Raw genomic sequence first — 72,089 nt, 5'->3', positions numbered from 1 at the left:
CCTCCCTAGCAGGCTGGGCATCACATCTAGCCCTGTCCCAGGGTTAAGAGGGGTCCTCATCCTTCTACCAGTAACAATTTTGTGCGGCGTAAGTAGATGGTCAGAGCCCGGTTGGTTCCGAAGAGCATACAATGCCAGTGGTAGACAGTTCAACCATCCCCTCTTTAATGTGAGCTTCAACTTGGCTATTCTCTCTTTTAACAGCCAGTTGAGCCGCTCACATATCCCATTTCCCTCTGGGTGATAAGCTGATGAGAACTTGTGCTTTATACCAAGCAACAAGCTAATCTGCTCAAACACTGTGTTTACAAAATCTGATCTCATTACCTCGCACACCCCCCACCTAGGGAACACTTCCCTCACCAAAAATGTTGCGGCACAAGATGCATCGGGGTGTGTACAGGGACCTGCTTCTATCCATCTTGAGAAAGGACACACCACCACAATTAAATACCTGTACCCATTACACACCTGAATCATATTGACATAATGGATATGTAGGTGCTGAAACGGACCATTAGGTCTGGGAATGATTCCTATCACTACTTTTAATGTGTGCCCAGAGGTGAATTACTGACAAATTATGCAGTTGACCATAAAAAATGCAACATGCGCCGCTAAATATGGCGTGAACCAGTCCCCTGCGAGCGTTGCAGCAAGATTTTCTTTTGACATGTGTAAGGGGTAGTGGAGCTGTTCTAACGCTACTTTTAGAAGGGTGACAGGCATTACTGGTTTACCAGTGCTGTCGTGCCTCCACAATCCATGTGAGGGTTTTAAAGAACATCCTAGATGCTTCCATACATTTTTCTCTTCCTGTGGTGCCTCCCCTTAGATCTCTATTAGCTGAGTCTGCCCCATATTGCTATAGGCTTCTGGTGTGGCTCATGCTACCATCATTCGTTCATGGGTACGTGCCACCTCCACGTCCATGATTGCTTCGTTCTTGGATGCCATGCGCTTGGCTTCTGTGTCTGCTTCATGGTTTCCACGTGACACGAAATCTGTCCCCTTGGTGTGAGCGGCACATTTCATGACCGCTATGCACACTGGGAGCTGTAGTGCTTTTATCAGCCTATCCAGTAAGGCTGCATGTTGCACTGCCGTGCCGTCTGCTTGGAGGTAACCGCTCCTTTTCCATTGTGCTAAGCCTGCGTGCACGGTGGAAGTCACATAGGCTGAATCACTTTACACCGTCACTTCCTGATCTGCATGATTTTCGATGGCGAGTATCAGTGCCACCAGTTCTGCACCTTGGGCTGAATAGTGAGAGGGTATTTGCGCACTGATGAGTACCTGAAAGTCTCCATTTGCCAGGTGTTTCACCACGGCTACGCCTGTATACCTTTGTCCGTCTTCTTGGTCGATTCTAGAAGACCCGTCAATGAAGACGACCTCCCCACCTAGCAGGGCATTTTCCTTTACCCTTGGGATTTCATCGTAGAATTCTTCATAGTTTGCACAGTCATGGACCGGTTCACCCTTGTTACTGGTTCTATTATGAACGTTGCAGGGTTCACTGTTTTACATCAAACTATGTTGATGGATGGATTAGAAATGATCACCTCATAGGCGGATGCTCTCTGTGATGTCAATGTGCCTTTTGGCTTCTCCAATATGGTGAACAGTGAGTGCTCAACATACAATGTCATGGAGCACCCCATCACAATGGACGACGCCTTCTCGACGGCAAACGCGGCGGCGGCCAGATTTTGTTCGCATGGGAAGTGGCCCCTCATTACCGGGTCCAGGCTCCCGCTGTAATACACTAGAGGTTTACACCCCAGCGATGTTCGTTGAGCAAGTACTGTCGTCATAAAATTGCCATCGGTATGTGAGAACAGATAGAATTCTTCTGCATAATTAGGGATCCCGAGAACTGGGGCCTTACAAATTGCCCCCTTGAGTTCTGAAAAACCCTTTTCCATCGCCTCAGTCCACTCGATTTCTTCCTTTGTCGCTTGGGCCTTCTTCTTCTGAAGTAAGGGCTTGGTGTACAAGCTGTAGTCAAAGACCCAAGCTAGGACATAATTGCACAGGCCTAAAAAAGCTTTGCATTTGCTTGATCGTGCGTGGCTTGGCTGTGTTCATGATGGCTTCAGCCCTTTCTGTGGTTATCTTTTTCCCTTCATGAGAGATCAGTTGCCCTATGTACAGCACTTCCTGCTGACAGTATTGCAACTTTTCCTTATCAACTTTGTACCCCTTCGCGGCTAGTATCGTTAGTAGCTGGTCAGAGTCACTCCTGCATTGCTCCTCAGTGGCACTGCAGATGAGAATGTCATCTACATACTGCAAAACAACACTGTCTACCGCAATACTGCTTAGGTACATTTGCAGGACTCTGTTAAAAATGGATGGGGACTCACAATACCCCTGTGGCAGCCTCGTGCTTTTCAGGCGCAATTGCCTGAATGTAAACAATGTCAAGTCTTGTGAGTCACGGTGCAACAGAATTGAGAAAAATGCATTTTTCAAATCAATCACGTGAAATATTTTGCCTCAGTGGGTATGTTACACAAAATTGTAGATGGGTTAGGGACTAGAGGGAACTCGGCTTCGACAATGTAATTTAAGGCCCTTAATTTCTTGATGGGATAGATCACTGTATTACAGGGTGATTCTGACGTCACTAGGATGCCCTGTTCCATCATGGCGGAAATTGTCTTCGCGATCCCCTCATCCGCTTCTCTGGACATGGGATATTGTCACGCTCTTGGTAGGATCGCTCCTGGCTTTAGTTTAATTTTTACCTCTCGCACCCCCTTCAGGAGTCCTATGTCATAAGGCCCTGTTGTCCATACTGCGACAGACACCTGGGCCATGTCCTCCTCAAAGTATTCTGGACGTACCATTGGCAACGTCATTCTCTGTGGCACTTCTCGTTTGATCATTTTGACCCAGAATATGAGACTTACTTCCACTCTCGCCTCTTCTAGGTCAGGGTGTTCTTCGAACAGATCGTCGTCAGTGACGTCAGTCACTCAATACCCTTCTTCAATGGCGATAATAGCACACCATTGCCTTCCTTCGTCATCATATCCTTCTACCAGGACCACCTTCCCCTTTACTGCGGCAGATTGTATTTTCAAGGGAAATATTTGTCCCTCTTCCTCATGCATGGGTATCCTTGGTCTAAGTAGAAATTCGTCAGGGGCTCTCATAGGTTTGTCTGCGAGGCCTGGCAATCCCGCCATAAGCACTCGTACGTCATATGCAAAAACTTCTGGCTCCAGCGGTATAGCTCTCATGGCTGCACGTCCAGAGTATGCTCTGATTATTTTGCTTACATTAGAATAGTGCATTCCTGGCGTGGACACACTATACCATCCTCAGTAAACGAGATTGTCATATTCAACTTTGTCATCAAATCTCGTCCCATGATGTTTACTGGGGACTGACGTGAGTACAATAAGGGCACATTCATTTCACTGAGACTGGGAGTGTGTTTGTAATGGGAACTCTGCTATGAGCTCCAGTGAAACTCTGAGTATCTATAGCCTCGCCGGACAAGGAAAACTTGCCTTCTCGTATGCACGAACGTGTCGCGCCCGTGTCAACTAAGACGGAATATTTCTTACCCCCTATGGTGACATTTACCCTGGGTTCCCTATTAGGGTCTGGTGTCACTGATAGGATAGAGCACATCAGAGTTTCCCGTGACCTGTCCTATTTTATGTATAGTTTCGGCCCACTGTAAGTTTGTGGAATACCCACATTCCCGGGGTTGGTTCCCCCTCCATTGTTCATTCCTGTGGGACCGGCGGTAGTGCCTGTTGGGGCTGCCCCTGTTGCAAGTTCCCCATGTTTGAGGGTTGAAACCCTTGTTGTGCACCTTGCTGCAAGCTTGCTGCCTGCTGCTGTACTATGTGGCCCTGCGCACTGCCTTGTTGCGGGGCGGCAGGCTGATTCACCATACCCCCTCCCATTCCTTGGCCATTTTGCCACATGCCTTGGTTTCTGCACATGCGCGCCACATGTCCTGTCATTCTGCACAGCCAGCATACTGGCGGTGGTCGGATCATCTGCCCATCTGGCATGGCTTGACCGCTCATCTGTTCATTCTGGAATCTGCCTTGGTTAATTTGAAAACCCTCTGATTACCATGGAAACCTCCCTGGCCACCTTGCCATCCTCTTCCTCTAAATCCTCTACCCCTTGGGTAATATCCCGTATTAGCTTGGTTATTTACGTGCTGCGTGCTGGGTTCGGCTGGGCTGGTCAACATGGCTCCCTCGAGAATATACTTCGAGACCTTCTTTTGTACCAGCTTCGCCTTCTCGCCCTTACGGGTTGCTACCTTTTTTCAGTTCTTTTCTTGCAACAATCTACAGTAGTGTGCAATTGTCAATTGAATTTCGGCCCATGGTTTGGCTTCTATGCCTACCAACTTCTTGAGCTGTTTTTGCACCGGTTCAGGCAACCCTTGACACAATATGTGGTAAAAGACAGGGATGGACTTTGACCAAGACTCATGCGTTTCGAGCACCCACGCGTCTTGAAAATTTTGGATATAAATCGACGGATCCTCTGACTCTTTCATCTTCTGAGTCATTATAGCTCCCATGTCTGATGTGTCTGGGTATAGCATTCGCAGCGCTTTCCACACTGCTGCTCTACAATTATTAAATGGTGCCCCGTCATGGGTAGTGTTAGTTATCGTTACCATTGGATACCCAGCCCATTTCCACACATCGTCAGCCCATTCACCGAGTATGCCGATCAAGAGGCCCTTAATGTCCCTTATGGCTAATGTGACTCCCCCGGTCATCTTTTCTAACTCATGTTTCCATTTGCCAGCCCCCGATGTCAGCATTGGAAGCTTGTTTTTTAAGTTTTCTCGGTCCATGTGTGTCCATGGAATATATTGTGGCCTTGCTCCCCCTTTTTCTAGCAGCGGGAATTGAAAGGCACAATCTTCTTTTTCTTTTCCCACAGCGCTTCTGTCTGCTGGTGGGGCAGTATTACCACCTTGTCGTCTACCCGGCAATGCCCTTAATCTGCCTGTATAGGTGGATGCTGGCTCCCGCTCTGATCACGGGGTGTTCCCTCACATTTGACTTGTGCCTTGGTAGGCTTCAATGTCCTAGGTTCAGATTCTCTGGCGTTGAACCATCGTACCCCTAGGCCTTGAGGGAGCGGCTTTTCACATCTCCTCCCTTCCTCACGTGCCTCATCCTCCGTATCCCCACCGGAGTCGGAGCCTGAGTGATCCCAGTTTATGCAACTCCTTGCATCCTCTTCGTTCTGCTTGATCTCCAGTCTTTGAAGGGGCAGTCCCCTGCTCCCACTACCTTGGGTGGTATCCTCAGTGTCATATATCTGAGTGCTCTCTAAGCGCTCATCTGACCTTCCCCATTGGTAGGCTACTTCTAGTCCCATCTCATCATATATTTTGTCAATCATTTCCCCGATGCTTCTGGTATCGAAGTCATGGTCAATATTTATCCTGCTTGAACCTGGTACCGCATTGCTTGCAGGAAAGAATTCTTCTGTGTCTTCCCATTCTACTGGAGGATTAGGTTTAATGATTACCCGCTCCAAATACTCAAGATCTTGTGCCCTTTGTGTGCGTTTTCGCTCCAATTCCACATCTATCTCTTTTTGCTTCTTTGCTTCTTCTCTAGCCTTCTCTACCTCTCTCATTTGTTCATTTCTATGTTCTTTTGCCCTTCTACTCTCCTCGTCTTCCCGCTTTTTCACCTTTCTTTCGTGCACCCTACGTTCTTCCTCTAACTTTGGCATATTCTGCCCGTACTTTTCGTAGGCTGCGTATTGTTTGCGACTGAGTGGTATTCCTTGCTCTTCGCGATACAGTTGTTCTTGTCTTAATCTATCCTTCTTTCTCGCCCTTTCATCCCTTGCTTCGTTCTCCTTTCTTTGCTCTTCATCATGCCTTCCTGTCGTCCGCACATCATCACTTCCCTTTTCATCTAGTTTTAATAGTATCTGTCCTCCCATCCATTCGTCTTTCGCGAATGCTATCTCATCACTTCCCTTCCGTTTCTTTCCCTCTCTCTCTTTGTCGAGAGGTGCACTAGTCTGTGCCTGATCCTTTCTTCCATTGCCGCGCCTCTCCTTGTCCCTCGGGACGGCAGAGGCCAGATCAATTTCCTGCTCCTTCTCTCCAGTCTCGTCACTACTGCATGCAGGTGACTCATATGCTGATTTGCTATACCCTGTGGCTGCTTTGAGCTCTTGCAACGGGTAAAGACCCTCTGATTTGCTTCCCTCAACGAATGGTTCTAGCGGGGCTGGTGGCGAGGTAGGCGTCTCACCCCCCTCCGTACATACATTTAATATCCAGTCTGCAGGTGGTTCTTCTTCCTTCGTTTGCTCAAACATCTTCCAAAGTTCGAGAACAGCAAGGCGTTTCTCAAGCTTCTTGCCAGTATATGTGGCATGTAGGAAGGTTGTCATGTGCTGTAAAACAGCCTTAGACAATGACCCATTCTGAGGCCAAGGCATAAACATCTTATTGGCAGTACCCTTAACCCACTCCTGGCTATATTCCTTCAACTTTATTGCATGTTTGGGCAGTTGCTTACACAAGTGCGCAAGTGGGGTGACCTCCTCCATTCTTAATTTTGTCACCAACAATGTTCTCACAGTTTTTTAATCTTCCGCTAGTATGAGCGAGCACCACAACCGCAAGCTCCAATCCAATTTTTTCCCGCCAAAATGTATACTATCAATTTACTCAAAAGAAACCATCAATTCACTGGCGATTACCTCTTAATTACAGAATCGCGTAAAGCCAAAGTGCATTTCAATCAATCATCAATACAGTTATTGTACATTTAACATATAGCAAGACACAACTGACAGACACTTGACAGACTAGACAGACACCAGCTGGTCATACATATGCCTTCTAATTAATACCCCACCCTGGGATGTGAACGAACCGCGTTAATTCCGTATTTAAATGTAATCATAGCCTAAATTGTCCCCCCTCTGTGGGCTCTGGGTTCACGTTCCTTCTGACCACTCTTTAAAGCGCAGGAACAAGGTGAATTCTCGTTTTTTCTCTTGGGTGTCTCCCCCAGGTATTCTTTTACGTTTTAGCTCAGGTGCCCCCCTGGTATTCTTTTACGTTTTGGATCAGGTGCCCACCTGGTATTCCTCTTTATATATGTTTTTCCTTTTTATACTTGAGTCATTAACCCTTTAAATATATACCGTCTTCTCTACCTCTAGCTACTTTATTTTTTCTCCACCACCCTCCGTTACCTTTCCCCTACTTGCTCTAATGCCTGTGAGACATTTTCCAAGGTAACGAGTTTCGTTGTTTCACTCACCGATCGACTCTTTTCCTCTCTGGAACTTCAGGATCACTGCCCCTTCCTCTTCCTGCTTTTAACATTTTCGTCTGATCTGCTGCCCGTGGGAATGAGAAGAGTTATGCTTGGAAAGACGGGTTCCTTCAGACCCACTGCAGATTTGTTGGAATTTTACACTATCATTGTCCACGGGGAGCTACTGAGCCTACTCAGCCGGAATGGTGAAAGGACTCGTGATGTCACCGAAGGCCCAGAGTTACTTCGTGCCGTCGGTCTAAGGGTGTCTTATGACTATATCAATCGATTATCAATAATCGATGGCACGAAACCATCCTCTGCTACCAAGTGCTCACGAGGAGAGGAAATTACTGACGAGCCCATTGGTCAGTACTCAACCCCTGAGAACTTGTAATACTAGATAGCTGCACCATGTGAGGACAGGGTGCAGGATTCACATACTCCAGCACATCTCAAAAATCAGGACTCAATAAGTTGGCAAAGGGAAGTCTGTTTAATGATACATACATCAGCATATGGAAACCAGCAGCATGGCGAACACCGGTCTCGCTCCGACTTCCTCAAACTTTAGTCCAACATCGTTTTTATAGGCTAAACTCGTCATCATTGACGTCTAATTCTACAAAAATCATCACGCAATATAATTGGTTGGGAAAGGTAACTTAAGTATAGGTGTTATATCTATATATGACAATAGAGCATGCAGATTGGATAACTCTTATCTGGTGGGCGTCTACGCCCATCCCTCTACATCACACGTGATGGACGTCACTATAAGTACGACATCCTATTGGTTATAGTGTCTATAGGACCCTAGATTACATGCTCCATTGTGAATTGGCAAGTCACACCCCTAAACATAAATCTCCACTTTAATTAGCAGAATGCAGAATGGACACCCAGATGCCTAGTGTCCCAAGATTCACCCTTCCTCCCTTCCATCAATCAATATTTTAGGGCTATGTGTCAATTAGTTGGCTAAGGAAGGCCTCGAGACTGTAGTCTCTTATCAGGAAAAGTTATGGCAACCCTTGGATCTAGGTGACATCAGACGGTGGTACATCTTCGTGCATGGCTAGTCACGTGTTGGTTCACCGTGAATCTGCTTCAGTTTCCAGCTTTTCGTGTATTTAATTCTCCATGTAGCTCCACCACCTGCCTGGGCCTCCTTATCTTGACCTTCGCGGGGAAGGCTGGTATGCTCTGAAATTTCGATTCTCCTTAGCTGAAGCTCGCCTCACTCTCTTGGGTTGACCTCGATTTCCCAGGCCTGAGCCATCCTTTGTTAAGTTTCGATACCGCTCTTTTCCTTGCCTTTGGCTGGGTTTCGAAACTTGCCCTGTCAGGCCGCCTGGGTACATTTCTGCTTTTACAAAATGGAGTTGCACGTGTACATTGTACCTTATTGAGGTAGAAATATGGTTGGTGCTTGCCGCTCTATCTTCTACTAAGCATTGCAAGCAGTATCGATTTCTTAGCATCTTGCGTTTCAAGCCTATTTACACACGTTTAACAGGTCGGTTGCTTCCATCTTGTCACGTAGCACCGTTTCCTCACGTTTTAACATTGTCCCTTCTCTGTGTCCATTACATTTATTTTCGTAGTTACTCGCACTGGCGTGCTTGTCTTTTCTTATGCGTTAGTCTGTCCAGGCCCTCTTCTCATCATCGTTTGCCTTCCATCAGGGCTCTTTGTGCCTCCTCATGGACAGTCTGTAGATACTCATCGTTTCATATAAGCAGCTGGCACGGTTGTCTGATTGGGTACCGTGCTGCCCTGGGCTGTCTGCTTATTGGTATTTCAACACGTACTGATCTTCTAATGTACACAGGGCAGAGGCCCAATGCGGCTCTCTGTTGGTTCCGTTGCTCCTCATACGTCACATACCTTAGCGAGTATTTTACTGGCAACTCGCAATGGGGGGCAGGAGTGCAGGCTATATCTGGGACCTCCCCTACAAGTGTTTGACAGCTGAGCGAGAGTTGAGAGTGGCAATATGGTGGAGGTTGCCGTCCTTGAAAAACCTCTGGTTAGGGGTACAAATCAGAGGCATGCCTGCGGAGGTGTGGAAGAGGAAGGAGGAGAGGGCAAGGTAGCAAAGGAGGAGACAGCAGGGGAAGGCGAGGAAGCTGTGGAGGAAAGAGAAGGGACAGCAGGAGAAGGAAGGAAATTGATGAGGCGCGATAAGCGTCTATCAAAGAGGAGAAGATTGGTCTGAGGGCCTTGGATCAAAACGGTACCATTCAAGTAAACATTAATGATGATATTAGAGGAGTGGAATGAGGCCAGGATGGCCTCCCACCGGCTGCCACTGTTAATGGGAGAAGGATAGTTAATAGAGAAGCAGTTAGAAAAGATAGGCGAGACAGAGAACACCATGGAGTAGGTGGGGCTAGGAGAGAAGAAAGGGGAGGGGTTTGGGGGAATACTAGGGCATGATACAGGGAGGCCCACAGGCAGACGAGACAGGCAGAGATGAGACAATAGCAGGCAGTTGGACAAGATGACAGGCACTCAGACAATGGTTGGTAGTTGCTAGATGAATGCTTAGCTAAGAAGTCGAACCACAGAATAGTACTACTATCACAGTGTTATTTCGATACTGGGGAAACACACACCTAAGTCCGAGAGTCCTGTAAAGGGGAAAAAGGCCTAGGTTTCACAATGCAATTTTAAATATGTATATGTATACAGTGCGATTTTGTTTGAGCACGCCTAGAAAAACACATCTAAGTCTGAGAGTCCTGTAAAGGGGAAAAAAGGCCTAGGTTTCACAATGCAATTTTAAATATTTATACAGTGCAAATTTGTTTGAACACACCTAGAAAACACATCTAAGTCTGAGAGGCCTGTAAAGGGGAAAAAAGGCCTAGATTTCACAATGCAATTTTAAATATTTATACAGTGCAATTTTGTTTGAACACACCTAGAAAAACACATCTATGTCTGAGAAGCCTGTAAAGGGGAAACATGCCTAGGTTTCACAATGCAATTTTAAATATGTATATGTATACAGTGCAATTTTCTTTGAACACACCTAGAAAAACACATCTAAGTCTGAGAGTCCTGTAAAGGGGAAAAATGGCCTAGATTTCACAATTCAATTTTTAAATATTTATACAGTGCAGTTTTGTTTGAACACACCTAGAAAAACACATCTATGTCTGAGAGTCCTGTAAAGGGGAACAAAGGCCTAGATTTCACAATGCAATTTTAAATATTTATCCAATGCAAGTATGAGATTCTGCTATGAGGCAGGGTTGTCAGGGTAGAGTGCAGGCGCTAATAACCAACCAGGGCCGCTCCTACCTTGTTTAGTCGCTGCTGGTTGACAGCTGGCCGCTGGCTTCCCCTGCAGACAACTTCAGACATGAGTTGGAGCCACCGAAGTGGAGCCGTCCTTTGCCTAGGGCCCTTAGCCGCAGGGGCTGCCCTAAGAGGGACAGTTAGATCCGACAAGGGACCAATCAGGGGTGGTGGGAGGGCTGGGAGGCGGGAGTGCGGAGGAACACAGAGGGGAAATGGAGGACAGGGATCGGGGAGGGAGAGAGTGAACAGCAGGACTGGGGGCCACCGAAACAAACAGCAGCAATCAGTAAAATGCCCAAAAGGGGCTTGACACGGGTTCTGCTCAGCTGCATTGGAAAACACGAGCAAGGAGCACAACAGGTCGTTAAACCCAGAAATACCTCACCTGCTCAACTGCGTTGGAAAAACTCTTCCTGCCAACTACCCCTTGTTCTAGGAAATTTAAAGGGAATGGATATCTATCTAAGTGCTCCTGGAGTGGCTTCATGGTAGGAAATTAGTACTCCATGTATAAGTGTGCAGGTTAACAACAACAGTTCAGTCTCGGAGTTAATAAAATTTGTCTTGTCATGTACGGAGAGTTGTTTGTGCCTGAGTAGGAACTTCAAATGCCGTTTTCTACATGATATGTAAAATGTCAATTTAATGAACCCAAGCTAAATGTTTATTTTTAACTGGCGCGCCCATTTTGTAGTTGTACTTTATTGTATTTTATTTTGCATTTATTGTATTTTATTGTAAATGGTGGGAGCTGAATACAGTATTACTGACTGATATATCTATCTATCTATCTATCTATCTATCTATCTATCTATCTATCTATCTATCTATCTATCTATCATTTGATTTGGTGTGGAGAAATGAATGGACTGTGGTGATTGGCATCCTTCTAGGTGGTGCCACAGAGATCAACATATTAATATGCTGTACTAAGTGGCCTAATTTTGTTGAATATTTAAAGTTTGGTATAGCACATGTTTTGTCTTTATATATAGATATATATACAAATATATATATGGGGCCGTAAGGGACACAATTTAAGATTCTTTAATGTGTATGCTGCATGCTGAAATGCATACATGAGGTACTGTTAGGTATATGTTAATTTCAATGTTAAAGATATTTGTACCAAGTGCTTGTCGGGGGGAAATTCTGCCGGGGTCGGCCGGGCCTTCCGCAGACCTCCAGGCGGGGAGGCCCCAACTCCTCCCGTATATCCCAAAAGAGATAGAGTATGAGACACGCACAAGAAGCAAGGTGACTCTGCTGTTTATTAAACACAAACGGCAGGGATGGGTCAAGGATCATACGCGTCTGACCTGACACACACACAGTCGTGGGGCTCGCAGGCCCTTTTTACTGTAGTATGACGCGCTACTTGCGTCACTTTAGAAAGTTAACAAAAAACCTATCGCCACTCTTAATTGGTTGCTCGAGTGGTAGGGTTAGTATAGCATACGTATAGAGAACAATATTAGTGGGTAAAGTGGGTCAGGTGATATATCTGGGTTGTCCCTACAATTAGATACATGAGAATTGTTACATGAAGACTACTAATGATTGGTCAATGTTAATGGTGTCAGTGATAAGAGCCCCATGTTCTGATTGGTGCGTTCGCGAGCCTCCCAGTCTGGGACCATCGCTGTTCCCAGCTCGCGGTGCACCTGTCATTTGCAACAATGTTTCACTATGGGTACATGCAGACAATGTGAAGACTTATTCATGAGCTGGACGGCCGACTACTCCCACCGTCGCAGAGGCCCATTGAGCCTTTCAAGTGTATCTGCCTGTGTCTCGTACTGAGGGATCCAGATGCCTTCTTTATTCTGGGCTTGGCATCTCGTCAGGTTCGGCTTGGTCACGTGAGGTGGGACCGTGTCTGAGGCAGAATTCTGCACAATTAATATTGTTTTTCCACTGTGTGCTTGGTTTAATTTGCAGGTGCGACTTTGATGTTGGTGCACGGCGTGCGAGGTTGCAACATCGTGCCCTTGATGGTCTGCTTTTGGAATGTGGGTTTGCAACATTACGACCTTGGCTGTCTGCTTTCGCCAGGCTCATTCTGCAGGATCAGCAACCTGACTCTTGTTCTGTTAACGTCCACGGGAGCTCTTGCTTGCGGCCTACTTAGGCCTGGTGTATAGGTGGAACCGTTTGGTGCACAGGCGCTTTAGGTTATAGTCTCATATTGTCTTATGACCAGTATCGTGTCTTCGTTATAATTCTCATTATGGCACCTAGGTTTAGGAGAAGCGAAAGCAAGCTCTTTAGATGAGTTCATGGTGCGTCTTGCGTTTCTGCATTTTGAGAGCCTAAGTGGAAAATAATAAAGATGCACGTCCGTGAGTATGTCTGTCGCCTACGTCATAGCACTGAGTATATTCTTCGTGTAGATTGGTGCGGGAGTGTCCAGTGTGTACATTGGCACAGGTGTGCTATCCGTTGGCTAGGTCGTCATGGCATCTCTAACGACGTATAATTTTTAGTCTAGTTGATCCATGCCGCAGGCATCGGCATGGGCAGGGCGGGCTGCTGGGCAGGCAGATGGACACATCCTTATGTTCCTGTACCAGGGTATCTGGTCGTCTGGTAGATGGGCAAACTCTTCTCGTGGCGGGTGTTTGGGCCGTGAACCTTTAGGCCAGGCGCGAGAGGGGGAAGATGGGAGCCTGTTTTTCCATTTTCCCACTTCAGTCCCCCCTCTGGTCGACTTGTCGACCACAAACATATCCTTTTCGTTATCTCCTCTTACTCTCCATACTTTAGTTATTCCTCCTAAATGTCCATAATGGTTAACATGATCTTCAAACGACCAATACATATATTCACAGGTTCCTCCAGGAGTACAGTATACCCATTTCCCTATGTAACTCCTGGGGTTTCTTGGGTTCTCGATCTTCACCGATGGTGGGTCCAGGTGGTTGGTGATGATCTGGTTGCGCAATTTCTCTCTCTCTTGTATGATTATGCCTGTGTGTTGGCCGTCATCTGCTGGCATCAGTGGGTGCATACCGACCATTTCAAGCAACTCGTCAGTGGTGCGTGCCTTGCGGGCTTTCCAAAATCTTATTATGATCAGTGTAGCTCCAGCCAAAATAATACAACCAACTATAATTTTCAGTCCATCTGACAGCCAAGATGGCATCCATGACCATAATAGCGAAAACCAGCTCTCATCCTTTTTCACACCTTTACTTTCATCCACCATTTTGGAGTGCAACTGGGCCAATTGTGAAACTGCTTCTGTCAGTGTACCGTTGTCAGCATCGTTGGCAGGAATGAATGTGCAGCATGATTGTCCTATCTTTGCGCAAACACCTCCTTCCATGGCAGTGAGGAGGTCCAATACATATCTGTTCTGCAGTGCTACCATCCTTATTGCTCGCAGCTCCTCCTTTATCGCGTTGAATCCGTTTACTGTAGAATTGATGGTCATCATAAGTTCCCATCTAGTTATCTGGAGCCATTTTGCGTTTGCCTGTAGTCCCGGATGGATTATTGAGGAGAAGAACATTGCTGCTCTGCTGAATAGTCTGTGTTCTGGCGGGATTGAAGTGAGAACCGTTTCCGACCTTCCCCATAGGTAATTTCCTGTCAGAGGTTCTCCTTGTCTTTTCCGTCTATTTAGGACAGTATCATTGCCGCTGGTCCTGTTCTCTGGCTCCTCCTGAGGTGGTGCAGATCTCTTATTTCTCTTGTCCTCTTCATCCATTTTGGGAAAGTTCACCACATTCACATGCTTCTGGGGTACCACTAGTGATGGTACATTGACGTGCACCATTGTGCATACACCATTCCACAGAGGGGGCTGTGTGTGATATGCCTTTTCTCCACAGGCCCAGTAATGGTCCATTATCACTGCTGTTCCTGCTCCCCCCTCAGGTAACTCCATCACGCTTCCACAATTGGTGTTGTATCCTACGTCCACCTCTCCTTTATGTTGGTAGCATACTTTAGGCGCAGTCAGCGGCAGTATTGTTATCGGGTCTTCATCCGTTTCTATTCATGTGAGCATAGGCACGTATTTGATCCAAGTCGTCCAACATCTGTGGTTGTGTGCATCGATAGTTGAAATAGTTTCTTTTTTTACCATGTTGCTGCCAACCACTCCTATCTCCCATTTGTTGTCCAAGTACACTTTCCCTGTTATCGTCACCAGTGGCCTCTCCCAGCATCCTAGTTTACCAGGAACTTCAGTGGCGTACCAATCACATGATAAATACTGTAGTGTTACTTTCTTTGTTTCTCCTTTTGCAGGACCACTTGTTATGTATCTAAATGCTTCAGCATGTAAACTGCTCTTGTGGTAACTCAAATAAGTCTTGAGGAAGTTGTTTTCGTATGGGTATGAGTCTCCACTGTCCCTTGAAATCTTCCTTTCGTTTTGAACAGTTCCAAGTATATTATGCATCGTGCTGTTTTTTCGTCTATTTCTGTGGCAACAAATGTTCGAGAAGCGCTCATGGCGTATGGTATTAATGAGCAAACGTAGCAGCTGTCTTCTGTTGTCTGCTTACCAATGCGGGTCATGTGTTGATACCATATGTTGTTTGAGACGTGTGCTGAATCTTGTATATAATTGTCAATACCTTTATTATCTGAGTATGTGCTGCGTTGAACTCTATTTTGCTTGTGCGCAATTTTACTAATATCACCTGACGTAGCACCTGTTGCAGCTGGGGATGGGGGTGTGTTAGGTTTGGGTACAGCAATAATATTGATAGCACAGCTGTACTGCCATACAGAGGCAGCCAAGAACCCGGTGATCATCAAAATCCCTATTATTTTTATTACATATGCTAATTTCACCGGCATTTTGCTCTTACCTTTGCTGCGGTCCGGCAGCGTATTCTTGCGACGTTACAGTTGCCCGCCTGAAAATTCTCAATATGCTTATTATTAAATATTAGTTGTTGTTAATTAAGCTCTCCCTATCAGATAGTCATTCAGTGCCCAGGCGAAGAGCTGTTCCCACGCTACTCTAAGCGACCTATCTCTTAGTGCAGGCAGGTATGGGTGGAGGTGGGGCATTGAGTATTCTATGGCCAAAAGGAACGCTGTGTAGTAGACACGTACCCTTTTCCTTTTCAGGTACGTTGGCCTTTTTATTTCATATACAAATTGGTGTGACAATTCTTCTGGGTAATTATCGTCTGAGGGTACCATCTACTCCTGGGCAGTGAATTTGTTAGTTATCTACTTTCTTAGCAATACAATAATACGCGGTTCCTGCATGTGCGAGAGAAAAGAAAAGAGAGCATTCACGTGTTTACATGTGTATTTGTGCAAGACAATGTCCTTTAGTTCAGTTACTACTGTAATGGGGACAGGGGTCAGTGGATGGTGGGCAGGGGGTTTTTGTTCAATTGGCGGAAGTAGTTTTACTCTTGGAGCGTGTGACCATGGGGTGTGCAGTATGGGGATCACCCTTTTCTTCTTCAGTTATTGTCTCTGGCAATTTGGGGAGTGACAGGGTATGGGGACGCTTGGGTCGTTGGCTGTGATAGAACCCTCTTCTTCCGTTGGCGATGTTGTTGTTGTTCTTCCAACAGACCTGTCGGTGGCGCTGGGGCGGGTCTGAGGTCTGTAGATCTTTACATCGTGTAGGTGATTCCAGGCGCGCTTGTCCTGTAACTTTACTGCTCTCGTTGATACCTCTTCTACTAGATGTGGGCCAGTAAACCAGGGGTCGCTCCACTTTCTATTGAAGTTGCGAAGCAATACGTGGTCACCTTTAGTAACTTTACACAGTCTTTCTTTGTCCAATTCTTTATCCGCGTCTTCTTGTTGATTGCTGTTAGACCCGCCCCGTGTGCGCTCGAGCTGTTGAGACACAAACACCACACTAGTAATCAAAGAAGACACATATTGGTACATTTCATCTCCAAAGACATCGGCAGTACTTTCATTGTCAGTAAATGCTCTTGATGTTGGCGTTAAGGGAAGGCGCATCTGACGTCCGGTAACCACCTCGTGTGGGGTGAGGTGGTGGTCGGACCATGGTCTATTCCTTAGCTCGAATAGGGCTAATGGAAGACAATATAACCAATTCTTATTAGTTGCTTGCTTTATCTTTGCTATAGCCTCCTTTAATAGGCCATTCAGGCGTTCACATATACCGTTGGCCTGTGGGTGGTATGCACATGCAAATTTATGTTTTATGTTCAACAAGGATGTAATGTGCTGGAACATTTCGTTTGCGAAATGTGGGCCATTGTCTGATCTTAACACCTCGCACACTCCCCATCTTGGGAAGACCTCCCTCACTAGGAATTTAGCTGCTCTAAATGCATCTGGGTGTGAACAGGGCCCTGCTTCAATCCACCTAGAGAATGGGCATACTACTACGATCATATACCTATTTCCTTGACATATATTGATTATATCAACATAATCAATATGGAGATGCCGGAAAGGTCCCTCTGGCCGGGGTATAGTACCTCTTACCAACTTTAGAGTATGGCCGGCCGTAAACTGTTGACATGTGAGACAATTACTGATAAACTTAGACACATGAGAATTTAGCTCGGGGCAGAACCAGTCTTCCCTAATTCGTGCTGCAATTACTTCTTTGCCTGTGTGGGCTGGATGATGTAGTTGGCTTAGGGCAGTGTCCAAAAGTGCCAATGGTATTACAACTTTTCCAGTGCCACCTTGGCGCCATAATGCGTCAGTTGGTGACATTATACATCCTCTTTTTACCCATATTTCTTTTTCGGCCATTGGTGCGGCCGCTTGTAGCTCCTTAATCTGCGTGGCTGGGAGGTGGGAGTACCCTTCTCTTATCAACATCTCCTTAGCTATTCCCCTCCCTCTCCCTCTCTGTGACTCTGGGGGGTTCCATATCTCACCAAAGTATGCAGCATACTTCGCATGTGCGTCTGCTGCTGCATTCCCCTTTGAGACGTGGTCATCACCATTGGTGTGTGCTGTGCATTTTACTAGAGCTAATTCTTGGGGGTCGTTTATTACTTCAATTAGTTCAGCCAATAACAGAGCATGTTGCACTGGAGTGCCATCAGCTCTCCTAAACCCTCTTCTTCTCCATTTGGACAGCCCTGAGTGGATAGTAGATGTAACATATGCGCTGTCAGAGTATATGGTTACTCGTTTGTGAAGGCTTTCCGTCAACGCCAAGATCAGTGCAACCAATTCAGCTGCTTGAGCGGAGTAATGCTGTGGTAATTGTACACATTTTATTGCCACACACACCGGTACTTCCATAATTTTTACCACTGCTGCCCCAGTTCTCCTAATACCATCACCTTGATCGATAGTTGATGACCCATCAATAAATAAGAGCTCACCACCCTCCAGTGCGTTTTCTTCCACCTTCCTGCTGAGTATATTTCAGTTATCTCCGTACAGTCATGGGCATAATCTCCCTCCTCAATTACTTCTGCTATGAACCTTGCAGGGTTAACCGTGCTACATCTAACAATTGATAGTTCAGCTCTTGATAAAATGATCTCATAACCAGATGCTCTCTGCGTGGTTAGGGTGGACTTAGGTTTATTCAATATTGCAAATAGTGCGTGCTCCACAAACAAGGTAGTTGGGCATCCTATGGTGATTGTTGATGCCTTTTCCACTGCGAAGGCAGCTGCGGCTAGACCTTGTTCGCAAGGGAAGTGACCCAACATTACAGGATCTAAGTGGCCGCTGTAAAATGCTACTGGTTTGTAGCCAACACTGCTTTCATTACTGCTGAGTCGCAGTGTGAGAATATAAAAAATCGTCTCTCATAATCTGGGGATGCAAGCACTGGAGCAGTAGATATCGCATCTTTCAATTCACCAAAAGCCTCTTTCATCTCCATTGTCCACCCCAGCTTTTTCTCCCCTTTATTAGCTTCCCTCAACGCCTCAAGCAGGGGTCCTATGTACGAGCTGTAATCAAACACCCATGCCCTACAATAGTTGCACAGCCCCAGAAACTGCTGCAATTCCCTCACAGTTTGTGGCAGTGGAGTGTTCGAAATTGCTTGTGCTCTTTGTGGTGCAATCTTTCTTCCATATTGGGATATGAGTTGACCAATGTAAAGTACCTGTTCCTGACAATACTGTATCTTTTCCATGTCTACCTTGTAACCCTTTTCAGCCAATATTGTCAACATTTTTAAAGAGTCCTCTCTGCATGTTCTCTCGTTCGTGCTGCATATTATTATGTCATCCACATACTGCAACACCGTGCTTTCCACTTCAATATTACCCAAATCCATCTGTATCACTCTATTGAAAATTGAGGGTGATTCGCAATACCCTTGTGGCAATCTAGTGTGTTTCCACTTTGTGTTTCTGTAAGTGAAGCTCGTCAGATCTTGTGAGTCGGGGTGCAATGGTATTGAGAAAAAAGCATTTTTAGGGTCGATCACTGTAAATCGTGATGCCTCTGCTGGAATACCACACAATATCGTGGCTGGGTTTGCTGCTACGGGATATTCTGCTTCTACTATGTTGTTCAAGGGCCTGAGGTCCTGTATGAAGCGCCAAGACCCCCCTCTAGCCTTGCGCACTGGGTACACAGCCGTGTTGCAAGGTGATTCTGAGGGGACCAATATGCCATTATTTATAAGGGCCGTTATGGTTTCATAGATACCCTCATCTGCCTCTTTTGATAGTGGGTACTGTTTAACTCTGGGGAGTATTGCACCTTTCTTCAATTTTATTTTTACTCCCCCTATACTTTTTACACACCCCACGTCATAGGGGCCGGTGGTCCACAATGATTTGGGTACTTTTGACATATCCTCTTCAAAGAAGGGGACTGGGGTGCATGCGGGTGCCTCAAGTGCCATTGCAATTTTCTGTGCTACTTGTTTGTACGCCACCCTTAGCCATATCTCCACACTCATCATAAACACCATTTCATCTTCTTCTTTTTCATCTGAGAACAGCTCCTCATCTGACACCTGGGTGAGCCTACATCCTTCTGCTAATGCTATCACTGCCCTCCATGCTCTTCCTTCTTTGTCTTGGGCATGTACAGCAATGTAGTCAGCTGTTGCAATAATACTCTCAATGTCCATTAAGAGCACCTTCCCTTCTGGTTCATTAGTAGGTGTTGGCCTCCTCCATATTTTCCCTTCTATCCCTGGCATCCATGCAATTGCCATATCAGTTCCATACTGGAATAGTTCGCCATCTATTGGCTCCGCCCTAATCGCGGTCTGTCCGCAATATGCCTGCATAATTTGTCCCGCTGTGAGCATGTTAATCCCTGGAGTAGAACAAATTATGCCATCCTCAGTAAAGGAGATCATCATATTCAACTTATTCATTATGTCTCTCCCCAATATATTTACTGGTGAGGCACTATAATATAAAAGTGGAACTGACAAATCATAATCTCCAATAGATAAGGGAATGTTATCAGTAAAGGGAACCAGCCCTCTAGCCCCAGAGAATCCTTGGGTGTTCATGGCTTCGCCTGACATCTTAAACTTACCTTCCCTTATGCAAGACCGGGTTGCCCCGGTGTCAACAAGGAATGATAATTTTTTGTCACCTATCGTTACCTCTATGCGTGGCTCCTCCGCACTATTAGGTGTTACTGACAGGATGGGACACACCAAGGCTGTCTGTGGGCTGTCCTATTGGGGGTACAATGATTGGCCATTTCCTGTGTAAGGGTTGTGTCCCAAAACCGTCACCCTACCCAGTTGTATTTGTTGTGCTTGGGACTGCTGTGTCATCGCTACCTGTTGTTGTGGCAGCAAACACGTCTGTGGCTGTTGTTGTGTCAGTTGTGGTTGTTGTTCATTTCCTTGTGGCAACATTTGCTGTTGTGGTATGCCCTGCTGTACCTGTGCGGGCCGTGGTTGTCCCTGATCACTCCATGATGGTGTTCCTGGTCTAACTCTACACGTGCGTGACATGTGCCCCAATAGTCCACAGCTCCAACACACCGGTGGTTCCCTATTCTGCCATGGAAAGCTCCCTGTGTTGTCCTGGTATACTGGTTGCCCTAAGGGGTAGGAATTTCTAAATCCTCCCACCTGCGGTTGGGTACCATACCCGTACCCTCTCCCTCTCATAATTCCTCCTCTCCCCCTGTTATAATTATAATACCCAGCTCCTTGCATTGGGTATCCTCCTCCCATGTTGGGCGTGTATGGTTGGAATGGCGGCACCTGTTGTGTTGTAGTCTGTGAAGGTGGTATTAGGGAGGAATCCTGTGCAGCCACTACTTGTGTGGGGCTTTGGGTCAGTGTTGTAGGTGTAGTTATTAGTGCCCCTTCCATTGTGTATTTAGTAAGCTTTTTCTGTACTAATTTAGCCTCTTCCGTTTTCCTGTCCTCTTCCTTTTGTTTCATTTTACCTTGCCATGTTCTGCAATGATGTACTATAGTAAGTTGTATTTCTGGCCATGGTTTTGCTTCCATTCCCACTACTTTCTTTAGTTGTTTCTGAACTCCTTCTGGGAGCCCTTGTACTAGTATATGATAGAATATTGCTGGTGTTTTATCCCATTGTTCCCTTGTTTCCATACGCCACTTCTCTTGAATCTCCTGGATATAATCAACAGGATCTTCATTTTCACGCATCTTACGAGAGGTAATTGCACCTATGTCTGATGTGTCTGGGTACTGTACCCTCAGTGCCTGCCATAGTGCATGTCTGCAGTTTGCGAATGGTGCCCCATCGTGCGATGTGTTTGTTATTGTTACCCTTTGGAATCCCGCTCTCTTCCAAATGTCATCCGCTCTATCCCCTAATATTGATATTAACAGGCCCTTTACGTCTCCTACTGCTAGTTTCTGTCCTGCGGTGTGTTTTTCCATTTCATATATCCACTTACCCGCACCTTCACTTAATGATGGGAGCCTGCATTTTATATTTTCTTTATCAGTATGCTTCCAAGGGACGTACTGTGGTCTAACCCCTTCTCTCTCTAAAAGTGGCATCAAGTTATGTCTTGTTTCACCCATTGTGTTCCATAATACCAAGTCCTCACACCCTTCCTCCTCCTCCCTTTCTTTTACATCTTCAATTTCGTCCGTATTTCCCTTGCTCTCAACCTTTTCTTCTATATTTTTTCCTGCGTTCAATGTGGGCATGTTTATTCGACTTTCTTGTCTGCGACTAGGGAGGTCTCTAAGCCGGTATCCATAGGGTGTCAATCCTTCTGTGAATGGCGCGAGTTTTACTTTGCGTAACGAGCGTGAGGTGGTGTGCATGTAGGGTGCAATGGGTGAGGGTGTGATGGTGATGGAGATGGTGTTGTTTCATGTGTTTGTTTTTCCACTACTCTTCGCTCTCCCTCCTCACTTCTTCCCAGTTCATCCATTCTCCTACTTATCCATGGTGAATCTACGTTGGTTCGGGTGATGTATAATTTATCTAGACTTTCCCTTCCACTGCTACTTCCTTCTTTCTCCACTCCTTCTTCCTCACTACAAAAGCTAGTCATAAACGGCACCCCCCACTCGGTCTTTTTCCCCTTGATCGTTACTGTTTGTAAATCTATTAGGTCCAGTTCTCCTCTTTCTCCTTTATCAACCGCTCCCCTTTGTGCTGACGTTGTTGCTACTTCTGTGTCATCATATACATCCCCCCATGTTCCACTCTCCCGTCCCCTATCTCCTCTTTCTCCTTCATACCTTTCCTCCATCTCCTTACTATTTTCCTCCCTTTTCCTTTTCAATTCCTCCATCACTTCACTTCTCATCTGTTCTAATATTCTTTCATCCTCTTTCTTCCTTTCCCATTTCGCCCTTTCTTTTTCTACAATACTCTCCATCACCCTCCCTTCTTCGTATTTTTTAGTTGATTCTGATAGTAGCCTCCTCCTCCATATTGCCATTTCTTTTTCCTTTTCTTCTTCTTCCCTTTTCTTTTCCCGCAGTACTACTCTTGATACCCTTTCTGCTGCTGCTTTTACCCTGTCAGCTTCTCTCCTTTGCTCCTCAGTTCGTTCCCTTATTTTTTCCAATTCGTTCTTACCTTCTTTCCTTTTCCTCGCTCTCTCTCTCCTCCCTCTCAAGCTGCTTGATCAATTCATTCTGTTCATCCCTTAATTTTGCTAATCGTTCCTCCAAAATCTCTTGTTTTTGTCTTAACAGCTCTTCCCCCCTCAATTCACTCTCCCTGGCATTATCCTCGTCTGTTTTCTTTACTACCTCCTTCTCTTCTCCTGTTAATGAACCCCGTAGTTTTAATAATATCTGTGCAGCTACCCATTCATCATTTCCTACTTCCACAGTCTGGTCTTCTCCAGTCCTCCCCTCCCCTGCTGGCATTTTCCTATGAGCCACATATGGTGGAGGGCTGTATGCCGGGTTCGAGTATCCCTCAGCCGCCCTTAACTGTCCTCTTTCTATTTCTCCCAATTCTCTTAAAGGGTACAACCCCCCTCCCCCTGTTTCTACTCCCGTTGCTAGGGGTATATCATTGCTCGGTTCCTTTTTTATTTCATCTGCTTTATTATTCTTTTCTCCTCCCTCACCTCTGTTCCCCGTGTTCTTTGGGTCCTCACTCCCCTTTTCCCCGTCCTTTCCTTCCTCCTTAATCTCTTTTCCTTCCGGTATTTCCCCCATGGTGAGCATTCCATGTGATCCTGGTCTGGACCCCTGGAACATCCTCCATAAGTTAAACACCTCCACATTGTTTGCCAACTTCTTCCCTTTAAATGTATTGTGCAGATGATTTAATAGTGAATGTTGGACATATGGATCGAAGCTACCGTTAGGCGGCCATGGTGTTAGCATTTTGTTATCCGTCCCCTGGGTCCATTCTATGCTATTCTTAATCAGTTTCTCCCTATGGGGTGGCAGTGTTGTGCATATGTGTTGTAGTGGGGTAATGAGTGTGTTCCCCCACCCTCCCGGTCCTGCCCCATATGACATAATAGCGCTCCAATTGTTACCCTTCCCCTATCTGGTAGCAGTTTATCTCACTAGCAGATTACAATATATGTTACCCTTCCCCTATCTGGTAGCAGTTTATCTCACTAGCAGATTACAATATACAGCCTTGTATTGCTTACCTGGCCCCCGTAGGTTTGGGGACTTACGATAATTTGTTTAAGAATAAATTACAGAAAATATGGTAAGTTACATTTATGTTTCCTTCTGTCCCCCCTACGGCCCCCTGCGGCCGAGGCGCACGTAGCCCCCTGCGGCTGCGTACCCCTTGATACGTTCTTATACAGTCGTCCTATTTCCACGAGCTCCTCGCTCTTCTACACTGGCCGTGGCCGGCGTTCTCCGTGCGCAGCCACGTTCCCCCTGTTCACCTTTCCCCAATCGACTTATTTCCGTTTATCCCCGTTTCCACTTCCTTACCACAATTCTCTCCCCCACCAACCTCACGATGGAATACGCCTTGTACTCGGGATATCCTATGAAAACCCTACTGGTGACGTCACCGATTTCTTCGAGCTACTGATGAGTTCTTCATATATTCTTTACATTCAAAATACACTTCTAATCTAACCCCGTTAACCCTACAGCTGTCTTCCTGTCACTCCTGGAACAAGGTAATCAAATCAATCATATAATCGGACTGCGCACGCTGCGTCGCCTCGCGTGTGATACGCCCCTCGACAGGAGGGCTTAACCAGCCAACTATCTTCCGTATTGGGCAACTAACTAGCTACCGCCTACAGAGAAACGTCATCTACCTATCGAGTTTCTTGCTCGAACAATAGGGATCCTCATCTACTCATTGATCGATAAATGCCAAATCGTAGGAAACCACGCACACCCATACCCTTACACGTAGTCGCGACCTAGGCCAATCAGTGTCTGAGAGCGGCCGCACGTGATGTTTTCGTGCTCCGCCCCCTCCCTTCGCGTAACGTAGCCGTCTGCTCTCGCACTTTTCCGGCTACCATTCACTCCATTTCCAACACCAAATTCTCAAACCCTCGCCGCACACCTGTGTAACACCTCCCGCCTCCCTTATTTAACTCCTCCCCCCTCCCTCACAATTTCACATTTCTTGTTGTGCGTGGCATGCTCACCAAGTTCTCCTGATGCGGGGCCGCTCGACTGCGTGCACCCCTCCAAGCGGCTCGCCACCTCCCCTCGTCTGGACCACGTCTGGACACTCGCCAACCGCGGGCGGGATACTTCTCAACCGGCTCCCGAAGGCCAATATCCGGATTGTGCTGTCCGGTCTTCTCGCAGCTCCGCGATGGTCCTGTAGTCCTCAGAAGGGGGCAACAGCAGAGGGGGCCGCGCCGCCGGGCCTCCTCGCAACCGGAGTCCCTGGAAAAAGTAAAAAATAAAAAGGCGGATCTTAAACAGATCTCAGCAGTGCCTCCAACTTGTCGGGGGGAAATTCTGCCGGGGTCGGCCGGGCCGTCCGCAGACCTCCAGGCGGGGAGGCCCCAACTCCTCCCGTATATCCCAAAAGAGATAGAGTATGAGACACGCACAAGAAGCAAGGTGACTCTGCTGTTTATTAAACACAAACAGCAGGGATGGGTCAAAGATCATACGCGTCTGACCTGACACACACACAGTCGTGGGGCTCGCAGGCCCTTTTTACTGTAGTATGACGCGCTACTTGCGTCACTTTAGAAAGTTAACAAAAAACCTATCGCCACTCTTAATTGGTTGCTCGAGTGGTAGGGTTAGTATAGCATACATATAGAGAACAATATTAGTGGGTATAGTGGGTCAGGTGATATATCTGGGTTGTCCCTACAATTAGATACATGAGAATTGTTACATGAAGACTACTAATGATTGGTCAATGTTAATGGTGTCAGTGATAAGAGCCCCATGTTCTGATCGGTGCGTTCGCGAGCCTCCCAGTCTGGGACCATCGCTGTTCCCAGCTCGCAGTGCACCTGTCATTTGCAACAATGTTTCACTATGGGTACATGCAGACAATGTGAAGACTTATTCATGAGCTGGACGGCCGACTACTCCCACCGTCGCAGAGGCCCATTGAGCCTTTCAAGTGTATCTGCCTGTGTCTCGTACTGAGGGATCCAGACGCCTTCTTTCTTCTGGGCTTGGCATCTCGTCAGGTTCGGCTTGGTCACGTGAGGTGGGACCGTGTCTGAGGCAGAATTCTGCACAATTAATATTGTTTTTCCACTGTGTGCTTGGTTTAATTTGCAGGTGCGACTTTGATGTTGGTGCACGGCGTGCGAGGTTGCAACATCGTGCCCTTGATGGTCTGCTTTTGGAATGTGGGTTTGCAACATTACGACCTTGGCTGTCTGCTTTCGCCAGGCTCATTCTGCAGGATCAGCAACCTGACTCTTGTTCTGTTAACGTCCACGGGAGCTCTTGCTTGCGGCCTACTTAGGCCTGGTGTATAGGTGGAACCGTTTGGTGCACAGGCGCTTTAGGTTATAGTCTCATATTGTCTTATGACCAGTATCGTGTCTTCGTTATAATTCTCATTATGGCACCTAGGTTTAGGAGAAGCGTAAGCAAGCTCTTTAGATGAGTTCATGGTGCGTCTTGCGTTTCTGCATTTTGAGAGCCTAAGTGGAAAATAATAAAGATGCACGTCCGTGAGTATATCTGTCGCCTACGTCATAGCACTGAGTATATTCTTCGTGTAGATTGGTGTCATGCTTGCGCCATGGGCGCATCCATTTACGCTCAATATGGACTATTTGCTTATCATTTATAAACAACAGACTCCAACAAACTACGTATACCACAATGCACCTGGCTACAAACATCGATTCCTGGCTGTTCCTATTTGTCATCAAAGGAACTACACCCACCAGAAGCCCTAGGGACTTGCCCTGCTTCCACCAGCCTAGGAACAGAAAGGGAGGTGGCCGATTGCCTACAGGTGTGCTTAGCCAGGTGCTACCAATTAGCCTGCCTCTGTGCTGGGCTAGGCAGTATATAAGGCTGCTGTCTGCAGTGGCTCAGCCTCTTGCATTGAGAGTCCTTCCTCCACCTTTCGCGTCTGTCTTCGGATCCTTGTATGCTGTTTACCCTCACTCCTGCTTGGACCCTGCCTTGCAGCTTGTTACACCCTGCTGCCTACAGCCCTAGCCTTTTGGGCTCCCTGCCTTGCAGCTTGCTACACCCTGCTGCCTACAGCTCTAGCCTTTTGGGCTCCCTGCCTTGTTGCTTAATCCACCCTGCTGCCTCCAGCCATAGCCTTCCAGGCTCCCTGCCTCACAGCCCTGCTCCTCTGGGCTCTCCACACTGCAGCTGATCACGCTCTGCTGCCTTCCAGCCTCCGCCCTTGCCCTGCCGGGCTCTCCACATTGCAGCTGATCACGCTCTGCTGCCTTCCAGCCTCCGCCCTTGCCCTGCGGGCTCTCTACATTGCAGCTGATCACGCTCTGCTGCTTTCCAGCCTCAGCCCTTGTCTTCTGGGCTCCCTGCTCTGCAGCCTACCTCAGTCTGGCTGCCTTGGCCCTTGTCCTCTGGGCTCCCTGCTCTACAGCCTGCCTCACTCCGGCTGCCTTAGCCCTTGTCCTCTGGGCTCCCTGCTCTACAGCCTACCTCTCTCCGGCTGCCTACAGCCCTTGTCCTCTGGGCTTTCTACTTGCAGCTTATCACGCTCCGCTGCCTACCCCCTACCTTTTTCCCGCTGGGTCCTCGGCCTAGCAGCCCTCTACAGTCCTCTGCAACCTTCTACGTTCAGCGGCCCTGCCCCTCAGGGTTCACTCCTTACTGCCCGGCCCTTCTGGGATCCTTGCCGTGCAGTCTGCTTTACTCTGTTGCCCTAAGCCCTTTTCCTCTGGGATTTCTACCTTACAGTCCCACTCCTGTGGGCTTACTCTTTGCTTTCCTGCTCCTCTGAGCTCTCTATCTACCTTACTGTCCTCTGCTATCCTATCCTGTTACTCGACTTTCCCTTCATATCCTTCTGCTAGTTTGCTATCATCTCCTTTCCTGGATTTGTCTGTAGTATCTTCTCTTGTACTGTTTGTAGACCCTTTTGTACAGAGCTTGTCTGTTGGTTCCCATCAGTCAACCTCTGCCCCTTCCCTTGTCTCGTTTCTACATCACAGACACCCATAGCTGCCGTTCCAAGTCATGAGCAAATAGCGTGGGCCTCTGTTATAGCAAACTGTGCAGAAGGCTAGAGTATTTCCAAGGTTCGTGGAATACTCTTTTGCTATATCTGCATACACCCCAAGAGGGTATTCATTCTGTATCCTTTCCCTTGCTACTCTTGCCTACTCTTCGCTCCCTTTCCTTTCCGCTGTGTGTGTTTCCTAGCTGTCCACTTTATTTGGCACAACCACCCAAACCCTTTCTGGGTGTCCTGTGACGCTCTTAATAGAGTGCCATCCTTGACAATTGGTGCGGGAGTGTCCAGTGTGTACATTGGCACAGGTGTGCTATCCGTTGGCTAGGTCGTCATGGCATCTCTAACGACGTATAATTTTTAGTCTAGTTGATCCATGCCGCAGGCATCGGCATGGGCAGGACTGGCTGCTGGGCAGGCAGATGGACACATCCTTATGTTCCTGTACCAGGGTATCTGGTCGTCTGGTAGATGGGCAAACTCTTCTCGTGGCGGGTGTTTGGGCCGTGAACCTTTAGGCCAGGCGCGAGAGGGGGAAGATGGGAGCCTGTTTTTCCATTTTCCCACTTCATGCTGCCAGCACCAGAGTGGTCCCAAGGCTCTCTGGCGGATCTGAAGAGAGGTGTGTGAAAAAAGGAGGGGAAGATGGGGGGTTAGTAGGGTGTAGTGGGAACTCGAATGTGAGAGTTATGATGTCCTGTTGGCAGCTTCAGTTCAGTTTGCACCGTTCACTGAGCTTAAGTGCGGTTTTCGGGTCGGTGCACTTCCCAGTGTGCTGTTGTGCTGGGTTATGTGTTGTTTGTCTGTTGCTGCAATGTGGTTAAGAATGTGCGGACTGCTGTGCAGAGAAGTGGTTGTGTGAGTTTCTGTATGAGAAGTGCATGTGTAAAGTTGAGGTTTTAGAGTTGGGTTTAGCAGGTTTTCCTTACCTCTTTAACTTTGCATTTCTGCACTCAACATCTTTGATTATCCTGTGTGTTTGGTATTGTAGTTTGTCCGCCTGGTTGGCAGGCACGTTGAGGAGTGGCAATTTTCCTCTGTGTTACTCTAGTGGCATGTGCATCTGGCTGATGCAGGTGTGTTTCTCTGCCCCATGGTCGGGATGTTTGGGTTAGAGGATTCTGGTCCCTCCCTGCCCATTCCGTGTGGGGCTTACTTACCCAAGTTTCCTCTGTGGACTAGCTGTATGTGGACATGGATGGTTGGGGCGTCCTCCCCACACCCTGCGGTTAGGGAAGATTAAGTTAGGGGTCATGGGTTTCTCCTGAGAATTCTTGTTTCTCGCTGGGTGTATGTTTCCTAGTCATTTCCTTCTGGTTCTGAAACAAAGAGACAAGTTTTGAGTAGTTTACTGAATTCCAGATGATTCCTTGTGCTGCGTAAGTTTTTTTGGTAGGTCATTCCAGGTTATTTCTGCCAGGTGCTAGAAAGATGATCCTCTGAATTTCTTTTGTTGTTGTATGGTTTTGGTTCGAGGCGAATGGCTTTGCCCGATCTGAGTGCTCCTGTCGGGTGGTAGACCATTATTTTCCCATTTAGGAACTCTGCTCCTTGGCCGTGGATTGCTCTTTGCGTTATATTTTCAGTTTTATTGGTAGCCAGTGTAGCATTTTCAGCGCTGGGATAACGTGTTCTCTTCATGGTAGTTTGAATAGGAGTCTGGCTGCAGTGTTTTGGATGCGCAGAAATTTCTTTAATAGTCGTTCCGTCATTCCTAAATATAGGCTGTTGGTGTAGTCTACTCTGGACATGAGGAGTGTGATAATGATGAGTGTTTTGTGGGTGAAAGGGAGGCACTAACTTGGAATTTTATAAGTGCTTTTAATAATCAAAGCAAACATATCTGTATCTTGTTCAGCGCGGGATTGTGAGCGCGCGCAGAAATCAGAACTCACCATCCGTGGCGGATCATGCGTCCTTCTAGAGGAAAGAGTGGGATTTGTTCTTGCTCAGCAGCTTCATACATCAAACCTGGATGATGCTATCAGTTGTTTCTCTTTTCTTTTACTAAATGTTCTGCTGAGGTGATCAGAGCGCTTGATGGACAGCACTGCACACAGATATTTAATTTTCTCCATTATGCTGTGCATTTTTTCTTTGTTCTGAAATGTACATATTGAAGAATCCTTGGAAACAAAATCATAATCTATTTAGGTTTTAACAAGGTACTAGAAGACACTGAAACGGTACAATTGACCATAAAGTAATTTAATGCAGTATAATAAAATAAAGCTGTTAAGATACTAAGTTGTTTGCAACACCCAAAGAAAGGAATTGATGGTCCTCTTTGCAGGCCTCTGAAGTAAAAAGCACCAGTGTGACCTGTGCCTGATCACTGAGTACTACTTGTGTGCTGCCGGAGTGTTATCTGCAAGACTGCAACCCCACCAGCAATGTGTGACAAGCATGAATCCCTTAAACAGCTGATGAGATTTGAAGACTAAACATGCTCCAAATCCATCAGTCTCCACATGCTTCCCAAGGTGTACAGAAGTGTCAGCCTGGATGTGTCTAAAGTGCACTTGCAAACAATACAGGGATACTGCTATTTCCTAAACTTACACTTCGAAGGTGGGGTATTGCCCATCCTGATATCTACAAATATAGTATCACACAAAACAAAAGGACATGTAAGGCTTGCATTGTGCCAAACGTTATTTTTCACACTGTTATTGTGTTCCCTAATACTCACCCTGGCTGGAAGGACACCCTCTCCCTTTATGATGTTGGAATGCCATAGATGACGCTGTAGCAACCCCTATCTAAAAGGGATAGACAAGAAGGAAACTAGCCCTAATACTCCAATGAGTAGTAATAAAAAATTCAAATTCCAAATCCTTGACTGTACAGTTAAACGGTAAAAAACTGTTTTTGGGGGATTGTTCCCATACTGTATTCATCGAGTGATCGATCAGTTCACGTGGGACTGTGTTTCTAGGGAACAATTTATTCGCCCTCCTTGAAGTGTGCGTGGTCAACTCGATAATATGTTTAATAAAAATACCATAAGGAGAAAACGACTAGTGCAGGTTGTCTCCCTATTATAATGTTGCACATCTCTTTTTCTCAAATAGGTTATTGTTTCATTCTCAAACTCCTTATTTGAGGAGATACAGTGGATATAAAACGAGACTACAGTATCCTAGTTAGTAGGCAATAGTTATTTTTTTGTTGTTGATTTTTCTCTGTGTCTCCCTAAATTCGAAGACATCTAAAGAGTCTGGCGACCAGTTTCAATTACATCTTTTTCATACGTCGTCTTCATCAGGACCGATTTCTTGCACTTATGAGACTGAATCAGTTCGCCCATCAGATATGGCACAGCGTACTCTGTAGGACAATGGTGAAAAAGTCAAGAGTGACTTCTCATAAACCAGAGTGGATTGGGGCATGTATTACTTTACATGTGGTATTTACCTAAGATCAATTATTAAAGGTCGCACAAGGACATTTGTCAGGGTCCCTCCTCCACCAGAATCTAGGCATGTATTAGTATCACCTGGATGAGTCTTTGGTGTTTTGTCGGCAAAGAATTGTTTTAATCTGATCTTCTGCATCATCTGTGAGATTTCTATACGGGTTCGTAGCTTGCCGTTGGTACAAAATATACCCCTTTCTGTAGAATTTATTCCTTAGGTTTTGTTAGAGTATGTTTAGAAAAATTCATAATTAGAGAAATGTTGGCTGGGGGAAGGTCTCTCACCTGCTGCGAGTTATCCTTGGCGAGAGTGTTTGCCATCTTGGCCTTCCTCGGTTGTTGCTGCGTTGGCCTAAGAAAAGTTTTTATTGTTGTTGTAGATTGCCGCCCATCCATAGTTTCCTGGGTGGTCTTGTGTGTTAAAGTGTACTTGTCTCCTTCCAAACAGTTTTCTCCCACCCGCTACTCGAGCGCTGTTGCCACAGCTTGTACTCGAGTTGTTGGAGGATGCTGAGCTATTATTCCTAAAGGTTCTATTCACACCTTGCGTAGTTAGTAAATATGCATCACGTCTCGCTTGTCTCGCTTCTGGTGTGAAGTAATATTCCATTGTGTAAGGATACACCTTTACATGTGTGACAACGACCCATTCCAAAATGGCGCCCGTAACGTCCCGTTGCGGTGACACTAAGAAATAAATACAATATGGCGATCATGATGAGCCTTTTTGCCGCCGACACGAGCAGCGCGAGATTCCGCTGCATGAGCCTCACTGCACGCTCATTGCTACACGGAGGAAAAATAGGTAAACTGCATGGAGACTACTGCCCGTACGAAATGTTAAATGAAACGCTATCAGGCTGAATAGCAGTCTGCAACCATGCAGATATAATAACTGCATGGGTGTAGGTAACTCATTTGGTGCTGCTTCATGTATGGGGGCCAATCACAAGAGCTGATCAAACATTGCTCCACAATGGAATTTAATGATGAAAGGGCGCCATTAGCACCCCACCACGCCAGCTCGGGGGAGTCTTTCAAGGGCTCCCCCGAGCTGGCGTAGTAGCAGAAGGCGCGGCAGCTGGCCCTTTGTTATTAAATGCGTCTGCGCGGCGCAGCGCATTTAATAACAATAGGGTGCTAGTGCGCCCTATTCGCATCATTACCTCCTGGTAAAAATAAAAAAAGTGCCCCCCCCCTCTGCCTCGCCCCCTGTTGACCAGGGGCGCGCAGGGAGGTGGGGGTGCCAATTCGCCCAGGGCGCTGCTGCCCCTTAGGCCGGTGTAACGTCACTTTTTGCTATGTGTCAAAAAATCCTACCCTCCTGAATGAGCAGTCGTGCGCATGCTCATTCACTACTTAACGGATAGGATTTTTTGACACCAGGAATGTGGTGTGCCTGTCTTTCTGAGGTCCCGGGGGTGCAATACTTTTCACTTTATGAGAGCCAGGCTAACTAAAAGAGCAGAGTAGAGTGAAGCCGTGTCAGGAGCGACTCCAAAAGGGACGGACAGAGCACGAACCCTGCAGATGAAAGAACCTGAACCCAGTGGACACTTTGTTTTATAACCTCCAGGATTCTAGAAAGCACTAAATGTGCAAAACATTAAAGAATCCTTAATCATGTTCAATGCAAATGTCTACACCTATTAATGCTTGTTATATGTACAGCATCAATACATTGCTTATATAATGTTATAATACTGATTTGTATCTACAACATAGTAATACTGCTATGATACGTGTCATTTATGATGTGCTCAAATGCCATTGAACATAGCACTTGCAGTATCTAATGAATAGCACTGGTAGGACTTAAAGAAATGTAAACATCTGTCACACTTATGCTTGCGGAATGTAATCGTCTGTACGCCTCTGGTACCTATCAGAATGGTTTAATACTATACATTCGATATGGTTTGTGCTGTCTGGCCACATTGTAACAGATGCTAGTGCATGGTGCCGGTCTGGTCACATTGTATCAGACGCTAGTGCATAGTGCAGGTCTGGCCGCATAGTAGCCAGCGCTAGTGTATGATGCAGAACTGGATGCATTGTATCAGATTCTAGTGCATGGTGCAGGTCTGACCGCAATGTCTCAGATTCTAGTGCATGGTGCAGGTCTGGCCACATTGTATCAGACGCTAGTGTATGGTATAGATATGGCTGCATTATATCAGATTCTAGTGCATGGTGCAGGTCTGGCCACATTGTATCAGATGCTAGTGCATGATGCTGGTCTGGCCAGATTGTATCAGACACTAGTACAGGGTTCCGGTCTGGCCACATTGTATCAGACACTAATACATGGTGCTGGTCTGGCCACATTGTATCAGACGCTAGTGCATGGTGCAGGTCTGGTCACATTGTATCAGACGCTAGTGCATAGTGCAGGTCTGGCCGCATAGTAGCCAGCGCTAGTGTATGATGCAGAACTGGATGCATTGTATCAGATTCTAGTGCATGGTGCAGGTCTGACCGCAATGTCTCAGATTCTAGTGCATGGTGCAGGTCTGGCCACATTGTATCAGACGCTAGTGTATGGTATAGATATGGCTGCATTATATCAGATTCTAGTGCATGGTGCAGGTCTGGCCACATTGTATCAGATGCTAGTGCATGATGCTGGTCTGGCCAGATTGTATCAGACACTAGTACAGGGTTCCGGTCTGGCCACATTGTATCAGACACTAATACATGGTGCTGGTCTGGCCACATTGTATCAGACGCTAGTGCATGGTGCAGGTCTGGCCACATTGTATCAGACGCTAGTGTATGGTGCAGAACTGGCCGCATTGTCTCAGATTCTAGTGCATGGTGCAGTTCTGGCCACATAGTATGAGATGCTCGTGCATATTGCAGGTCTAGCCGCATATTATCAGATCATAGTTCATAGTGCAGTTCTGGCCGCACAGTAGCAAGTGGGCAGGAGCATCGGGTGGACAGGAGCCCAGCATGCATCAATCCAGCCAGCTGATCTGCAACGACTGAGCCGCTGAAGAAACTAACGCCACATCTGCATACAGGTACGCATATCAGAACAATCCGCTGCTGTTTTACTACACGATCCCAGAAGGGTTCAGGTATCCATTGCCACATTATTTCTACTGCCCCAAATTACCAGAATCCACCTTATCTGGGCTGCATCTTCATTTACAGGCCACAAGGAGCCACCAAAATGGCCACCACTGATTTTGTTTGTTAGGTTGCCTAGGAACCACACAGCAATCCCATTGGCGCGTCAACACCTTTTGTTGGGAGAGGCATGCCGGAAGGCGTGAGCTGGTGTAACGTCACTTTTTGCTATGTATCAAAAAATCCTACCCTGCTGACTGAGCATGCATTCGCATGCTCAGTCATTACTTAACGGATAGTATTTTTTGACACCAGGAATGTGGTGTGCCTGTCTTTCTGGGGTCCCGGGGGTGCAATACGTTTAACTTTATGAGATCCAGGCTCACTCAAAAAACAGAACATGGTGAAGTCGTGTCACTACCAACTCCAAAACGGACGTAAAACGCACAAACCCAGCGGACGAAAGAACCTGAACCCAGCGGACACTTTGTTTTATAAGCTCCCAGGATTCTAGTAAGCACTAAATGTGCAAAATATATTAAAGAATCCATAAAAATGTATATGTATGTGTATGTGAACAAAGTGCATTATTAATGTGATAATAATGCATTTAGTTTGCATACACGTACATATTCGTGATAAGTCCTGCTGACTGCTCATGCGTACTCATCCTCAGCGTGTGCAGGAAGCCTGAATGCAGAGTGCGCTCTGTGTGCATCTCTCAATAAGCCTCAAGGATACAGGTCTCGGTGTACAGCTCTGAACTTGCGCGCTCAAGCCTTCACAATAAACACAATGTTCAGTGAACATAAGCAGCCTTCATAATACACACACCACTGAGTATACAGTTTTGACCATGCACCGTGTACACACCGGCAAACTTAACAACACAGTCACACATAATTCTACACCAGCCTTATGTATGCATTCCTCCTCACTGTAGTGTGTAACAGCAGCATTCACAATACACACATCATTCTGTGTACATCTCTGACAGTGCACACAGTGCACAGGAGCCACCAGCAGCTTTCACCATACAGACAGTCTTTACTGCCTCGGGACAGAACAGTTTTCACAGTACACACAACCCTCGGTCGGTAGAACGCACAGGGTTTGCCGTTGCCAACTATGGGCCCGATTCATTGAATTTTTTGCATGTTTCAAACTGACTTTGCACTGCTGAAAAGTGACTTTGCAGTATTGCAAAGTCACTTTGAATCGTGTAAAATAGAAGAGACTCCAGGACTCAGCGCCATTAAAAATGTATGTATGTTTAATTATATCACATATTCACACTTCTTGAACAAAAGCCCATAAACGATAACATGTTTCGGCTCTGCTGAGCCTTTTTCAAATCTGGGCCTTAATGGCTTGTAATAAATCCATAGGACTGTTGTCCCTGTAGTAATAACTGGGTATAATCCCCAATAGGAAGTCTGATTCCTACGGACTGAAAAATAACACGCATCGGCATCTCTGCCAATGCAGGGGTTGTAGGCACAACAATGGGAAGAACACGGGCAGGGCGTGGAGAGGGAGGACGAGACTAGGAAGAGGGTGGACAACACTGGGACGAGGAGTCTAGGCAGGACGTGGATAGGGAGGACAGCAATTAAAGGATTTAGGCAGGGCGTGGAGAGGGTGGACAACAATGGAAGGACATAGGCACGGTGTGGAGAGGGAGGACAATAATGGAAGGACATAGGCACGGTGTGGAGAGGGAGGACAACAATGCAAGGACATAGGCAGGGCCTGGAGAGGGAGGACAAGACTGGGAAGAGGAGGAGAGGGTGGACAACATTGGGACGAGGAGCCTAGGCAGGGCGTGGAGTTGGAGGACAGCAATGGAAGGACATAGGCAGGGCGTGGAGAGGGAGGACCACAATGGAAGGACAAAGGCAGGGTGTGGAGAGGAAGAACGAGACTAGGAAGAGGAGGAGAGGATGGACAACACTGGGATGAGGAGCCTAGGCAGGGGGCATGGAGTGGGAGGACAGCAATGGAAGGACATAGGCAGGGTGTGGAGAGGGAGAACAACAATGGAAGGACAAAGGCAGGGCGTGGTGCGGGAGGACGAGACTAGGAAGAGGAGGAGTGGGTGGACAACACTGGGACGAGGAGCCTAGGCAGGGCGTGGAGTGGGAGGACAGCAATGGAAGGACATAGGCAGGGCGTGGAGAGGGAGGACCACAATGGAAGGATAAAGGCAGGGTGTGGCGAGGAAGGGCGAGACTAGGAAGAGGAGGAGAGGGTGGAGAACACTGGGACGAGGAGCCTAGTCAGGGCGTGGAGTGGGAAGACAGAAATGGAAGGACATAGGTAGGGCGTGGAGAGGGAGAACAACAATGGAAGGACAAAGGCAGGGCGTGGAGAGGGAGAACGAGACTAGGAAGAGGAGGAGAGGGTGGACAAAACTGGGATGAGGAGCCTAGGCAGGGCATGGAGAGGGAGGACAACAATGGAAGGACATATGCAGGGCATGGAGAGGGAGGACAAAAATGGAAGAAGCATAGGCCGGACGTGGAGAGGGAGGGCAACAATAGAAGCACATGGGCAGGGCATGGAAAGGGAGGACAACAATGGGAAGAGGAGCATAGCCAGGACATGGAGAGGGAGACCACCCTGATAAGAGGAGCATAGGCAGGGCATGGAAAAAGAGACCACCCTGATAAGAGGAGCCTAGATAGGGCATGGAGAGGGAGACCACCCTGATAAGAGGAGCATAAGCAGGGCATGGAAAGGGGGAACAACCCGGATGAGAGGAGTAGGGCATGAAAACGGAGGACAATACTGGCAAGTGGAGTATGAGTTGGGTGAGGAGAGGAAAGACAACACTGGGAAGAGTAGGATAGGCAAGGTGTGGAGAGATGACGTCCACAATTGTAGAAGCATTTCCGGGGCATGGAGAGGGAGCACAACAATGGGAAGCGGGCATATATAGGGCACAGAGAGCAAGGACAACACTGGTAAGAGATGTATAGACAAGGCACAAAGAGGAAAGACAGCGCACGGAAGGACATAAGCTGGGAGCAGTACGGGGGCGAACGCACATAGAGAAGAAGCATAAGTAGGGAAATGGGGTGGAAGGCAACATAGGGCAGCAAATAGGCAGGGTGTGGCAAGGACAATACTGGTGTTCAGGAGGAGAGGAATTCACTGGCGGACCCATTGGTCAGCGCTCACCCTCTAGAACTTGTAAGACAATGTGAGGACTGGGGGTGCAGGATTCACTTACTCCGATACGACTCAATAACGGGGACTCAGTAGTTTGGCAAAGGGAAGTCCATTTAATGACAAGTACAGCAAATAGAGAAAGAAATGGAAATCTGCAGTAGTGCGATCACCTGTCTGGCTCCGACTTCCTCGAACTTCAGTTGAACAGCAATTCTTATAGGCAATATTCATCTTCATTGACGTCTAACTCTACAAAAACTCGACATGCAATATAATTGGTTAAGAAAGGTAACTTAAGTATAGGTGCTATATCTGTATATGATAATAGGGCATGCGGATTGGATAACTCTAATCGGGTGGCCGTCTACGCCCAACCCACTACATCACACGTGATTCACGTCACTATAAGTACGAAGTCTCATTGGTTCTACTATCTATAGGACACCAGATAACTTGGTCCATTGTGATTGGGCAGGTTACACCCCTAGACATAAATCCCCATTTTAATTAGCAGCATGCAGAATGGACACCCGGGTGCATGGTGTCCCAGGTTTCACCCTGCCTCCCTTTCATCAATCAGTTTCTTAGGGCTATGTGTCAATTAGTTGGCTGGGTTTGTCCTCGGGACTGTAGCCTCTTAGCGGGAAAAGTTATGGCATTCTGGGTTCTGGATGACATCAGGCGATGGTACCTCTTCGCGCCTGGCTGGTCATGTGTCTGTTCACCATGAATTTGCTTCGGTTGCCAGCTTTTATTGTATTTACTTCTGCTTCGGCCCTGCCACCTGTTTGGGCCTCTCTTATCTTGACCTTCACGGGCGAGCTGGTATGCTCTGAAGTTTGGTTCTTGCGAGTTGACGTTCTCCTCCCTTTCTCTGGGTGACCTCGATTTCCCAGGCATGAGCCGCTCTCTGTCGAGTTTTGATTCCGCTCTTCCTCTCTGTTCTGGCTGGGTTGTGAAACTTGGCCTGTCAGGCTTCTGGTAGCCTGGGTACATTTCTGCTTTTACAAAACGGAGTCGCACTTGTATACTGTGCCTTATTGAGGTAGATATATGGTTGGCGCTTGCCGTTCTATCTTCTACTAAGCATTGCAAGCAGTATCGATTACTTAGCATCTTGCGTTTCAAGCCTATTTACACATGGTTAACAGGTCGGTTGCTTCCATCTTGTCTTGTAGCACCGTTTTCTCACGTTTTAACATTGTCTCTTCTTTGTATCCATTACATTTATTTGTGTATCACTTACACTGGTGTGTTATATTCGATAGTGGCTTTTGTTCATTCACGAGTGTGTTCAGGCCCTTGTGTCATTTCCACTGGCCTTCCATTAGGGCTCTTGGGGTCTCTTCGTGGACCGTATATAGGCACTCCTCATTTCGTATCAGCGGCTGGTATGGCTGTCTGATAGGGTACCGTGCTGCCCAGGGTTGTCTGGTTATGGGTGCTTCAACAGGTACAGATCTTCTAATGTACACTGGGCAGAGTCCTAGTGCAGCTCTCTGTTAGTTCATTTGCTCTTCATACGTCACGTGCCTTGGCAAGTACCTTCCTGGTAGCTCGAAATGAGGGGCCGGGGTGCAGGTCATGTCTGGGACCTCCTTTACACTGGGATAATGTCATGATGCCTACCCCCGGGCCTCAGGACCAAGCCCATCAGCTCCGGGAGCAGGCATCTGGGTATTTATCAAAACCCCAGCAGCCCCGGCTAGGGGCTGTCTGGGTTCAGTCCTGGAGCCTTAGGCACCAGGCTCATAATAAAAAACAGTCCTGGCGCCATAGGCGCCAGGCTCATAGACTTTACTTACCTCATGCAGACCATGCTGCAAATGAAGACAAGCCAACGTGAGGCCTGGAGGGAACTACTTTACTACAGGGACTATTTTTTACTCAGGTGTGGTTCTGAAGAACTTCTTACCTGGGACTACTTGGAGGCTATTTAAACCTCGCCCTAACAGCAGCACACACTTCGCGTTATTCTGCATCCAGCAGCGTAAAGCTCACCATGCCAGCAAGTCGGCTTCCAGTCTTCTGCTACGCCCGTCTTGAATCCGGAGCTCCTGGAATAAGAAGAGAGAATAGAAAAGGTTAGAAAAACGAACATTATTTTATTTGTCACCTGATTCCGGATCCATCATGTCTCCGAACCTGGAAAGGACATTATTTCTGAACGCGTCGCATCGCAAGCTGCAGCGCCGCGCCATACTCACCAGTCCTCACAGCATCTTTCGATCCGGCGCTGCCTCCATCATTTCTTCGCCGAACTCCGGCATCTAAGGGACAAAAGAAACAACAAGGTGAGCCGAGAGAGCCAACAAATACAATCTCTTTTACCATCATAGACTTACCTGATTTACCACAGGAGGCATTATCCCTAACACGCCACATTCTCTTACCTGTAAAGAGAGAGGAAAACAACAAGTTATATACATGCATCATTTACCGGACAGCGTTGGGTAATACAGACTCTTACCTGAACGCCATCAGCTGCCACGAAACCATCTTCATCCGGATTCAACTGCAATGCAAGAAAGGAAATGAGACAAGAGTGAACAACGGACATATTGAACTCTTTGAACTTTAATTTAACGGTTCACGCCTGGAACCGCAGAGTCAATACTCTTCCGGAACTCTTCCAACGCCGGCGAACCAGTGAAGTAACTGGAGTCTACGTGCCCCTGCATCCCACGCAGGATGGAGAGCTCATCTTTCAAGAATATAAAGAGAATACTCCTACGGGTCAAACAGACGAGATTATGAGGGCTAGTCCAGTCTGTCATCTCTGCACTACGCATCACGTTGGTGGAGACCGCAGCTGTCCGGGTCCGATCGATGCCCCTGTGGGAGCCAGGTGAGCGTAACAGATACAAAGTATAAGAAGAGTGTGAGTAGTTAGGACCACATGAGGAAAAGGAGTATAGGCAGGGTGTGGAAAGGGAGGAGAATATAGGGAAGAGACTAGCCAGGGTGTGGAGAGGCAGGATAGCAGGAAGTGCGTAGTGGGGAACCCAGGCAGTGCTTGAAGAGATGTGGACAGTATTGGCCCGCACCACAGCCTGGTTTGGTCCATCGTAGTGAGAGGGCTGCAGGCAGTGCTTAGTAGGGGTCAGAATTTGGGTAGGAGGACAGTCAAGTCTTGGAGATACATTAGCATTATTAATTTAGCGCATCCAGTACTATGGAGGCATGCTTATTGGCAGAGGAGCACATCTAGAGCTTGAAGGGGTGTGATTATTGCTAGAAGAGAACATGCAGTGCTATGAGAGGCACTGTTATTGGTAGGGTACAGTGTTGTTTGGAAGGAACCTCACTGTACTGCTCCTGAAACGGTGTGATTGATAATGTAAATGCATCTGTCAGATAGCTCAGTGAGTTCAGTGCTCTCTGCTGAGATCTGTGCTCATTCTCAGATCTGCCAAGTCTGGCCAAGCCAAGATCAGTCAGGGTCTTCAAGACAAGCCCCTGCTGGGTTGCTACAAACCAAATGTCCTTACACTTCCCCTGTGAAGGCGTGGGGTGAAGTGCGCTGAAAGCTGATGCCTTGCTTTCCACTGCAAGCAGCGCTTAAAGGACATGCCCACCCTAATAATCATGCACACCCCACCCTAGCATCTTCTTGCACCCCATCTAAACACCTATGATATGATATGATATCTGCTATGGCATTTATAAAGCGCCTATACACAAGTGTTTCAAGGCGCGACGAGGCAGGGAGGGGGGACATGGGGAAGACAGACAACGATCTTACTAGGCCAGGTGTCATTCAGATCGTGCAAGTGCATGGGAAGGGGGGAAAGGGAAAGTGCTAGGGGCAAGGAGAGAGGGGAAAGTGCAGTACATGGGATAGTGGAAAATAAGATAAATAAATAAGGGACCAGCTGGTGGCAAGGTAAGTGCAGAACAAGTGCTCGGAGGGGGCTATAGGGATACAGAGACAGTCCCATGGTGCAGTGGTTGCCAGGGAAGAAGTGCCAGGGGCAGGTGGCTGGGCAAGGGACTGAGATCAGTGAGAGTGGCCCGGTGCCGATTCAGTGCAGTTTCAATCCGGAGTTTAGCAGGGGAGAGGGGGAGAGAAAGCAGAAGCAAAGAGAAAGGTTTTGAGGTGCTTCCGGAACCGGAGATGATTCTCCTCAAGTTTCAGGGAGGCAGGAAGGCTGTTCCAGAGGGAGGCCCCTGCCGCAGAGAGAGATCTACCCCCAACTCGTTGCTTGGAGAAGCGGCTGACCCTGAGGGAGTTGGAGGCGGATGAGTGAAGAGCTCAAGAAGGAAGATATTTAGGAAGGGAGAGTTGAAGGTATTTCGGCCCCAGGCCCCAGAAGGCCTTGTTGACAATGCAGAGGGTTTTGAACTTAATCCTCGCAGCCAGTGGGAGCCACTGCAGAGATTTCAGTCCTGGAGAGATACAGTCCCTGGGCTTGAGGCCAAGAACAAGTCTCGCAGTCCTGTTCTGGATGAGTTGCAGAGGGCGGAGAGTAGAGGCAGGCAGATTTAGATAGAGGCTGTTACACTAGTCCAGTTTAGAGAGAACAAGAGCTCTGGAGACAGTGAGCTTCTGGGGGAAGGAGAGGAAAGGAAGAATACCTCTAAGGAGGTGCAGCTGGTAGTGTGACTTCATAGAGACGTCAGAAATGTGAGAAGAGAAGGAGAGTGTGGAGTCGAAGATGACCCAGAGGTTTTTTGCCTTGCAGGTAGGAGCAGGGTGATGGCCTAGAGAGGCCGGCCAGAGAGCTGCAGGAAAGGAGGGAGTGGGTGTGCCGATGAGTAGAATCTCAGTCTTACTGGCATTAAGGCAGAGGTCATTGACGGCACACCACTCCTGGATAGCAGACAGACAGTCAGAGATGAGGGAAGGAGAGGAGGAGGCCGAGGGTAGCCTGAAAATGAGTTGGGTATCATCCGCATAGCACTAAAAGTTGGGGCACAGAGTGGCGATGCAGTGGGCAAGGAGTGCCAGATATTGGTTGAACAGCCAGGGAGAGAGGTTAGATCCTTGGGGGACACCACAGGTAGAGAAAAAGATGTCAGAGAGGAAGGACTCAAGTTGGACCTGGGAGGGTCGATTGGAGAGGAAAGAAGTCAGCCATGCCAGAGCCTGACCAGTGATACCCAGGTTATCACGGAGACGGTTGAGCAGGATGGCATGGTTGACATTGTCAAAGGCAGAAGAGAGATCAAGCAAGATGAGAACACACAGAGTGTTAGAGTCAAGGTTGGAGATCAGATCTTCACGGATGTTCAGGAGAGCAGTTTCCGTGCTTCTGGCCGCTCTGAAGCCAGACTGATGGTCATGAAGACAACCCACAGATTCAGTGTGGAGATTAAGCTGGGAGATGGCCAGTTTCTCCAGGAGCTTGCCCAGGAAGGGAGTGATGGAGATTGGGCGATAGTTAGCTGGGCAGGAGGGGTCGGAAGAGGGTTTCTTAAGAAGAGGGTGCACAAGGGAGTGCTTAAGGGGGGATGGGAAGACTCCAGTGGCAAAGGAGTGATTGCAGAAGTCAGCCAGGGCAGGAGCCAGGGAGTCGATGTGGTCATTGAGAGTTTTGGAGGAACAGGGGTGAACCTGTTTTGACGAGACCTTCATAGATCGGACTTGTCTGGAAACCTCATCAGCAGAGAAAAGGGGAAAGGCAGAGAAGGAGGGAGAGAGAGTGGCTGCAGAAGAGCCGGCGGAAGAGCAGGGAATAGGGGGAGGGAGGCGGTAGGAGGAAAGTGAGAACAGGATGTCCTGAGTTTTTGAAATGAAGTGAGAAGCCAGTGCCGCGCAGAGGGCCTGGGAGGGGACAGGAGAGGTAGAGACTGCGGCAGGATTGGCCAGTTCCTTGCAGATTTTAAAGAGTTCAGCCGAGTTGTTAGATGCCGCAGAGATGTGGGCTTGGATGTGAGTTCTCTTCTTGGTGCGGACAGAGAGCCGGTATTGTCTTTGCAGCAGGCGGCAGGCCAGTTTGTCAGAGGATGAACTTGAAGCACGCCATTTCCTCTCGGCCGCCCTACACTTGCGTTTTAGGGAGACGAGGTCCGAGTCAAACCAGGAATTACACTTGGCTTTGGGCTTTGGGCTTCAGGCTGATTCTCATGACAGGGGCAAGGATATCCAGAGTATCAGATATAGAAGAGTGGAGCGAGGAGAGGGCTGTGTCAGGGTGAGAGTCAGCCAAAGGGGGAGGAGAGGGTGAGTAGGTGGCGGCAAAAGCCTCAACTGACACGCGCTTCATGGGTCGGATGACCGAGAAGGTGGGTGGCAGTGATAGAGGAGGCTTGGCCTGAGGGGTAGGGAGGGTGAGGTGGGAGGATAGGAGAAAGTGGTCCCTGGAGGAGAGAGGACTGGAGAGAGGGGCAGAGAGGGGAAGGTCTGAAGAGATCAGAGCATCGAGAGTGTGCCCTGCAGAATGAGTCGGGCCAGAGGGGAGAATGGTTAGTGAGAGAGAGTCGCAGAGGTCACAAAAGTGTCCAGAGGGGGGACAGGAGGCATCCAGGTGGATGTTGAAGTCTCCAAGAAGGAGGAGTTGAGTGGTAGAGGCAAGGAGTGAGGAGGAGAGGTCCGCCCACTCAGAGAGGAAGGGAGAAATCTAACCAGGTGGCCGATAGATAGTAGCCACAGTAAGGGGATGTCTAGGGGAGAGAGAGAGCCTACAGACAAGGCATTCAAAAGAGGAGTGGGCCTGTGTAGGTGTGACAGAGGCAGGAATCCACTCGGGGAAGATAAGGGCTACTCCCCCACTGGAGCGGTTGGGCCTGGGTGCGGAAAGGATCTTGTAGCGGTGACAGAGCTGGCCGTGAACCATGTCTCGGTAAGACCGAGGACATCGAGGTCAAGTTCTTCGAGAAGACGGCAGATGTCGGAGGAATGATTGACAGCGGAGCAAGAGTTAAGAGTGGCAATGTGGAGAAGGTTTGCCTCCTTGAAGGACTTCTCGGGGAGGGGTACAGATCAGTGGTACGCCCTGCGGAGGTGTCGATGGAGCCCGAGAGGGAGGGGGAAGGCAAGGTAGCCAAGGAAGAGGGAGGGGGAACAGCAGGAGAAGAGAGGAAGTTGATGAGACGCGGGAAGCATCTATTAAAAAGGTGCAGGTTGGCCTGAGAGCCTTGGACCAGGACGGTCCCATTAGAGTAAACATTAATGATGACCTTGGAGGAGAGGAAGGAGGCCAGGAGGGCATCCCAACAGGTGCCACCATCAATGGGAGAAGAGGCGAAAGGTGAAAGCACATAGATCATATGAAGGGTCCATAGGTCCGTCGAAGGCACGACAAAGAGGTTGTCGGTGAGAGTTTCCTTGGAGGAGGCACTGGTGTAGGTGTCAGCGATAGGGAGGCCTGGGTTGGATACCAGGATGTCATTTTTAAACTTCTTCCTACCAGATTTAGTGAGGAGAGCAGGATAGTCAATAGAGAAGCAGTTATAGAAGATAGGAGAGACAGAGAGCACCATAGGTGGGGCGGGAGAGGAGAGAGGTGAAAGGGAGAGGGGAAGGCACTGGTGAGGATGAAGAGTAGGCAGGCAAGGCAGCGAGAGGTAGGCAAGTTTGGCAGGGCCAAGGTGGCAGCACTCAGGATAAGGAGCTAACAAAAGCACATTATTGCTAAAACAGGTGGGACACAACTAGGATTGAGATTCCTGAATGGGAGACAAAAGGCCTAGTATTCACAGCGCAGATGTTACATTTTTAAATACTGGTACAGTGAAAGTTATAGCAATAAGGAGAGAAAGTACACCTATCGTGCACCTAAGCACAGAACCCCACCCACCCTGGTTTGCTCCAGCTCTACAACCCACACCCTCAAGCTCACCTCAGCAATTAACTATCCAAGCACTCTTGCCACCCACTACAACCCTAACTCACTGCAGCACAACAGCTCACGCCACCTAACCTCCCCACACCACCCACATAACCCACCCACGCTACCTCAGCCCGCTTCCTCACCACCTCACCAACATCACCCCAGCCACCCTTAACCCACCACCTTCCCCACTCCATCCACTCACCAAAGCTAAACTCTCTCTTACCTCATCCCACACATTCTTACCACACCACTTTGCCCAACATGCACAGACCCTAACTCACCACAGCCCACCACCCATTCACTTTACCTCACACAAACACACCCACACCATGTCGTCCCAGCATGCTACCCACCCTCGTTTGGCTCAACACACCAACCTGCACACCCAACAAAACTTACCCCAGAACACCTCAAACGACCCATCCTACCTCATCCCCAGCACGGTATAGTCATTCCATCTCATTGCCTCCCACCGTAGCTTGACACAGCATACCTCCCAGCAACCCTTGATCGCCCCAGCACAACATCAACCATTCTAGATCACCCCAGCAGATCATCCTTCCACACTAGATCACCCAGCAGCTCATCCTTCCACACTAGATCACCCCAGTAGCCCAACCTCCAGTATACACTCACCCTACCACCCACCCTTTCATCCTACCTCACCGGAGCACTCCAAATGGCCGTGAAACCTAACAGCACCCCCTTTACTCACCCACCCTAGCATGCCCTGGCCTGCCACTCATTACCCCAGCCGAGCCCCACCCAAAATCCCAAACATTCACTAGCCCCTCAACCACCAATCAACCCTTGTTGACCCCAGCTCACCTACTTCAACCTAGCACCCCATCTTAGATCGTCTCGTCACCCTGCCTACTCCCGAAACACACCTAGCCTAGTTTACCTTAGCACTGAAACCCACTCGCTCTAGATCACCCCAGTAGTGAATCCCAACCATCCGAGCACACTACAGTCCTATGTTATGTTATGTTACTTGGCATTTATATAGCGCTCTATCTATCATTGGTATGACCTCAAAGCGCTGGTAGGTTTGCCCTTTCTCCATCCATGCACCCTAGCACATGCCAGCCTAAAGCTCACCACACCCAACCCCACCCGACTTCACTTCATCCACCAAGCCTGTCCCAACGACCTAACCTCACCCTAAACCCTCACCCAGAAATCTCAGACCGCCCACAATCACCCCACTAATACACCTAATTCCACCCAACCACCGCCTCAACCAAGCCAACCCCCCACTACCTCACATCACCCCATCTACAGCACCCACCCAACCATGTCACCTGCTCACCCAACCTCATCACATTAGCTCGCCTCATCCAACATAATATCACCCCACCACCTCACTGACCCCAAGACCCCTCCCACTTAGGCTAACAATAGCACATATGCTTGAGGACCCTAGCTTACCCTAGCACGATACCCACCTACCCTAGCTCATCCAGGCACAACAACCCATTTTTCATAACTAGCCCCAGAACACCATAGCTGACCCCAACACCCCACTCACACACGTTAGGTCACCTCAAAGTAACACACCACCCACCCAACCCAGCGTGCCCCAGCAACCCACCCAAGCATCTCAACAGTTCACCCAAACTTGCTACCGCAGGATCACACCTAACCATCTACCCACCCTTCCTCACCTAGAATCCCCCCTGCTGGTTGCAGCATCACACCAACACACACGCACCCTAAGAACCCAGCCAAGCTCACTCCCAAATCCTAGCCCACCCCATACCCTATGACTCCCTGATCACTCCCAGCCCGGCGACATCACTGCAACACATGCGGCTCACCCCAGCACCCCAACCACCCTTGCGCACCTTAGCAAACCCTAGCTCACCCCAGCAAACCTACCTCACCCCAGCACAACCTACCACACCCAGGAACCCTAGCTCAGCCAAGCATTCACCCCAGTACAGTCCCCCGGCCTTTCGTGGGTGTTTTGTTTGTTTGTTTGTTGGCATTGTGAAGTCAAACCCACGGAAATTCAAAATAGAGCGAGGGGAGCTGACAGAAAGGCGGGCCTTTGTGGAGCAGATGCGCAATTCTGTCAAGGTAGGTGTTGCTCTGCTACTGAACAACAATACAGCCAGTTTATCTTTGCTTTCTCCTAGACTACACACACTGGGCTTACGCCGCCCGTGAGCTATGCCTCCTCTCCGCTGCTTGCACGCAGACTGCGCCCCATACATAACTGATGCGTGATGCCCCTGGTGGCTAAAGTTGTGCCTGTGCAGACCTTGCGCCCCAGAGACATGCAGGCCTGAGCGGAAGTAAACTTGAGGTCCCTGCGCATGCGTGCAGAGAGCTGCACAGACCACAGGCTTTGACTTGCACTGACCTCGGCAGAAGAGGGCAGAGCATGGCATCAGCGAGGCAGTGCCCTCACAGGAACATGGCTTCAGCAGGAGCACAGCTGCAGAGCCACCAACAAATCAATGAAGCCGCGGTCGGCTTTCCTTCCCTGTACTCCTCTCTCTATGTCCTTCCCTGAATTCTCTTCTCATCCATATTAGTGTACCCCATTACTGCAACCTCTTGCACGGCTACATGCGAGCTATAAAAAAGTGAGTGCACACCTGCATGCAGATATGTACCCTATGTGTGTGGCGGTTGTGGCATTTTTCCAAACTGAACCAGAAGTACCTGGACCAGGATACAGACCCCACTAACCCAACCCTCAATTTTCTGCATACTCAACCCACTCACAAAACCATTTCTATCCCAGCAATCCCATACCGCACTTTACCATACCGCATCAACAACACATAGAGCGAGCCTACAGCACACGAGGCCTCGCCTGATCTGATACTTGCACCAAAGCCCAGCACTTGGTGTATACCGAGCTGAAGATGCCAACAGCACACCACTTCTCCCACTTTTCTACTCCCCTCCTCCGCGACTAACCCTACCCACTCTCATCGTGTTTACAGATCCGCCTGAGCACCTGGGGATCAATTCCGTTGGCGACGGTGCGCTATATAAGTACCTTTAACATAGCATAACATAACATAACATTTCCGATGATATGGACATTTCAATACGTAAAGTACTGTTGTGACATGTTGCCAGAAAAGGTGCAGACAAAGCTCATCCTGTTGGCAACTCTCTAAGTTGAATATTTTTGGAGCCTGTAGCCGTCAACAATCATATCCTTATATTGTGTCTTCGCAATACTAATGATCAAAATAGTGAAGCAGTGGTGGGGCATATAGAGGTTGCGCAAGCTGCCATCCTTAAAAATGCACTTTGAGGTAGTACGGTGACCCACGGTGACCCAAAAAGTTTCAATCCACTTGGGTTTGTCATCAAACTGAAAAAAGAGGAATTGTTTCCATAACCTCTTACTCCACTTACCCCACGTTCCCGGTACACGGGCAAATGCCTGCTCTCGGTAGGATTTTCTGACGGGTAGGAAAAAATGGTTCCATGTGTTAATATCCACGAAAAAATATTGTGATACAAAAATATCGCCGTATTTTTGTGGCGTTATTGAGTCATGGATCCTGCGTGGGACACTCCCCGCACCCACGGAATTATTTTTAAATGTATGGGGGGGACCCCCGCATTCCCCGCTCCCACAAATTATCCCCAAAAAAATATTGCCTATGGCAAGACAAACAACCATATACACGTCAATATTTTTGGTGGGGATAATATGTAGGGTTACCAAAAATATGACAGGTCAGGCTGTCAGATTTTCCTACCCCATCACTTTCTCCTACCCCTGGGTGGGTTGCCCAATGCCTGCTCTCAGTAGGATTTTCTGACGGGTAGGAAAAAATGACAGGTCAGGCTGTCAGATTTTCCTACCCCGTCACTTTCTCCTACCACTGGGTGGGCTGCCAAATGCCTGCTGTCGGTAGGATTTTCTGACGGGTAGGAAAAAATGACAGGTCAGGCTGTCAGATTTTCCTACCGCGTCACTTTTTCCTACCACTGGGTGGGTTGCCCAATGCCTGCTGTCGGTAGGATTTTCTGACGGGTAGGAAAAAATGACAGGTCAGGCTGTCAGATTTTCCTACCCCGTCGCTTTCTCCTACCCCTGGGTGGGTTGCCCAATGCCTGATGTCGGTAGGATTTTCTGACGGGTAGGAAAAAATGACAGGTCAGGCTGTCAGATTTTCCTACCCCGTCGCTTTTTCCTACCACTGGGTGGGTTGCCCAATGCCTGCTGTCGGTAGGATTTTCTGACGGGTAGGAAAAAATGACAGGTCGGGCTGTCAGATTTTCCTACCCCGTCGCTTTCTCCTACCCCTGGGTGGGTTGCCCAATGCCTGATGTCGGTAGGATTTTCTGACGGGTAGGAAAAAATGACAGGTCGGGCTGTCAGATTTTCCTACCCCGTCGCTTTCTCCTACCCCTGGGTGGGTTGCCCAATGCCTGATGTCGGTAGGATTTTCTGACGGGTAGGAAAAAATGACAGGTCGGGCTGTCAGATTTTCCTACCCCGTCGCTTTTTCCTACCCCTGGGTGGGTTGGCCAATGCCTGCTGTCGGTAGGATTTTCTGACGGGTAGGAAATAATGACAGGTCAGGCTGTCAGATTTTCCTACCCCGTCGCTTTTTCCTACCCCTGGGTGGGTTGCCCAATGCCTGCTCTCGGTAGGATTTTCTGACGGGTAGGAAGAAATGACAGGTCAGGCTGTCAGATTTTCCTACCCCGTCACTTTTTCCTACCCCTGGGTGGGTTGGCCAATGCCTGCTCTCGGTAGGATTTTCTGACGGGTAGGAAAAAATGACAGGTCAGGCTGTCAGATTTTCCTACCCCGTCACTTTTTCCTACCCCTGGGTGGGTTGGCCAATGCCTGCTCTCGGTAGGATTTTCTGACGGGTAGGAAAAAATGACAGGTCAGGCTGTCAGATTTTCCTACCCCGTCGCTTTTTCCTACCCCTGGGTGGGTTGCCCAATGCCTGATGTCGGTAGGATTTTCTGACGGGTAGGAAACAATGACAGGTCGGGCTGTCAGATTTTCCTACCCCATCGCTTTTTCCTACCACTGGGTGGGTTGCCCAATGCCTGCTGTCGGTAGGATTTTCTGACGGGTAGGAAAAAATGACAGGTCAGGCTGTCAGATTTTCCAACCCCGTCACTTTCTCCTACCCCTGGGTGGGTTGCCCAATGCCTGCTGTCGGTAGGATTTTCTGACGGGTAGGAGAAAATGACAGGTCAGGCTGTCAGATTTTCCTACCCTGTCGCTTTTTCCTACCCCTGGGTGGGTTGCCCAATGCCTGCTGTCGGTAGGATTTTCTGACGGGTAGGAGAAAATGACAGGTCAGGCTGTCAGATTTTCCTACCCCGTCGCTTTTTCCTACCCCTGGGTGGGTTGCCCAATGCCTGCTCTCGGTAGGATTTTCTGACGGGTAGGAAAAAATGACAGGTCAGGCTGTCAGATTTTCCTACCCCGTCACTTTTTCCTACCCCTGGGTGGGTTGGCCAATGCCTGCTCTCGGTAGGATTTTCTGACGGGTAGGAAAAAATGACAGGTCAGGCTGTCAGATTTTCCTACCCCGTCACTTTTTCCTACCCCTGGGTGGGTTGGCCAATGCCTGCTCTCGGTAGGATTTTCTGACGGGTAGGAAAAAATGACAGGTCAGGCTGTCAGATTTTCCTACCCCGTCGCTTTTTCCTACCCCTGGGTGGGTTGCCCAATGCCTGATGTCGGTAGGATTTTCTGACGGGTAGGAAACAATGACAGGTCGGGCTGTCAGATTTTCCTACCCCATCGCTTTTTCCTACCACTGGGTGGGTTGCCCAATGCCTGCTGTCGGTAGGATTTTCTGACGGGTAGGAAAAAATGACAGGTCAGGCTGTCAGATTTTCCTACCCCGTCACTTTCTCCTACCCCTGGGTGGGTTGCCCAATGCCTGCTGTCGGTAGGATTTTCTGACGGGTAGGAGAAAATGACAGGTCAGGCTGTCAGATTTTCCTACCCCGTCGCTTTTTCCTACCCCTGGGTGGGTTGCCCAATGCCTGCTCTCGGTAGGATTTTCTGATGGGTAGGAAAAAATGACAGGTCAGGCTGTCAGTTTTTCCTACCCCGTCACTTTTTCCTATGGGTAGGATTTTCTGACGGGTAGCAAAAAGTGACATTACACCGGCCCTGGTCGTAGCCCCTGACCTTGGATCCGGGGCTGCAACGAAAGGACTATAGCCCCTCCAACTCAGCCCCCGATCCTCTGCCTCCACCTGTTTGAAAGTTCATTCCCGAATAATCCGTGCATATGTACAAATGACTAATGATCAATCCATGGTCTGCTGCTTTAGCTAAGGTTTACCTGCATCAGGTGTGTGCGGGGAGGCTGCAGCAGCTCTGCGCATGCTCAGGCATTCCTCCCTGTCAGACGCGCACTATACGTACAGTGCCATGCAATTACTGAGGCAGGTCCGCAAGGTGCGACACATTCCTCGCACGTTACCTGCTGTGCTCCATCTGCACTGCAGCCAATCCCTGCGCTCTTCCACCGCAGCCAAGGTGGGAGGACGAATGCGAGGCTTGACAGGTACGGAACACCCAGGCCTAAAGGTGTACTAGCTTCTAAGATTCCCCGAAGAAGGCAACAGAAAGTTACGAGACCTTTTCCCACGACCGGAGCGTCTGGGAGCGCACAGCGTGCCACAGCTCCCAAGGAGCTGACGTCATGCCTGACACCGTCATTGATGTTTTCATGCAACAGCACCTTTGTTTTAGCATGTGTGGTTTCACTTTCCCTGCACCGCGCGTGGGTGTGAAGGTCTGTTCTGGAAAAGCGCGGTCTGGCCGATGGTATAACACGGTACCTGGTGCCACTTGGCAGATAGCAGCCATTAAGAGGTGGGTTCAGTAATTAATACATTTATTACTGCCAAATATTACCCACTGGGTCAATTTCGGGAGTTTATACACGTCAACAAGTCCCATATCAGTCGAGATATGCATACTCAGGCCTGTTTTTTTGTGGCATTCTGGGATTTCGAGTTTTGCTTTCACAAATTGAAGCGCCATTCCTGCGATTTGCCGCTTTGCAAAAAACCTTATAATAAAAACTAAAAACAAATCCAGTACTACAAGTCCGAGAAAGCAATTACATGACTATTTCCCGATGGACCTGGGGCATATATACACACTGGGGACGTGGGCACAAGCTGTCGTTGATTTTTGTAATGCGCGCGGTACGTCAAGTATCGGTCCCAAACAGGAACCACTGTCACAAACAGGGGAAAACAACTTTAAAACGAAGTGGGTAGTGTCCACTAGGGGTTGTTACGTGAGGCCCAGTGAACGCTACCAGGGCTTTAAGTGGGCCGGGGCTAGTCGAGGCCGAGCCTCTCAGTCTCCAAAAAGGGCTTCTGAACCAGGGCCCTGCTGGGGCCCACCCCGACTGACCGCAGTCATGCTGACACCTCAGGCAGCCCGTGTAGCGACTGCACGGTTACACATGCTGCCTGAAAGTGTCAGCACTTTGTGTTTTCTTTCTTCTAAATCGAAGTACTGACACCTGCAAGCAGCCTGTGTAACCGTGCAGTCCTTCGACTGCAGAGGCTGTCTGATGTCTTTGTGTACTTAAACAGGAGGAGGGCTGGACTGCGAGTACAAATACATAATTATTAAATAATGAATTAATGATATAATGATGCTCTGGCGTTCAGTGCTGGTTATTGACTAGCCATTAAGACGGATGAGGATCGTCACAATTGTTGTGACTGTGTAAGGGAGGGGGAACCGATCTCCATGCCTTTATGATGTATCTTATGTCTTCCCAATTGAGAACGGTCCCCAGTAAAAAAAACAATTAAGGGAATTACCCATATTCTACATAGATCTGCGAGCACAGAGAAATCTGCAGCAGGCAGCCCTTTCATTCAAGGAGCCCATGGTTAAAGCGTTGCCTACCATGCAGCTCCTTGAATGAAAGGTGTGCCTGCTGCATGTGAGCTGGGGCACACTGGTGTCACACCTTTGTTGCACCCAGCACCGCCTGTTCTTTAAAAGGAGGGGCTGGGCGCTTCCCAGGTCATAATGCAAGAGCCGCCTTGCTCTAATTCTATTTCCAGCCCCGAACCCCTCACCCTCTCGTTAGGAGGCGTGGCCGTACTACTTAGGCCAAACCCCCTACCACGTGCCCCCTTCTAATCCCAATTAAAGCACTGGCCACTCACTACCCACTTTGTCTCCGAATTAAAGAGTACATCCTTTTACCAAAACGTATGCTTTCCTTTCTTATGTACCCCTGGAATCCCCGGGTTGCCCTTTAGATTAGGAGATATGGTTTGGAAGCAGGCAATGGTAAACATTCAAGGGCAAACACCACACAGGTGAGATCCCATCATGCCGACATCGTTGATCAAATAGCGTGGTGATCGGGTATGTTTGCAAGCTGGGGGTTTGGGGGTGTCACAGTTGTAAATGATGTGCAGCAGCCACGTAGTCACATGTCATCTGTAATGCCTTGATCCAGTCCTAGTTTCACACATTGCTTGCTGGGAATGCTTTTTTTTAAAATGAGAATTAAACTACAAGTCCCAGCATGCACTGAACAACACCGACACTGTTTGAAAGCGTTATGCAACACACGGGGGCACTTGAAAGCTATGATCCAGCCCTGACAAACTCCTCCTTTTATCCTCTGATAACAATGCGCTGAGTCCCATTAAAGTCAGTGACAGGGATAGTGACATACGATGTTGTTCACAGAGCAATGAACAGCAACACCAAGCGCTATATACAAAATGCGCTTTTATTATATGACATGATATGGCATTTATAACGCGCCTATACACACGTGTTTCAGAGACTGCTAGGAGGCAGATGAAATGCAAAGAGAGAGCTTTTGCAGGGGCATTTGCCAGATATGCACTAGTGGTCACATCGCATGACTGGCGTGGATGTGCCTTACCTGGTAGGGCATCAAAATCTCAAGTACTCACACCATTATTGCTAAGTTTTCATATCAAAAGCTGAGGTACTGAGGTGCATGATATTGCTATGAAAACCCCAGGTACTTCACACGTTGCCAGGGATATGCCTAGATAGAGCAGGCGTGGAAGGTTCCATTTTGCCTGGTTAGCACAGTATTGGGCTATTCCATTATGTCCCGTTAGTACAGCACTGGCACGTTCCATTATGACCGATAGTCACACTAACCCAAGATACTTTTTAGTCCATTTAGTACAACAGTGCCACACTCCATCTATCTAGTAAGCTCAGCAGCACAGGATTCCTTTATGGTCAGTTGCCACGGTATGGCCTGTTTACATTATGCCTAGTTATCAAAGTTGTGCCAGATCAAATAATACCCTGTTAGCTAAGCAGGGCAGATTCTTCTACGTACAAATAACACATCAGTGCCAGGGTCCACTGTGACCAGCTAGCACAAGGTAATATTATATCCAATTGCAGCCAGCGCTGAATTCAGCTATGCCCCGTTTGCATAGGAAGACCAGATTCCAGAAGACCCATTTTGCAATACGGACCAAGATTCCATTATGCCCAGTTAGCACGGTCAAGCCATCATCCATTATCCTCAGTTAGAATGCAAAGCTATATTGCGAGCTGGGGGTAGATCTCTCTCCGCGGCAGGGGCCTCCCTCTGGAACAGCCTTCCTGCCTCCCTGAAACTTGAGGAGAACCATCTCCGGTTCCGGAAGCACCTCAAAACCTTCCTCTTTGCTTCTGCTTTCTCTCTCCCTCTCCCCTGCTGAACAGCTAATAGTCCTCACTGAAACTGCACTGATTCTGCAACTGGACCACTCTTAACGGCCTCGGTCCTGGGCCCAGCCACTCTCCACTTGCACTGATGCCTTGGAACCCCTCTGCACTGCGGGACTGTCTCTGTATCCCTACAGCCCCCCCCCTTCCCAGCACTTGTTCTGCACCTACCTTGCACTTGCCACCAGCTGGCCCTATTTATTTATTACTTCACGCCACTTACCTTGTACTGCACTTCCCCCCCTCCCCTTCCCCTTGCAATTTTACCCCCTCCCCCACCCCTGCACTTGCGCGATCTGAATGACACCTGGCCTAGTAGGATCGTTGTCTGTCTCCCCTTGTTCCTGTCCTCCCTGCCTCGTCGCGCCTTGAAACACCTGTGTATAGGCGCGTTACAAATGCCATATCATATCATATTCCATTATGCTCGGGTAGATGTCAGGACCAAGGCACTGCGCCTCCCCTCTGATACCTTTGGTGTGCAGAAATGGTCACTATTTCACCGCACCACTTCTGGAAGGAATTTAGAACTAGGCATGACGTGGAATGAACACCCTGACTGGAGAAACATGCATCAGGCCTTAGGCAGGGATGCATGGTAGATCCCTGTCTTTTTAATTTATTTGTGCCTCACATGGGAGACTACTTCGCTCCATCTTCTACTTTTGCGCCGAAGATCAGTGAATGTAAAAGGCATTGGCGACCATACGCGGACGACGCGCTTTTACTTGATCGCACACAATCAAATCTTCAGCGCCTCATTAATGCCACTACTTTATATGCAGACACCAATGATTTGACTTTAAATGTGAACAAAACAAAAATCATAAGATTTCAAGGTAGGTCCATTATGCCTTATAAATATACCTAGAAAATTGATACAACAACACTCGACCCTTTCACGCGATTAAAGTATTTGGGTTTCTATCTTGACTCCTCACCATGTAAAAAAGTCATTTTTGCAAAGGCTACCAGTGAAAGTCACTGCTTTTCTTTCTCAGACGACCAGAATAAATGACGTGTATTGTAGAGTTTGAATTATCCCGCTCATTCATTATTATAAAAAAAAAGTACCTTCACTTCTCTATGGTCAGGAGTTTAGCTCCAATCTTCGGAACCCTTCCTGTTAAAACCTGAAAGTAATCTTTGGAAGAAATCGCTGGCCCTACCCCACTGTGTTCCGATTTCCATTATTCACTAGGAATAAGTCCTAATTTCACTCCGTGGCTGTCTGAAATGGCACATTTGAATCTTTTACAGACTATGGGCCTCATTACGGGTCCGACGGTAACCGTGCCTGTTCTACCGGCAGATTGCCGCTGGACCCGTAATTATTTGCCAGCACCTGACTTCCTGGTGCCACCGGCTGAATACAACCCCGGCGGCCCGGAAAGTCAGGCGCCGGCAAATTGTAAATCCTCATCCCCATAGAGTCCCGGCACCATTGTTAATGGTGCCCGTGCTTCCGTGACGGGGCTGCCTATCGTGGCTGCTGTGACTAGTAGGGTCTGACATGTCGGGCACAGCGGCTCCGACAGGCAGACCTGTAGTTTGTAGTGAAAATACTGAAACCAAGGAGAATCCTGGAGGCAAGGTTCCCATTTAGAAAGCCATACCTACATACGAGACAGTATAATGGCCACTTGAATGAAATCCCAGAATAAGCAGGACCAATGAATGAAAGAGCAGATTGGTGACATCACACCAAGCCAGACTAATGTACATGGAAGAGATGCAGAGACAAGAGAAGTGAATATAGTCTATAAGGCATCAGAAAAGTATCAAAGATAAGTGACATCTCGGGCTTAAGATGAAGAAACTTATGCTACAGAAATGATGAAGATATTAAGTTATTTTACACATGTACAGTTGCAAAGAAACACAAGCAGACCAAGTATTTTTGAGGCTAGCTATGTAGTGAATAGATTGCGGCATGTGCCAACGTATACATATATAGGAGTAAGTAAAGAATTATTATTTCCACAACGTGTTATAGCCGAGCTGGACCAGAGAAGGAAGGCCTTTTTTAGGGTGTCACAGTTGTAAAACAATGAAACTACCGAAGTGAATCTCAGAAAGGGGAGGCTATCAGCCCCAAGAAGCCAAGGTCTTATCGGACGGGGATGAGCAGACATTAGTTACAATCGTGTGAAAGAATGAAACTCCTGTTCAGAAGGCATGAACGAAAACAAGGAAGACATCAGAGTTTCATTTAATAGTAGTATTTTAAATGCACCGGAGCTCAAATTTGTGGTCTTCATTCACGTGAATGGATAGAACAGGACAAACATGACAAACTGCACCTACGCAGAGAGGCCGAGCGTTCCTCTACGGCCCTGCATTCTCCAGAGCAAAGAGCATTTCCAAGGCCAAGTTCAAAGGCTTAATTGACGTGCAGACCACTGAGGTGATGATAGATAATATGCTAATTAGTGGGAAGCTATGGTTATGACCAGCTCACCAGCACCTGGAAGTCCAGCCTGCGTGCTGCTAACGTTGGTGGAAAAGTACTGACAAATTTAAGAGTGCCAACCAATTGTATGGGGCTGCATGATTAAGAGCCCTATAGTTTGTATAACCAATAGGACGTTGTGTTTTTAGTGACGTTCATAGTGACATTTTTAATGATGGGCTTAGTAGTCCCATCTGATGTTAAGGAGCCTTATTACTTTCTTAAGACTAGTATGGAACGTATACCTAGATGTTCCCTCTAAGCCTATCAAATATGCCACTAGGGTTTTGTAGTTTGCCACGTGGAATGACGGTAGTGAATACATAGGTTAACGTCATCATTGATGAGTTTTTACTATAAGTATGATGTTTTTTGTTAAATGCATTGAGAGACCTTGCTATGTGACGTCCGTTGATGTCGATTATACTCCCTGTTTTAGATAATTGATAACAAAACAGTCAACTTTGCTAATGTCCTGAGTAATTTTGATTACTGATGTTTCAGTAACTTCTGCATCCGCATTCAACTCAAGGTATTGCTACCTCGTCTTAAAGGGCTGGGTCGGCTGTCCCGGTTCACAACGTTGCCGGTAAGCCACCAGTACCGTTGTTTCCGGACCAGCAAACTTAGAATAAGGCCCTATATTGTGTTCTGCCCAGTAATTAGCTATTTTGTATTTTAAGAATGTTATCCTTACAAAAAAGCTGTTACTATTTATGATTTTATGATAAAGAGTGAAACTATTTCACAGAGTATTGAGGAATCCGCTGACAAGCGAGTTTGCAATCGCACAGGAGTTAAGAGAAAGCTTTTTGATAAAAGATTGGTGCGACACAATTGAAACCAACAGGCTTTATAAAAATTACAGTCACATTCCAAAAGTTGACAAAACTCTGGCCAAGTCTGCGCTTACTTCCACAGCCCGGAGGAGTTCGCTCGGGCTCCCAGGAGGACAGCGCAGCCCATGATAGGGCGCGGCGCACCCGCGAGCCACCAGGGGGAGTTCTGCTCTCTCTGGTCCTTTTCTTCATGCTCCGGAACTTGCGTGAGCATTTCCGCTCGTAAAATAGCGGTTGGTGCGAACGCGAGCGCCGGAGCTGTTAATTACCTTTCACTGCTTGAAATATGAAAAAAAAAGAAGAAGAAAGGGAAGAAAACAATAACAGGAAGTACGACTCCTTAAACATATCTGCTGCCAGCAGCCTAGCCAAAGGACCAGCATCAAGAAAGAACAGGAGTAAATTAAGTACTCCAATATAATAATAATACAAAATAACCTAAACTGACTTCTTATAACTACTGGGCTGTGAGAGAAGGCGATCAGGGAGCCCAGAAAGAAGAAAAAAAAAGTGAAGTGAAAGTGCTTAATCATCATGGCAGCACAATACTCTCCTCAATCAAATCGGGCATGGTCTGAATGTGAGGAGGATTCATGCTATATGGATGAATTGGCTATGGAGAAAAGCCTTCAAAAGGTATTGGGATCCACTGTTGAGAACAGCATAAAAAGGCTGTGACAGGCATGCTCCTACCAATACAGCAGCACCTGGAGAACATGGAGAAGCGCATGCGAGGGGCATCTCCAACAGGGGCAAAAAAGACCCAGAAGAGGAAGCACCTTACACAAGGAGGATGTAGTCCGGCTCACAAGAGCTCTCTGACCCCCCCTCCCACCCCCCGAGCCAATCGATTCCTGCCACTGCTGCCGTATCTGACGCCTTGTCCAGGCTGAAAAAAGCCTTAATGAGTAGGAAGGTAAGCCCTTCCCTTGAAGGAACCTAATGAACCTCTAACCCCGAGAGGGAAAACAGGGGTGTTAGACCCTCAAGCCCGGCGGGAGTTGGACAGGGCGTAGAAGATGAGCAAAGTGCAAGATTATATGATGGTGATCTATCGGACTCTTCCTCAGATGAAGATACCCAGATCTGGGGTTCGAAACCCTCAACCTCTGGGATTGCGGCAGCCCCCATCCCCAGGGGAAGCACCGGGGAACAGCCACCTGCAAAGGGGATGTTCACTCCCAAAGATTTAATACACCCCAGATCCACTGACTGGGAGCCATCAGCCAGAACAACCGATTATGTTTTTAATCGGCTGCGTAAGCCCTTCGACAAAGAGATCAGAGCAAGACTTTGGGCAGAATGTCCACGGCCAGAGATACCAGACAAAGTGGCTCTGACGCCAGAACTAGACTCAAAATTGATCACGTTTTTGGAAAACATGTGAAAGTTCCTAGGAAAGGCATCGACCGAGCCTGGAAGTCCTGTCAGGACAAGCTTCTGGATGTCACTGGTCCTCTCGCAAAGATTTTAGACCTGGCAGAAGAAGCCTCCAGCTCTTCAGACCCTATTGACCCAGTGATTTTCTCCGGTTGGGCTCAGAGAGCCATCTGCCTGCTGCGAAATGCGAGCTGCGCTATCTCCACTGAGTGTCAAAAGGGCATACTCTTCAAAATAGACTCAAAGCTAACGGAATTGGCAAACACTGAGTCTGGCGCTGCCGCTGAAGGCTTACTCTTTGGTGACCCTTTCATGAAGGAAATGTCTAAGTTTGTGGGTACCTTTACCGCATTGGATAAAGCCCAGGCCTCCTTTAAGAGGGTATTTGCATCAAAAATATTCTCCAGGGCCGGTCGAGGTCGCTCTTCCGGCTGTTATTCCTTCGACAGAAGACCTCAATCTCAGAGGAGCAACACAATGCCTGGAATGAGCGCACCAATACCTTCTTTCCCTCAAGAGGAGGAGGCAGAGGCGGTACTGAAGGAGAGGCACTAAGAACGGAGCCCAGCAACAACCCTCATGCCAGTCTACTCATAGCAGCACCAGCGCCGCACACACCCATTGGGGGAGGCTAACACTCTTGAGAAGTGCTTGGGATGTCCTGTCAGGGGACGCCTGGGTCAGGGACACAGCGTGCAGTCTAGAGTTTTTCACGCAGCCCTTTCAGGCCAGTCCCACTGCCCCCATAGTGATGTCGGAAATAGATCGGTAATCGCTAGATGGCAAAATCCACAGCCTATATCAGAAGCGGGCGATCCGCCCCTGCTCGAGTCCGGGCGGTTTCTTCAGCCCAATTTTTCTGGTGCGCAGGTAGGAGAAGATGAGGCCCTTCATAAATCTGAGAGCGCTCAACGATTTTATAATTTTTTGTCATTTCAAGATGGAAGGCATTCACATGCTCAGGGATCAGTTGAGACCAAACGATTGGCTCATGAGCCTGGACCTCAAGGATGCCTATCTCGCAGTGCCTATTCATCAGGCACACATGAGTTATCTAAGGTTCTCTTGGGAGCACCGAGATTGGGAATTCACGAGTCTTCCCGTTGGGCTCCCTTCAGCACCCTGGGCGTTTACCAAGCTGTTGAGACCAGTGGTAGCTCAACAGGGCGTCAGACTGATAGTGTACCTGGACGACATTATTCTTATGGCTCAATCTCAAGAGCTATTACAAGAACAGGGCAAGCTAGCCATAGATTTGCTGCACAGTCTCAGCTTTCTCATCAATTGGGAGAAGTCAGTTCTTTGTCCTTCCAGCAGTCTGGAGTTTCTATGGTTCGTAGTGGACACCCAAAATTCACAGCTTCATCTTCCAGCTGCCAAAATACATTCCACCAAACGGGAGATTCACAGACTCCTGCAGAGAGACTTAATCTCTCTGCGGGAGCTAGCAGGAGTAATAGGTCTTCTATCCTTGTCTATTCAAGCAATATTCCCTGGTCCCCTTCATTACAGAGAAGTGAAAAGATTGAAGGGTCATTACCTAAGGCACAACCTCTCTTACTCTCAACGTCTGACACTGTCTCCCCAGGCGAGAACAGAACTACATTGGTGGCTCACACACATGGAGGTCTGGAACGGCAGGGCCATCTTCGCTTCCACCCCAGATATTATCATCGAATCAGACGCCAGCCACTCCGGTTGGGGAGCGTGATGTGGCACAGTAGCCATAAGAGGGACTTGGTCTCCCCAGGAGTTTGTGATGCATATAAACTGTCTGGAGCTCCTTGCAGGCTCATTCGCAGTTCGCTCCTTTGCCAGGAACAAATTGAGCATCTGTATCTTGCTGAAAATGGACAACATATCTGCAGTTAGATACATCAATCACCTGGGTGGTACCAAATTCATCCGCTAGCAGAAATAGCCAAAGACGTTTGGCATTTCTGCCTGGATCACCAGATTTCTGTCATGGCGGGATATCTTCTGGGTCTCAGGAACGTGATTACGGATTGGCACTCTCGCCATTACGCCGATTCCAGCGACTGGAGACTCAGCTGGAGCAGTTTTCTCTGCCTGAAACAGATCTGGGGGTCGAATGTCCAAAGATCACTTTGCATCTCGTCTCAACACTCAGCTTCCAGTTTTCTACAGCTGGAGACCTGACCCAACAGCCTCGGCGACAGATGCATTCTTACAGCCTTGGACAGAGGGAGTTCTCTACGCATTTCCCCTCTTTTACATGATAGCGAGGACCCTGGCGAAGGTCCGTCAGGACAAAACAGAGCTAGTCCTCATAGCCCTAATCTGGACTTCTCAGACCTGGCATCTGGTTCTTCTGGAACTTTCTACGGATTCTCCAATCCTTCTACCACACTTTGCAGATCTTCTATTGAATCCATGGAGGCAAGCTCACCCCCTGCTCCTCTCCGGGTCCCTGATTCTAGCGGCTTGGAGGATTTCAGGGCGAGATGGAGGACTCTGGGCATGTCCCTCAAAACATTCCATCTCATTGAGGAGAGCTGGGTCCCCGCTACCCTCAGGCGGTATTCCAACTCCTGGAGTGCTTGGAGGGCCTGGTGTCAAGACTGGGGTTTTCATCCAGTTTCAGCACCTTTAGAGGAAATTCTCAATTTCTTAGCCTCTTTGGTAGAAAGAGGTCTCGCGTACAGAACAGTGAACGCTTATCGATTTCTGCAGGCCACGACCTCATACAAGGGGCCCCAGCTGGGGAGCATCATTTTGTTTGCAGATTGCTAAAAGGCGTCCAGTTTACAGTGCTGCTTCCATCCCATTATAACAAACTGTGGGACGTTAATAAAGTGCTCAATCTTTTTCTCTCGTGGCTGCCTAACAAAGAGCTATCACGTACGGCTCTCTCTGGCAAGCTTCCCACTTTGCTTTGCCTAGTCTCTTGCAGGAGAGTTTCGGACGTCAGAGCTCTAGACCTAGCAGGTAGGTCTTTTTCTCCTTACGGTATTGTTTTTCAAATACAAAGAAGAACTTGAGAGTGATTTCTCACCCAGCTTTCAAAGAACAACCCAAGCTTTGCTTAGTTCAGTGTTTAAAGGCCTATGAAGAAGTGACAGCTCCCCTCAGGACCACGCCTGACGGTCAGCTTCTAATAGCTATTCACAGACCCCACAAAGCAGTTTCGGCCCCTACTTTAGCACGTTGGGTGCGCTGGACTCTAGCTCGGGCGGGGATAGATACACTCCACTTTGGAGCCTACTCTGTTAGGTGAGCCATGGCCTCCAAAGCTTTCCAAGTTGGTGTCCGTTTAGGGGACATTATGAAGATGGCAGATTGGGCAGGCGAGTAGATATTCAAAGAGTTCTACCTGAAACCAGTTGAAAAGCCAGCTTCGGTTGTGGTAAGTAAGCTTTGTACGAGCATAATGTGAGCCTCCGGTCTTGACATAGAATAAAGATTTTCCATAATAACTCACTAGAGAGTCTTAATTCTATTAAAGACACGGAGGCAAGCATTATGCCACCCAGCGAGGGAAAAGCGTGACATGTACCGCTTAAGAATGATTTTAAGTATTGCAATAAACTGTTCATTGAAAATCCATGCATAGTTTTACACTAATACAATGCTTTTCTCTCCCACCCCGGAAAGGGAACTAGGGTTATCATACGCACAAAGTAATCATAGTTTTATTTTAATTATAATTCTTTTGTTGGCAGAGGCTTACAGCAAACACAAACATCAGGGCAATCATTTACATTCAATGTGCACATGGAGTAGTACAGTAACTGCAAGAACATCATTATAACTAGTAGAGGACCAAAAAGAAAGAGAATCATGGTTCACAACTACACAAAGACACTACACTATGAAGCCAGGCAAGAGCCACTCTCAGATGCGCCCTCCTCCTGGCTGTTAAGATAACTGTTAAATGCAGTCCATATATTCTTGGGGCGTGAGTGAGTAGGAAGCATATCAAGGTATTCCTCCTCGCAATTCTGGGACCAGGTAAGCAAGTTTAACCATTTCGAAATGTGGGGGAGAGGGATTCTTCCAGCTTTGAAGTATGCATTTCTTGGCCACCATACAACCTATATTTAGAAATTTAGGCATACGCTTAGTATCCTTGGCTTTCCACACCCTGAACAGTATACCCAGCGGGTCTGGATCAATAGCGCTTTCAATGATCTCGATAATGTCCCTAGGATTCTCTCCCAGAATTCCCCCAGTTTATGGCATGTCCAGAACATGTGTAGGTGATCCACCCTCTCTGCCTTACACCGAGGGCAGGAGTGTAAGCCGGTATGAGCAAATTTAGAGATCCTTAGAGGGGTGTAATACAGCCTATTCAACAGTTTGTATTGCATAGCGCGGTAGCGGAAGTTGAGGGAGACTCCATTGGTGTGCAAGCACATTTTCCCCCATAGGTGGTCAGAGACCTCAAGGCTCAGTTCATCCGCCCATTCGTCACATGCCCTGATGGGCTGAGCTCGGGCGCTCGCCAGTAATAACTTGTATAGTGAGGAAACAACACCACGGGCACCTCCCGAGTTAGCGATGTATGCAATCCTTGGGGAGTCAGAGGGTTTGTCAGGGAAATTGGGCCATGTGGCGCGGAACGCAGCACGGAGCCTGTAGTATTGCAGAAGTTCTAGCGCCGACCCGGAGTGGCCCGGCCTCCATGTCTGTGGATTTATGAACTGCCCATCAGTTAGTGCCAAGTAACCCAGGGCACTCCAGTGTTGTGACAGGGCTGCATCGTGTGTAGGCTCGAACCCAGGGAACCCCCACACGGGGAGCCACTTGTAATAAGGGTGCTGTTCTGCTGTTATTCTGAACAACCGGCCCCAGGCATGCACAGTGGTGCCGACTGGGTCAATGGGCAAGTCTGGTATGTGCTGTCAGTGCAATATGAGTGTCATTACATTAACACCGGCTGCTGCCAGGGTCTCCAGCTTGATGTGCGGGCGGGGCGGGGGGGTGCCAGGATACCAATGAGAGGCGTATTGAGTCTGTGCCACCAACCAATACAGTGTCAGGTCAGGGGCGGTGAATTACCCTCTCTCATATGGGAGGGTCATGGCTGTCCATCTCTTGCGTACTGCGCTGGAGTGCCACAGGAACTGCGTGCACAGTTTATGTAGTCTTGCAAAGTACTTCCCCCCTGGCCAGATGGGTATGTTACAAAATGTGTAAAAAAATTTGGGAAGAAGTACCATCTTGATGAGTGAAAGCTTCCCAGTGAATGACAATGGGAGAGAGCGCCAGCGCGCCATTTTGGATTCAGCAAGCTGCCCCACGGCCAGGTCGTTGTCGGCCAGCGGGGTGTCTTTAGTGAGGGACCCCTGAACCCCCAGGTACATGATCCCGGTGGGCGACCAGCGGAGTGGGTATTCAGTGGCCGGTTGTTGGGTGGAGCTAATGAGTAGGAAGACCTCAGATTTGGTGTAGTTAATTGTGAATCCCGACTGGGTGCCTATGCGAGTGATATCCCGTAGTATTGCATCTAGGTGGACAGAGGGATCCCTAATATATAATAATACATCATCAGCATAGAGGGATATAATCTCGGGAGTGTCTTTCAGTCGAATCCCCCTGTGGGAGTGGCGTGTTCTAATGTGGTCTGCCATCGGCTCTATTGCCGGAGCTAAAAGGATTGGGGAGAATGGGCAGCCCTGGCGGGTGCCTCTGAGGAGCAGGATCAGAGTGGACGTCAAGGAGTTGACTCGTACCCTAGCAACTGGGGAGGTGTATAGTAGTTTGATGTATCTAATCATATTAGGGCCAATGCCCATCGTCTCCAGCACCAACCACATGTATTTGCAAGATACCATGTGAAACGCTTTTTGAGTGTCTAGTGTGACCGCAACCGCATTTGAGCCATGACATTGAGCATCCGCCTAATGTTATGAGAAGTGCATCTCCCAGATACAAAGCCTGCATAATCCTCATGAACCATGTATGTCATTACTGGGAGGATACGGTTCCCTATTACTTTGGCAAAGATCTTGGTGTCTAGGTTCATAAGCGAATGGGGCCTATATGAACCGCATTCATCCGTGGGCTTGCCGGGTTTAAGTAGCACCGTTATGATGGCTTCGCGCAGGGTGGGGGGAAGTACAGATACGCGGAGTGACTCTTCCCACACTTCCAGTAGTTGGGGGCCAGTATAGCTATGTGTTGCTGATAGAATTCGGCCGTGAGCCCGTCGGGACCAGGTGCTTTACCCTTAGGTAAATCCGAAATAGCTGTGACTATCTCATCAAGTAGGAATGGGGCGTCCAGTTGGTCCCTAGTTGCATGTTGTGGGTATTTGATCAAGGAGATCCCTCATGTGCTGTTCACTGTATTCGGTAAAGATGACGAGTATCTGCTGGTCCGGCCATTGAGTAGCGCCTCGTCCATCTTTGACACAGGTGATCTGGGCCTGACCCCAATCCCCCCTTGTTAAGGTTGGCAGAGTTCTGCCGGGTCTATCACCCTCGATATACTTCCACGCAGCTTGTGGGCGGTTAAAGTATTGGACTTCCCTGGTGGCGTGTGCGTTGAATAACTGGAGTTCCTTGCTAATTAGGGTGAGCGTGGCAGGGTTGGCCGACGTTGCGCATTCCTGCTCCAATTCACGCAGTTTGGACTCGGAGCGACTGAGGTCTGCCCTTATTGTCTTCAGTACACCCACCTCCTTGGATATGGACATTCCTCTGATATAGGCTTTGAAGGCGTCCCATCGGACCCCGATGGTAGTGGCCTGAGGGGTTTTGTGCTCAAAATATGACTTGGTGTCCGCTAGAATATCAGCCTTAAACACAATGGGCCTCATTACGACCCAGGCGGTAAGTTACCGCCTGGGCCGTGACTTTACCACCATGGCGTAAACTACGTTTACGCCATGGTGGTTGGCGGACTTACCGCCCCATTCCGACCTTGGCGGGGCGGTAAGTCCCCAATCCCCATTTACCCTTCCCCATTCCCATTTTTGCCCCATAGGGCATAATGGGAGTGGGGAAGGCGTTAATTACGCCACCGTAAATTACGGTGGCGTAATTAACTCCATGGTCCCTTAGCGCCATGGATTTTAACACCTGCTAAAAGCAGGTGTTAAATCCGCCATGGCGCTAAGGGACCTCGTACTCAGGCGGTAAGGGTCGGCGCTGTTTACGCCGCCGTAAAACCCTTACCGCCTGAGTCGTAATGAGGCCCAATGTCCCGGAGCGCAGCCTATTGGAATCGCCATGTGTTAAATGTCGGGTCGGGTATTCCCAATTCCACCGATAGGGTGATTGGGGCGTGATCAGAGAGGGTACGGGTCAGTATTTGCGCTCCAGTAACCCTCCCCATTACTTCGCTTAACACCATGAATAGGTAGATTCTGGAGGAGCTATCATGTAAAGAGGAGTAATGGGTATATTCGCGTAATTGTGGGTGTAATATACTCCAGGCGTCTCGAATGTTGAGTGCTGCACCATGTGCCTGTAGTTTGCGCGCCGCGCCGGACAAGGACCTGGAAGCAGTCCCAGTTCTGTCCAGATTCGTATCCAGTATAAAGTTCATCTCCCCATCCCAGATGATTTGGACTCCCACGTACCCTAGAAGTATAGACACCACCGTGTCTACAAAGTCAGGGGTATCCACATTGGGTCCATGTGTGTTTACCAGGAGATATTCTCTGTTTGTGATTGTGCATTACAATACAATATAGCTACCATCAGGGTTGATATAACTCTTGTGTGGTACGAATTTGATGGATTTATGAATCATTGTCAGCACACCTCTGGCCCGGGTGGAGTAGGAGGTGTAGTAGCTGTTAGATCCCCATGATGGCGCTATATTCATTGCCAGGGGACCCTCAGAGTGTGTTTCTTGTAGTAGTATCTTGCAACCATGTCTTTGAGTGTAGGCCATGATTCTACGGGCTTTGGTGTGATTACTCAGACCCCGAACATTCCAGGACATTATGGTAGTGGGCATTTCAAAAGTCTAGGGCACATCCCAGCTCTGTTGTCGTCACTTGTGTTTGCAGTCCGTATTATCATTCCGAGGGCACCCTGGTGTAGCGTGATGTGCTGGTATGCCTCTGCCATTTCCAATATAACTCCCCCAACCAACTCCTCCCTTCTCCCTCACCACCCTTTCCAAGCGGGTAGTGTTCCCGTCACCCCCCACCCCATCATTCCAAAACTTCCCATAAAACAGAAGTTAGTGGGTAAATCCCACAGCGGAAAATCCCAACATGGATCTACCACGCAACTGACCCAACAGAGGCCCATAACCGCCAATAACCCAATGAAAGTTACCATTGCAACCGCAGTGGGGCGCGCTGTTGCCGTGTGGTTGACACTTAAGCAAAGGACGACAAGTACCGAAGGCGGTAGAGTGTCAGCGGTACCCATAACAATCACATAGTATATAACACCAGTAAGCATTGCAAACCAGGGCTTATTTGAAGAATTAAGCAACATAGTCGGTCGGCTCCCGACAACATAAGACCAATTGGTTAAAGCCCTGGGGCGGGTACACGCCTGTGCCAAATTGGGCAGACTAGGATGAGGAACAGATAGTGATAACTAGGGGGGAGTCGACTAGGCAAAACTGTTGCATACATCAGGTGTATATATGTGAAGTTAGATTAGTGAGTTGTTGTTGCCATAATCACATTAGGAAACAAGCATTAATGGCCAAGCAAGGTCAATATAAAATACGACCAGTTTGTGCTCAATCGTTGTCCATAGAGTCCCCTGCCGGGTTGTGAAGTGGTATGTGCTACTCTATGAACTTCATAGCTTCCTCCGAGACGGTGAAAAAGTAGAGTTTTTCCTTATAGGTGATCTTGAGCCGTGCTGGGAACATTATTGCATAGGGGACATTGCGCTCTAAGCAGTTTTTTGATTCCGAGGAACTGACGCCTCTCCTGTTGCACTCCAACAGAAAAGTCTGGGAAGATCCTGATGGTGTGAGAGTCCAGACGCAAGTCTCCCTTCTCGCGTGATAGATGGAGGATGAAGTCCCTGTCCCTATAATTGAGGATTCTAGTGATGATAGGCCTGGGGAAGTCACCTGGCTTAGGATGTGGCAATAAGGCCCGGTGAGCTCGCTCCACCGTGAAGTATGGGGACAAGGCAGGGTTGCCCAACAGTTCTTTAAGTAGGTTCTTAACTGCTACCTCCATGCGCCCCTTAAGGGCATTCTCTGGGACCCCAATAATACATAGGTTGTTCCTACACGAGCGGGACTCCAAATCATCGCACTTCGCCTTTACGATCTTCATGTCTCGAGTCAGGGAGGCAACTGTGTCCTGTAGGGCGTGTAGTCCGTCCTTGTTCGCGCCAATTCTGTTTTCTGCCTCGGTGATCCTGGTCCCAGCTTGGTCAACCCGGGATTTAAATGAAGTGACATTGGCGGTGATAACGTCTAGCTTCTCATGGAAAGAGGCAAAGTTCTTAGCCATGGATTCCATCATCGTGGTGAGATCAGGGGTTGGTGCGCTGGAGTGTGATTCGGATTCAGATTCCTCCTGGATGGAAGATACGTTTCCCGACTCAGACCCTGGCGTTGACTTCGTAAACGTATCCATAGCCCCCACCGTGTTAGCTCCTCGGGATCAGTTTGACATTTCTGGTGCAATTCGGGGCGCAGTGATGCCCAAGTGGGTGATGCTTGGGGTGATGTGGAGAGCAGAGGTACAGATCGGCGTTGTGGTGCCCAGCAAGAGCAGTAAGGGGCAATGAGCCACAGAGTGAGGGTCCTGGGGGTTGGCAGCGACGGGGTCTCGGATCAAGGTGTTGATGGGGGCTACACAGGAGCTCTTGTGGGGCAAACAGCCGTCTCAAGCATCCAGCGTTGAAGATATAGGTGTAACGATGTGATGTATCACCCCCACATAAAAATTATGAATGCAGAAATGGCCGAGGTGGAATGCGCTGGTGTCCAGCAGCTCCTGGCCTTTGAAGAGTGAGGTTGGGGGCTCTCAGGCAGTTGAGCGCCAATGCGGAGGAGGTACTCGGACCCTGCCTGGGCAGAAGATTGTCAGTGTTTAGGTGGCCACAGGAGGTCCAGACAGGGAAGCCTCATCCATGGGCTAGTTCAATCAGGGCCGGTGAGGGCACATGTAGCCCGATTTCAGTCTGGAAATATGGGTGGGTGCAGTCTTCGGGCCACAACACAGAAGGCGCTGTGCAGAGCGTGGGTCTAGTGTGGGGCCTGCAGCACACACAGCAGTAATATTTAGACATGGGCCCCCCAACTCCTCACCTGCCCAGCGAGCATGCCAGATCCAGCTCGCGGGAAACAACCTCACAACTTCACAGCTCTTCAGGTGCCTACCTCTGTGCGTCTGGAGACCCCCAGGAGGGGCGACACCTGGTGGCGGCCCGCCGGGAGTATAGGGCGGTCCTCGTGCAGGCCCCCACTGCGTGTCAGGTCCGGAGCGCCGCAGAGGCTCCCAACGCAGCAGGGCTAGATCACAGTCCCGGGGAGGGTGCCAATGGTGAGGCCGTCATCGCTGGCCCGAGGAGCAGCCACACCTCACAGAACACAGCACGGCATGTTGGCCGAGTCGCCATGGCCCCGTTGACAGCTACAGCAGCCCCCCAGACGTGGTGTGGGTCCAGGGGAGGCAGGCCCCCCACGCACTGCAGGCGCAGTCCTCCGCCGCAATGGGCTAGGATCGCCCGAAGACGGATGTGCGCTGGGCCCAAGAGTCACCCACGCAGCTAGGCAGCAAAACGCTGTCAGTTATAGCGAGTGCTTCGGGGTCCGATTTCGCTTGAAATGGAAGTCAAGCATCCAGCAAGGTGTTGGCTGTAAACTGAGGCAGTATCAGTCGATGGCATAAAGGCAGACCGCTGATGTGGACGGATTCATGTCTGATCCACACGGAGCACACATGCTAGGCAACCATTTTCGGGCTGCCCAACAGCGCCCCACAAAGTAATTATAATTCTATATCTTTTCTCTTGACAGAGTCTACAGACAAGTCCGTCTGATCCACAGTTCAACGCCTCTTCTTCTGGTTGACCGCAGCTCTGATTCTACTTAACATTGAAAGACAGCCAAGTTTGCAGCCTCGAAAGAGGAAGTTATTTCTTGTTCAGGACTGTTTATGGGACTACCTGCATGCCCATTGGAGGACTAGTGTCACATGCATATGAACACTGGATGATCTTTAGGGGCATCATGGGAGATGGAGTTTTTGCCGTCTTTTGAAATGTTATGGGCTTTGAATGCACTATTGGGGTGTTCCGTTATATATTTTGTTAGTGCACCTTCAGTATGAGTTTGTTAGTATATAAAGTGCAAACAAATATCTTGCTGCTGAGCTTTCCTTTCATGTATTAATAAAAGAAAGAGAAGCATAATGCTCGCCTCCGTGTCTTTAATAGAATTAAGACTTTCTAGTAAGTTATTATGGAAAATCTTTATTGAATTTGTTTAGTACCTTGGTTTATTTAGACAAATGGTTGTTGTAACCTTATTTCTGGCTACATTTGACCAGTGGGAGGGAAACCCGACTAACAATCGCAGTTTGAAAGTTTCTATAAATAATTAATCATATTACTATAAGGTGGTAAAACGAAATTTGAAACCTGCACATTGAATGTAAATTTTAAATATTGACTTTTATTGCACATCTTTTTATGAATGTTCATGTTTTAGCATTTTGCACTGTTTTGCATTATATATACCAGCATTTGCACTTTATTCATGTATTCTAATTTTCTATTTTACCTGATTATGTTGTGTATCAATTTTTGTGTAAGGTTTATTCATCACAATTAAATAAAAAATAAAAAAGTCAACAAGTATCAATGTAATCCATCTTCATGGATAGTTCTTCAGAGGCCAAGTAGAGGAGACCCCCCCTGGCAGCCATGGAAGTGTAGAACTGGAAGCGTTCTAGCATGGTGTTACTTCCTGAGAATACAGATTTCACTTATACTGCTTTGCAGTCACCTGGAAGTGGCAGGAAGTACTGGCAGTGGCCGCCCATTTAAAGGCAGGAAGCAGGTACATGTGCGGCCATGATCATTTGGAATCAGTTTAGCCGTCAATCTCAAATTAAACAATACCAATAGGTATTTCGTGAGCATTTTGAAAAGGTAAACAAACCATGATTCAGTGGGACTAGATTTGAGCTGCTACCACCGTGATCACCTAAGTCACGCCTCCCAATATTGCATTCCCAGCCCTGACTGCCAAGCCTGTGAATATGCCAAATGGCACCGTGTGACTAATCCAGCACTATTGTCACTGATTCTCTGGAGGGAGGCTTCTTTTACGTGGCCAGGGAAAGGCAGAAGCTACCTGACTCTGACCATGGGGGTGGCTATGTGCAGGAGCACCACATAGGGGAAGACAAACTCCAGAGGTATGGGACAATCATAGACCCCGATAACCTGGCACTTAAAATCCCACTTCATATCCATACCACTTTGCAACATACCTGCAATGCTTACTTTAGTGAGGAAGAAGAAAATCCAGGTTTTTCCAATCATTTGCCCTATACGCCTCCCCCTCCCCTGCCTCATTTTAGTACTGAGACAAGGAAGACAGATGGATTAATGCTGATGACCAGATGCAGTAAGACAGACCTGCGGTCTTGTCTTTGGACGAGGATGACTGTGGCTGGGAAGTTTAAAACAGTCACAGCTAATCCTAAGTGCAGAGAGTGGCAGAATCAGAGGCTGTCGGTGGCTTGTGAAAACGCTGAACGAGATGCCA

The sequence above is a fragment of the Ambystoma mexicanum genome, chromosome 2q (genome assembly GCF_040938575.1).
Source record: "Ambystoma mexicanum isolate Mex_15411 chromosome 2q, UKY_AmexF1_1, whole genome shotgun sequence".
NCBI classification, from domain to species: domain Eukaryota; kingdom Metazoa; phylum Chordata; class Amphibia; order Caudata; family Ambystomatidae; genus Ambystoma; species Ambystoma mexicanum.
Note: the sequence above shows the minus strand (reverse complement) of the source record.